This window comes from Hypanus sabinus, chromosome 9, assembly GCF_030144855.1.
Source record: "Hypanus sabinus isolate sHypSab1 chromosome 9, sHypSab1.hap1, whole genome shotgun sequence".
Taxonomy (NCBI): domain Eukaryota; kingdom Metazoa; phylum Chordata; class Chondrichthyes; order Myliobatiformes; family Dasyatidae; genus Hypanus; species Hypanus sabinus.
The window spans coordinates 119,002,602-119,074,690 of NC_082714.1; the positions used below are offsets into that span (position 1 = coordinate 119,002,602).

General features: G+C 41.1%; 1 protein-coding gene across 1 annotated transcript; it reads right to left on the reverse strand.

The window, feature by feature from the left end:
* Window positions 1-1,162: 1,162 nt before the first annotated feature.
* Window positions 1,163-28,266, reverse strand: pfdn4 (prefoldin subunit 4). The gene is made up of 4 exons (XM_059980466.1): window positions 28,139-28,266; window positions 19,769-19,876; window positions 15,955-16,095; window positions 1,163-1,711 (listed from the first exon to the last, which is right to left on the reverse strand). Exons 1-4 carry the CDS (start codon window positions 28,160-28,162, stop codon window positions 1,580-1,582), a joined length of 405 nt encoding a protein of 134 aa, XP_059836449.1. The 5' UTR covers window positions 28,163-28,266; the 3' UTR covers window positions 1,163-1,579.
* Between the last annotated feature and the right edge of the window lie 43,823 nt (window positions 28,267-72,089).

Consider the following 72,089-nt stretch of genomic DNA (forward strand, 5'->3'; position numbering starts at 1 on the left):
TAATAGGGTCATTTGAGATATCCACAATATATCACAGTGAGTTAAAATTAGACATTTTAAATCCATTGTGGTGTATTGTGGACTTCTCAGATAAATGACTACAAATGAACAATGTTGTCAATCTAGAAAAATATAATGAAGTGCAATGTCCACATACCGAGATTAATTATTTACAAAGTATATTGCTCCAATAAATAAGAACTGCCAATAGTCGTATAGTGTCAGTGAACCTACAATTTATGAATGAAACTATTTTCTCACCTGCTTGGGATTTTTAAAAATTCCAATCATTACCAGCTTAAAAATGGAACTATGGCAAACTGGCATCTTGTTATATCAAACCTAACTCTCAGTTCACACATTAACAATGTACTACTCAGGAGGCAAGCTTTGCTCTCAAAAATCTCGCTCCTTTTCTGCTGATACACAGAATGCTGAAAGGAAATCATACTTGAGTATCAAGTGAAGGAAATCTAGAGGGAAAATATAGAAGGAAAATAGAGAAGGACTAATTCCACACGGTTGGGAAGTCAGTTGTGTAGGTATTCAATTTTAAATTGTCTGTAATAAAGGTGAAGAATGCAAAGCAGGGGTTAATGAGAAATTTCTACATGTAAAGCACAGAAAGCTGGGCCAAAGGGAACAATTGAGACAGAAGGCATTGCATCTTTTAACAAAACAATTCAATTTCCTTTAAACCCATTTAAGTTAAATCAGCCATTAATTTTGCCTGTATGTGTAATTTTTTTATATACTACTGTTAACACTGCTGGGACCTTTTCATCTCCTTGTCAATTCCATATTCATGTGGCATTTTCCCTTTAAAGCCATGGGCTACAATTCTGCCAATACAGTGTGTAAACACTTCCAGTTATTTATGACAGTTTGATTATTAATAGATCAATTATCAAATGTATATAATTCTATATTCACAACTTAGTAAAATGAAAGGCAAGTAAACTCTACTTTAAGCTTAAGTATCTAAGAATACTTGCACAACTGCTCCTTCAGAGTATTTAATTGGCTATGTCAGAATGAACAGTAATATTCAATATTAAAACTTATTTTTCCCTCAGTCTATCATAAATATATATATTTTTAAGATTATACATTAAACATTGATTATATTATAATAAACCAAAGAGTTCAGTTATATTCAAAATACATTGTGATAAGTTAGTACTTTTATTGAGAATGGGGATTGTGCAGGTGAACCAGGATAGACTCCGTCAGCATATGATAATGCATTCAAAATAAAAAACTTGAATTTGAATGTGAAGGATAAATCTTGTTTTTTTTGTCATACAGGATTTCGGATCTAAATGTTTCACAAACATTTCAAAAATTAAAGTGTGAAATCACTGTAACAAATAAATAACGAGTGCAAGCAAGTATAAAAAGATTTTCCATCAAGTAAATGGAGCCGTAGATCAAAAATGTTAAAAGATTGTTCCATAATAATTAACAAAATGATAACTTTTTTCTTAAATTGGCATTTCCTAAAACAAACTGCAACAGCTGACCATCCAAAAAGTTAATCATTCAACTGAATGAGATGTGACTTGTGATAGTAAAGAGCTCAGTTGTCATCTGCTTCAAGGTTAATGTTGTTTCCAAATTTTGCATAGAGCTGAACTTTAAGATCAGATAACACCTGCTGAATGGCTTCCACACGAGACTGCAAACCCTGGATCTCATCTTGAAGACTTTGCTGAAAAATAAAGTAGAAACTTATCAGGGTACAGTTAAGCTAATGGATATACAATAATAATTTCACTTGTGGATTATTTAAATGTCTGAAACAGAACTGGACAATTTATTAACATTGGGTGTACTGAGTCACTTTACAATCAAAACAAACAAGATGAGCTGGTAGGGTCAAAGACAAAGTGGATTTTCTGTTAGCCAGGCAGTACCATCCTTTGCATGATATGAGCTGTCAGCATCTCAAACCATCACTGCTTCTTTATTCTGGTATTTTGCCTGTGTAAAGAAAATAATTGACAAGACAGTCATGTATATAGCAGAAACAGGCACTTCTGTTTACACTGTCTGTGAACATCAAGTAATCCCATTTACCAGCACTTCATCCATAGCCATCACCATGTTGTTGATTTAGGTGCTCAACTAAATATTTAAATATCGTTGGAGTACCCACCTTCATCACCCCATCAGACAGAACATTCCAGATTCTAACCATCTGACTTTCATAAACATTCACTGATGTTCAAAACTATTAAAAATCAAGTTTATTATTAAAACATGTGCATATAATTATCTTAATATTTAAGTTACCAACATATTTTTAGCTAATTATATTACTTTGAATTTAGCACTCTTCCTCATGATCCTACACATTCCAACAAAGTAATGCAGTCAGGAAACTCCCAGTGAGCACTCCTCAGGAAGTTTGGGCAATTTGTGCAACATTGCAAAAATTCCCAATGCCTCTGAAAGAAAGTACATTTCTCAGAAAGCAATTGTCACAAAACATAATATCCAGTTAGCAGTGCATTTCAATTTCCTGCTTCAGCCTCCTGTCACAAGTCACCATTTAAATCACACTATACACTCATTAAGACAACGCTGCTGCAAAACTAACTAGCTTTTTTAATGAGCAAACATGAGGAAATCTGCAGATGCTGGAAATTCAAACAACACACAGAAAATGCTGGTAGAACACAGCAGGCCAGGCAGCATCTATAGGGAGAAACACTGTCAACGTTTCAGGCCAGGACCCTTCGTCAGAACTGATTTTCCCTGACGAAGGGTCCCGGCCTGAAACGTCGACAGTGCTTCTCCCTATAGATGCTGCCTGGCCTACTGTGTTCTACCAGCATTTTGTGTGTATTAGTTTTTTTTTAATACCTAGCCCTTTTTAGACTGAACGAGAGAAATAGAACCAGACTGGAGAGATCCACTGTGATTTTCACTAACTTAGTTTCTGGCTGGATATTTTCTTCCATCAATATGTTATTCCTTCTTGGACACGTGTCTCAGTTTCATGATCTGCTCTGGGTCTTAAATGGGTAACCTTTTGCCATGCAGCAGATTGATACTCTTCAATTGCACTTTAGGTCAGGATAACTCCCAAATTCATACCTCCCCCCAAATGAACTTGCTTAATACAGACTTAGTTCAAATAAAATAACATTAAAATAAGTACATTTATTTGCATTGTTATATCCAATTCCTCAAGGTTGTCATAACCGGGGGGGGGGGGGGGGGGGGGCAGATAGTGGGGATCAGCTCCTACCTATTAAATGCTCCCAATGGTGTGCGTCTCAAATAGCCTCCAGCAACCAAGGCCAGCTCCAGGCCTTTACATGTGGCTTAGCTACTCGGCCTGTTGGAACAGTTTCTATTGACAGAAGAAGGGGCATAGGTGGGTTAGTGACACCTTAAAACTAGTCGCTTTGGACAGATGGGACTCGTCAGCCACGTTTGACAACTTATCTGGGAGAAGGAAAACTGATCTCAAACCTCCGTTGCCCTGCAGCTATACCTACTCATGGGAAAGGCTTTGGGAGTAAATCCCAAGGGAAAATCCAAAGCTGGAATTCCTAATACAGTCCTATATGGAGTTTAACGCTGACTGGCAATTCTCATGACAGAACTGATGCCAAACTACATTGCATTTGCTTTGGATTCTTCAGATTCATGGAGAAGGAGAGGCTGCTGCTTGGGCAAAAGCTTGGTCACCAAATTGTGCTCTCCTGCCTTGTGTATCACATAGACAGATAGGACACAACATTCATGGTTGACCTCAACCAACCGAGCGCCTCAGTTATATCCAACTATCCTCCCCCAGAAAACCTAACAAAAGCTTGTTTTATTCTTGGCTTATAGTTCTCAAATTACTGAGAAGAGTATAAGAGAACAACTGGTAAAAATTGAATGGGAAACTGAATTAAAAAGCAGGCACAAACAAAGCATAAACAAACTCCAAAAGGACAACAATCAGTATACCTAATGAAGTGATGCGTACAAATTATGGCTAAGCATTTGGTTCATCAGTTAGCAGTTTTGGTAGCCAACTAAAATACCCATTGTATTTATTACAGTTTTAAAGCAATTAACAATTTTTAACATAATTAAAATTGTAAACTAAATAGTCAAGGAAGTAAATTCTTGATTATCACTATAGTTCCAGGCAAAATGTTGTGAGAATATACAAATAAACAAAATGAATATGTAGGTAAAGAAATGCTCAGGAAAGAAGAGTTCCACTTCATTTAATAATTGTAACAATATTAAGAGGCATCATCAAAATCTGCCTGGGAATTTCAGGGCTGAAGTTGGGAAACACATCAATGTACAAAGAATGCTGAAGGTTTGGTCTGTACTCAAGAAGTCATCATTTAACAGGTAGATGTTCTAAGTAAGAAAGTTTCTAGCAATTTTTTTGCCCTGTTAGTACATAGCCAGTGTGTTGATAATGGATCCAGAGATAGTGAAATGCTCCAGTGTCCCTGATAACTACATCTGCAAGAAGTGAATTGAGCTGTACTTCCTTAGAAACCATGTTAAGGAACTGAAGCTGCAGCTCGATAATCTTCAGCTCATACTGGAAAATGAGGAGGCGATAGAAAGGAAATAGCCACCCCTAAGTTCCAGGAGGCAGGTACCTGGGTGACAGTCAGGAGAGAAAATGGAATGCACAGACAGTGCAGAGCACCACTAAGGCTGTTCCACTCAGTAATAAGTATACTGCTGTGAATAGCTTTGTGGTGGTGGGGGGGGGGGGGGGGGGGGGAGAGGACTTACCGGAGGATGTCACACCGAACAGGTCTCTGGCACTGAGTCCGGCTCTGTGGTTCAGAATGGAAGGGGAGAGAAGGACGCAGAAGTGATAGGCGAATCCATAATTGCCGGTGGACAGTGTTAGAATGTTTATTTGTGACCTTAGCTCTTTGAGGCATCAGTGAGGAGAGCCTTGTGTGAGAGAAAGCAGAAAAGCTGTAGGTAACATTTTTTTTCTCCAATTGTTTTCCTTCTTTATATTTGCACAGTTAGAACAGTAGGAATGCCAGTCAGGACAGTTGAATGTTCCTCTCGTGGTATGTGGGAAGGCAGGGAGATGTCCAGTGTCCCTGATGACTTCCCTTGTGAGAACTGCATCCAGCTACAGCTTCGGACACTCTACATTCAGGAGTTGGAGCTGGAACCGGATGAACTCGTGGCTGAGAAAAGGCCATAGAGGCCATAGTTGGGAGCTTAACATCGAAGAATATACTTTGTATCAAAAGGACAGGCAGGAAAGTATAGGTGGTGGTGTGGCTTTGTTGGTAAGAGATAGAATTACTTCTTCAGAAAGAGATGACACAGGGTCAGAAAATGTTTAATATCTGTGTGTGGAGTTAAGAAACTGCAATGATAAAAAAAATTATGGGAATCATATACAGGCCTCTAAATAGTAGCCAAGATGTTGGGTTGGGATTGCAAAGGGAGCTAAAAAAGGCATGTAATAAGGGCAATGTCAAAATTGTAATAGGGGACTTAAATACGCACGGGGATTTTGAAAATCAGGTTGGTATCAGATTGCAAGAGAGGGAATTTGTTGAAAGCCTACAAGATGGCTTTTTAGAGTAGCTTGTGCTTGAGCTTTATAGGGGAAAGGCTATCTTAGATTGGGTGGTGTGTAACAACCCACATCTTATTAGGAAGCTTAATATAAAGGAACTCTTAGGTAGCGGTGATCACAATATGATTAAATTCATACTGCAATTTAAGAAGAAGCATAAGTCACATGTCTGAGAATCACAATGGAATAAAGGGAATTACAAGGGCATAAGCGAGGAGCTTGTCCAGGTGGATTGGAGGAGGATACTGGCGGGGAAGAGGGCAGAACAGAGGTGGCTGAAGTTTCTGGAAATGGTTCACAAAGCACAGGATATATATGTCCCACAGAAGAGGTAGCTGACAAGGGAATTTAAAGACTGTATAAAAGCCAAAGAAAGGGCATATAAGGTAGAAAAAGTGAGTGGGAAGTTGGATGATTGGAAAGCTTTAAAATCCAACAAAAGGTAACTAAAAAAGCTCTAAGAAGGGAAAAGATGAAATATGAGGGCAAACTAACCAATATAATAAAGCAGGACACCAAAAGTTGGAAAATGTTGCTGGTGAGGTACTAATGAGGGACAATGAAATGGCAGATGGACTTAATGAGTACTTTGCATCAATCTTCACCGTGGAAGACATTAACTGTGTGCCAGAGGTCCGCGTCAGGGAGCAGGGGTGAGTGCCATTGCTATTACGAAGGAAGAAGCAGTTGACAAACTCAAAGGTCTTAAGATCGATAAGTTACTTGGACCAGATGGACGACATCCCAAGGTCCTGAGGGAGGTTGCTGAAGACGCAATGGGTACATTGGTCATGATCTTTCAAGAATCTGTTGATTCTGACATCGTCCCGGATGACTGGAAAATTGCAAATGTCACTCTATTCTTTAAGAAGGGAGGAAGGGACACAAGACATTATACAAAGGACGTTTCACATTATGGATCATATACAAAAAAAATCGAAGCAATAATAATAAGCGTGGATGCTGAAAAGGCATTTGATTCGGTTAATTGGAATTTTCTTTACAGAGTTTTACATAGATTTGGTTTCCAAGACACAATTATTAAAACTATACAGACACTATATGACAATCTTCCTGCTAGGATTAAAATCAATGGATATTTATCAAATAGTCTTACCCTAGAAAGGGGCACGAGACAAGGTTGTGCATGGTCACCACTACCCTTTGCATTATATCTGGAACCATTAGCTCAATACATCAAACAAAATGAAGATATCAGGGGAATTACTATTAAAGGGACAGAGCATAAATTGGCTTGTTATGCGGATGACATTTTGATCTATCTAGGGCAACCAACATACTCTTTACCTAAATTGATGCAGTCCTTTGAACAATATGGTCAATTATCAGGATACAAGATCAACACAGATAAAACCCAATTACTTTCATATTACTATAGCCCACCAAGAGAAATTGAAAGTAGATATCCCTGGGCATGGCACACAGAGTCTTTCAAATATTTGGGCATCATTATACCCAAAGATTTGGCAAAATTATCAGAATGTAATTATCAGCCTTTATGAGGATGTTAGGAGAATTCAGGGTGACTTGGATAGGCTGGGTGAGTGGGCAGATACTTGGCAGATGACGTTTAATGTGAATAGATGTGAGGTTTTCCACTTTGGGAGTAAGAACAGGAAGGCAGATTATTATCTGAACGGTGTAGAGTTAGGTAAGGGAGAAATACAAAGAGATCTAGGAGTCCTTGTTCATCAGTCATTGAAGGTGAATGAGCAAGTGCAGCAGGCAGTGAAGAAGACTAATGGAATGTTGGCCTTTATTACAAAGGGAATTGAGTACAAGAGCAAGGAAATCCTCTTGCATTTGTACAGAGCCCTAGTGAGACCACACCTGGAGTATTGTGCACAGTTTTGGTCTCCAGGGTTAAGGAAGGACATCCTGACTGTAGAGGAAGAGCAGCGTAGATTCATGAGGTTAATTCCTGGGATATCAGGACTGTCTTACGCAGAGAGGTTAGAGAGACTGGGCTTGTACACGCTGGAATTAAGGAGATTGAGAGGGGATCTGATTGAAACATATAAGATTATTAAGGGATTGGACAAGATAGAGGCAGGAAATATGTTCCAGATGCTGGGAGAGTCCAGTACCAGAGGGCATGGTTTGAGAATAAGGGGTAGGTCATTTAGGACAGAGTTAAGGAAAAACTTCTTCTTCCAGAGAGTTGTAGGGGTCTGGAATGCACTGCCTCGGAAGGTAGTGGAGGCCAATTCTCTGGATGCTTTCAAGAAGGAGCTAGATAGGTATCTTATGGATAGGGGAATCAAGGGATATGGGGACAAGGCAGGAACCGGGTATTGATAGTAGATGATCAGCCATGATCTCAGAATGGCGGTGCAGGCTCGAAGGGCTGAATGGTCTACTTCTGCACCTATTGTCTATTGTCTATATAAAAAATTAAGGAAGATATGGCAAGATGGAACCTGATTCCTTTTTTCAGTCTCAGTTCAAGGATTGAGTCTATTAAAATGAATATACTGCCCAGACTGTTATATCTCTTTCAGACCCTACCAATAGAGATTAATCAAAATCAATTCAATGAATGGAACAAGATGTTATCGAGGTATATTTGGCAGAGTAAAAGGCCTAGAGCTCGTCTCAAAACTTAGCAATTAGCAAAGGAAAAGGGGGGGATGGGGCCTACCTTCTCTTAGAGATTATTATTTTGCAGCACAGTTGGGAGCTGTGATATGCTGGTGCAACCCATTATACGACGCTCAATGGAAAAACATTGAGGAGCAGGTACTTCCCATCCCCATACAAGCAATTTTGGCTGATAACAACCTGCAAAGGTACATAAATACTATTGATAACCCATGGGTGAAATTGACTCTTAAAATATGGAAAACTACTATAAAAGAATATAATCTAGAGGGAGATATTGCAATTCTTAAATGGTGTGCATATGACTCTGATTTTACACCAAATAAATTGGATGCTAGATTTAAGGACTGGACAGCTAAAGGAATAACAGTTCTTTGCAACATAATGAAAGAAGGAACACTGTTCAGTTTTGAAATGCTTAAAGAGAAACACTTATTAGAAAAAACAAGACTTTTATCAGTATTTACAGATGCGACAATATGTTAATAAGACACTTAAAAATGTAACCAAGGCAAATACATGCTTGATAGAGCTATTTGGAAAAGCATATAATTCAGATAATGGTAGTAGAATCATTTCAAGCATGTATAAGGAGTTGTCAAATCTTAAAACACATTTGACTTCATACATTAAAACAAAATGGGAAAAGGAAGGAGGAATAATTACATCTGAGGAAGAACGGACAATAATATGGAGGTATCAATGGAAGTGTACCAGTTCACAGAAATGGAGGGAGCTTGGATAGAAAAACTTGATAAGATATTTTATTACACTCTCTCAGAAATCCCATTATGATAGTAACCTCCCTGTTTGCTGGAGAAATTGTGGAAATCAAAATGCAAATCATTATCATATTTTTTGGGACTGCCCTGTAATCAAAAACTATTGGAGGGGGATACACAATGCCCTACAAGACATCTTTAAATGTGAAATACCCTTAGAGAGTAAGACCATATATTTTGGATATATACCTCAAGAATGGGTGAAAAGAGATAAATATTTAATAAATATACTGTTGGTGGCTGTTAGAAAGACTCTTACTAGGAAATGGTTATCACAGGAGAGCCCAACTTTAAATATATGGATGAAATTACAATGGACATTTACAAAATGGAGAAGATAACAACATCTGTTAATCATAAGTTGGAACAATTTGATTCGTACTGGGAAAAATGGTTTAACTACATAATGCCTCATAGGCCTGATTTTATTCTCACAAATCAATGAATATGTTGTAAAAAAAAAAATCACTCCCTACTTGTACATAGTTTTTTTTCCTTTTGCTTGTTTTTTCTTTCCACTCTTTTCTGTAAGTGTATACCTCGGATAAATATTTTGTGGAGATTTGTGATATATATGATTAGATGATATATATGTACAATGTCTGAAATAAATCTTATGGAAATGTTTGTTTGATGATGAACTTCAGTAAAAAAAATAAATTATAAAAAAAAAGGGAGGAAGGCAAAAGAAAGGAAATTATTGGCTAGTTAGCCTAACCTGAATGGTTGAGAAAGTATTGGAGACTAAAGTGTTGGAGTCTATTATTAAGGATGAGTTTCCAGGGTGCTTGAAGACTAATGATAAAATAAGTCTAAGTCAGCATGGTTTCTGAAAAGGGAAATCTTGCCTGACAAACCTGCTAGAGTTCTTTGAGGAAGTAACAAGCAGAGTGGACAAAAAGGGATACAGTAGATGTCATTAACTTGGATTTTCAGAAGCTGCTTAACAAGATAAAATCCTATGGCATCACAAGATACTGGCATGAATAGAGAAATAACTGACAGGTAGGAGGCAGTGAGTGGGAGTAAAGGGGGCCTTTTCTGGTTGGCTGCCAGTGACTAGTAGTGTTTCTCAAGGTTCAGTATTGGGGCAACTACTTTGACATTGTTCGTCAATGATTTAGATAATGGAATTGATGACTTTTTGGCAAAGTTTGCAGATGATACAAAGATAGGTAGGGAGGTAGATAGTGCTGTGGAAGCTATACGATTGCAACAGGAATTAGACAAATTGGAAGAATGGACAAAAAAGTAGCAGATGGAATACAGTGTTGGGAAATGTATAATAATGCATTTTGTTAAAATAAATAATGATGCAGACTATTATCTAAGAACCTAAGGTCCACAAGAATGATTCTGGGAATGAAGGGATTAACATATGAAGAGCATTTGGCAGCTGTGGGCTTGTACTCTCTGGAATTTAGAGAATACAGGGGAGCACATTAAAACCTACTGAATGTTGAAATGACCAGAGGAGGTGGATGCAGAAAGGATGCTTCCTCTGGTGAGTTATCCAGAACTAGAGGACACAGCCTCAAAACTGAGGGGTGACCTTTTAGAACAGCGGTAAGGAGGATTTTTTTTGCCATAGAGTAATAATCTGTGGAATGGTTTGCCACAAACTGCAGTGCAGGCCAAGTCCGTGGGTATATTTAAAGAGGAGGTTGATAATTTCCTGATTGGTCGGGGCATCAAAGGACATGGTGAGAAGGCAGGTGTATGGGGTTGTGAGGGATCTGGGATCAGCCATGATGGATAGGTGGAGCAGACTCGATGGTCTGAGGGGGTGACGGATAGGACATCTATGTTGCAAATAGGTTCGGACAGAATGAAAATGAAAGTAAGTTTTCCAGTGAAGTATCCACTAAATAAGAATAATGTAACGAAAAGAATAGAATGCAAGGATGACCCTTGCATGAATCCAGAAAAATGCACGTAAGTGGGGAAAAAAGATATTGCTGGAAATGTTGGTCAGAGTTGAATACATAAGAACTGAGTAAAAAGAGACAATCTTACAATACTGGATAGAAGATAAATGCTTCTCATTTCTTTGAAGAAACGGCTATCAATTGCCTTAAAAGATTTCAAGCAGCGGAATTCATCAAATCAAATGGCCAGGAAGAAAAAAGGTGGGGACAGAAAACAAACGAGAAGCAGGAAGAGATTAAGCAAAACCAACTGAGTAGATAGCTCATCTTAATTGCAAACAAATCCACCACATGTTCATGTTGGTATTAGAAATAAATGAAAAGGCAATAAAGCAAATTTATGAGATTTAGACTGAAGAAAGTCATCCCAGGATGATTGTTAAAGAAATTATAATTTTTTTTAAAGCAAAAAAAGTTAACAGCTTCATGTAGAGAAACTGAAACTGTACAAACAATTAAAATTTCATTCAATAAGACACTTCACTAATCACACTATTCAAACAATGCTATTTTTTGATCCAGTTCCAAATCCCTCACACTCTCTCAATTTAACATCAGTTTCTGTCCTTTGAGCTCGAAGATAGATACATATTTGAAGGATAATGCTGAGAAGCACTAATGATTTCAAAGCTGAGCAGGTAACTGAGAAAACCTACAGCTACAGAAATATAAATGCATCATCTTGAAATCAAACAAACCTAATGTTCCCCAAAACAAAAAAAAATCAATCTAATTTTCCTATGCAATATGTTGCAACTGCAACAGAAAATTACTTATTTAGTACAATATTTCTGAGATATTTATTTTCAATTACATAAACAGCTTGATAAAATTTCATATCTATACTTAAAACTTTATAAAAGATGTCATTCAGCACACCATCAATTTTTTGGCACCATGCCTGTTCCATATGTATAATCTTTCTAATTTCATTTTCACTGAGAGTAGCTTATTTTGCAATTACAGTGCCTATAAAAAGTATTCACCCCCCTTGGACATGTTCATGTTTTACTGTTTTACAACACTGAACCACAGTAGATTTAATTTGACTATTTTGACACTGTTCAACAGAAAAAGACTCTTTTGTGTCAAAGTGAAAACAGATCTCTACAAAGTGATCTAAATTATTTACAAATATAAAAGAGAAAATAATTTATTACATAAGTATTGTTTCTCTTCAAGTCAGTATTTAGTAGATGCACCTTTGGCAGCAATTATGCGTGGATAAGTCCCTATCAGCTTTGCACATCTGGACACTGCAATTTTTCCCCACCCTTTACAAAACTGCTCAAGCTCTGTCAGATTGCATGGAGAACATGAGTGAACAGCCCTTTTCAAATCCAGCCACAAATTCTCAATTGGATTGAGGTCTGGACTAGGACATTAACTTTGTTGTTTCTCAGCCATTCCTGTGTAGCTTTGGCTCTATGCTTGAGGGTCATTTTTCTTGCTGGAAAACAGATCTTCTCCCAAGTTGCAGTTCTTTTGCAGACTACATCGGGTTTTTCTTGAGGATTACTGCATTCATTTTACCCTCTACCTTCATAAGCCTTCCAGAGCCTGCTGCAGTGAAGCAACCACACCACATGTTGCAGCCACCACCATGCTTCATGGTAGGTATGGTGCGTTTTTGATGATGTGCAATCTTTGGCTTATGCCAAACACAGCATTTAATCTGGTGGCCAAAAAGCTGAATTTTGGCTTCATCAGACCATAGATCCTTTTTCCAGCAGACTTTAGTCTCCCACATGCCTTCTAGCAAACTCTAGCTGAGATTTCATGTGAGGATTTTATTCAATAGTGACTTTCTCTTTGCCCCTCTCCCATAAAACTGTGACTGCTGAAGCACCCAGGCAACTGTTGTATGTTCAGTCTCTCCTACCTCAGCCACCGAAGCTTGTAACTCCTCCAGAGCTGTCATAGGTCTCTTGGTGGCCTTCCTTACTAGTTCATTTCTTGCATGGTCACTCAGTTTTTGAGGACGGCCTGCTCTAGGCCGATTTACAGCTGTGCCAAATTCTTTACACTTCTTGATGATTGAATTAACAGTACAGTTGGCCCTCCTTATCCGCGGGGGATTGGTTCCAGGAGCCCCCGCGGATACTGAAGTCCATTATATAAAGTGCTGTAATATTTGCATATAACCTACGCACATCCTCCCATATACTTTACATCGTCTCTAGGTTACTTATAATACCTAATACAATGGAAATGCCATGTAAATACTTGTTACACTGTCTTATTGACAAGAAAAAAAGACTGTGCATGTTCCTCCCGCTCACAACGTAAGCAGTGAATGAACGAGACACAAGGCAAACAATGATCAAACAACGAGTACAATTTGTAATAACTGTACAGTAGTTGTTACACTGTCTTATTTATGTAATGAGGATGCTTTGGAGGAGGCTCAATAATACTAAAGTCAGGAACTGTGGAGGTTGAGGGCTGAGGATCTTCAAGCATTGAACGTCAAGACTTCAGAACTGAAGATGCTTTAGTTAGAAACATTGTTATAGGAAGCGGTCTCTTTTTCTTTGCATCATCAAACAAATCTTGTAATGGTTGCAGGCATGTTGTTATCCCTCGGGTGACATGGAAGCTTTGTTCCATCGAAGGGTCATAGTTGAGGATCATATCCTTTAACACTTGCACCTGGTGAAAAACTGCTGCAAATTTTTCAATTGTCCAAATTGATGGCTCTGCCTCCTCTAAATCTTCATCATCATCTGTAGAGGTTTTCAGCAGATCTTCAAGTTCTTCGTTGGTAAGGGATTCTCTATGTTCTTCTACAAACGGTTTGTATGTGTTCCTTGACGTCGTTCTCAATCATATCAGAGAAGTCTTCCCTGCCAACTTCCCTTGCAACATTCAGGATATCCCTGACTTCTGCATCAATAATGGGGAAGCCCCTAAAATCATTGACTGCCTCACTCCATAGTGGATTCCAACATGCATTCATTGTCTCGGGCTTTATGGCGTCTACAGCCTATGCAATAAGCACAACTGCATCTGCAATTGTGAATTTCTTCCATAAATCCATGATGCTGCAGTCAGGGTTAGCATCAAGGGCAGCACAAATCCTCCCAACGCTAATACTGGATATACCTGTTGCAACTTACATAGTAAGAGAACTTCCAATTTTTTTCGATCCCGATCCACTAACCTACAGACATCCTCCGTATACTTTAATCATCTCTAGATTACTTATAGCACCTAATACAATGTAAATGCTATGTAAACTAGTTGTCATACTGCATTGTTTAGGGAATAATGACAAGAGAAAAAAAACTGTACATGCTCGAACAACAAGTGCTGGAAGACCACTTTCAGGTTTTCTCATTTCACGGTTGGTTGAATTCGCGCACGTGGAACTCGTGGATAAGGAGGGCTGACTGTAATAAGTAAAGAAGTAAATCAATTACGTATATTGAATAGATTTTTTTAAATGTGTAAAAAAAAACAGAAATACTGTATCTTAAAAAAAGCGAGGTAGTGTCCAAAGCTTCAATGTTCATTTAGGAATCGGATGGCAGAGGGGAAGAAACTGTTTCTGAATCGCTGAGTGTGTGCCTTCAGGCTTCTGTATTTCCTACCCGATGGTAGCAGTGAGAAAAGGGCATGCCCTGGGTGCTGGGGAACCTTAATAATGGACGCTGCCTTTCTGAGACACCGCTTTCTAAAGATGTCCTGGGTACCTTGTAGGCTGGTGCCCAAGATGGAGCTGATTAGATTTACAACCCTCTGCAGCTTCTTTCGGTCTTATGCAGTAGCCCCTCTATACCAGACAGTGATGCAGCCTGTCAGAATGCTCTCCATGGTACAACTATAGAAGTTTTTGAGTGTAATTGTTGACATGACAAATCTCTTCAAACTCCTAATAAAGTATAGCTGCTGTCTTCCTTCTTTATGACTACATCGAGATTTTGGGACCAGGTTAGGTCCTCAGAGATCTTGACACTTGAGGAACTTGAAACTGCTCACTCTCTCCACTTCTGATCCCTCTATGAGGATTGTTGTGTTCTTCAGCTTACCCTTCCTGAAGTCCACAATCAGCTCTATTGTCTTACTGACATTGAGTGCCAGGTTGTTGCTGCGGCACCATTAAAAGTAGAGCCGTGGGCTAAGCACACACCTAAGGTGTGCCAGTGTTGATCATCAGCGAGGAGGATATGTTATCACCAATCTGCACAGACTGTGGTCTTCTGATTAGCAAGTCGAGGATCCAATTGAAAAGGGTGGCACAGAGACCCAGGTTCTACACTTCTCAATCAGGATTGTGGGATGGATGGTATTAAATGCTGAGCTATAGTCGATGAACAGCATCCTGATGTAAGTGTTTGTGCTGTCCAGGTGGTCTAAAGCTGTGCAGAGAGCCATTGAGATTGTGTCTGCCGTTGACCTATTGTGATGATAGGCAAATTGCAATGGGTCGAAGTCCTTGCTGAGGCAGGAGTTCAGTCTAGTCATAACTGTAGAGTTGCTGTGCTCCTGATATCGCCTCCAACCTCATTTGACATTGCCTCTTCGCCCTTGAAATAGCCCTCCACAAATCATACCTGGTTTTCTGGTACAGGCCTGGGTTGCCAGATTTGAATCACTAATGCTAGAGAATGGGATTGGGGATTTCTAGGCAAGTCCTTTGCAGTGGGGCAGGAGATCTCCACTCATTTCACTGCTATTTATTTGCATCTATTAAATAGCTATCTTGTTTGCCTACTTCACAATACCAGCAGCAGTTTAAGCAGAGCATACATAAACGACTTTGAGAAATTTGGATAAAATGCAAATCTTTTACTTAGCCTTATTTTTCTCTTAAGCTATCGTCTAAAATGAAGGTGAACATGTAGTTTAGCTATTAAAAAATGTTTTATGAAAACTTTCAGAAAAAACATCTGAAACTCAGTCCAATTTTAACTGCAAATTTAAGCACTTACCTAGTTCAGCCTTGTTGTATTACAGATTTACAATAATTACAAAGGCATTAATTTTACCTTTAGTCCAAATGCAGTAAGATTGAGACATCTGGAATATTTATTACCTTTGCAGCTTCCAGCATTTCCTGTGTTTCATCCTGGGAGTGGCTAATAAATACTTCTCCAATTTGATAAGGCACCAACACAGCATCTTCATCAAGCATCATGATATCATCCGAAGCATCTTCTAGATTCTGTAACTGTTTCTAATTTAATCACAAAAAGGATTAGTGGCAATTAAAGTAAAACATGTACAATTATTGCACATCTAGACTACTGAAGGCGTGAGTGTATTTCTATTGTATTTTCTTTGCATTAAATCTTGCCTCAAAATAATTGACACTTAAGGCATAGTTGATTTCCTTTTGTAAATTTACCAGTGCAGCAGCATACAGTTAGAAAGATCTGCAGCTTAGGTTGGGCAGCTGAGCTACCCTTTTTAGTAGAAAAACATTTACAGAAAAAAAATACACAATTTGAATTGATAAATTCTATGCAAGTCCAAAGATAATTTTAATTATTTATAGTGGAATATTCAATCACCTTACTTGTTATCAAGTGATCCTGACCTAGTATAGTGGAGACAAATGTGGAGAAGATTCTTCTTTAAATAAAACACAAGCAGTTTTGTGTTCCTTCTGGCACATTCTTCCAAATTCACTATAACACACCACTGATGAAGGAGGCTGAATACAGGCATTTGTCAATGCCACTTGCAAGCTTACACCAAAATGAATGCAATTCTCAACTGCATATTGGGCACAGCCATTAGGATGCCTCCTTCAATAAAACTCAATGATACAATTCAATGACCTGGACCCAATTGCGTCATTGGACCTCATTATACCTCCCAACCCCACTCCACCACCCCCACCCCTCCTTGACTGAAAGTGCAGGTTTTGAGTTAAAAATGAATGTTTCAAGTTTCCAAATGCAATTCATCTTGTAGTTTCCACTACAGTTTTATAGACAGAAATCAATACAGTTATACCGACATAGGATTGAAAGGTGTAGACTCGTGGGTAGAGCTAAGAAACTGCAAGGGTAAAAAGATCCTCATGGGAATTTACACAGACCTCCAAATAGTAGCAAAGATATGGTCTACAAATTACAACAGGAGAAAGGAAATGCATGTTAAAAGGGCAATGTTATAAAAGTCATGGGGAATTCCAATATACAGTTAGATTGGGAAAATCAGGTTGGTGCTGGATTCCAAGAAGGGGATTTTCTAGAATGGCTACAAGATGGCTTTTTAGATCAGCTCATGGTTGAGCCCACTAGGGGATCAACTATTCTAGACTGGGTGGTATGCAATGAACCGGAATTGATTGGAGAACTTGAAGTAAATGTAACATTAAGGGAGTGATCATGATATGATAAAATTCACCCTGCAATTTGAAAAGGAGAAGCTAACATCAGATGTGTTGGTATTACAGTGGAATAAAGCGACAAGAGAGGAGCTGACCAAAATTGTTTGGGAGGGAACACTAGCACGGATGACAACAGAACAACAATGGCTGGAGTTTCTGGGGACAGTTAAGAAGTGCAGAATAGTAACATCCCAAAGAAGAAATATTCTCAAGGCAGGACGATGCAACTGTAGCTGACAGGAGAAGTCAAAGCCAATGTGAACACCAAAGAGAGGGCACATAATAGAGCAAAAAGTTAGTGGGAGGTTAGAGGATTGGCAACTGACAAAGTCATAAGTAAGGAAAAGATGCAATACAAAGGTAACCTGATTTTATTCTCACAAATCAATGAATCTGTTGTAAAAAATATCACTCCCTACTAGTACATAGTTCTTTCCTTTTGTTTTTTTCTTTCCACTCTTTTCTATAAGTGTATACCTCAGATAAATACTTTGTGGAGATTTGTGATATATATGATTATATGATATATATGTACAATGTCTGAAATACATCTTATGGAAATGTTTGTTTGATGATGAACTTAAATAAAAAAAAATTACAAAGGTAAACTAGAGGATACCAGAAGTTTCTTCACATATATGAAGAGTAAAACAGGTGAGTAGATATCGGATCACTGGAAACTGATGCTGGAGAGGTAGTAATGAGGACAAAGAAATGGCAGAGGAACTGAGTAAATATTTTGCATCAGTCTTCACCGTGGAAAACGCTAGCAATGCGCTTGAAGTTCGAAAGTGTCAGGAGGCAGAAGTTACTGGGGAGAAGGTGCTTGGGAAACTGAAAGATATGAAGGTAGATAAGTTACATGTACCAGATGGTGTACACCTAGGGTTCTGAAAGGGGAGGCTCAGAGAATATGGAGGCATTAGTAATGATCTTTCAAGAATCAATGGATTCTGGCATGGTTCTGGAGGGCTGGAAAATAGCAAAAATTTCACATCACTCTTCAAGAAGGGAGAGAAGCAAAAGGGAGGAAATTAGAGGCCAGTTAATCTGACCTCAGTGGTTGGGAAGACATTGGAATTGATTGTTAAGGATGTGGTTTGAGGGTACTTAGAGGCCAAAGTCAGCATGGTTTCCTTACGGGAAAATCTTTCCTGAGAACTCCTTTGGAATTCTTTGAAGAAGTAACAAGCAGGATAGGCAAAGGAGATGTAGTGTATAGGGATTTTCAGAAGGCCTTTGACAAGATGCCACACAAGGCTGCTTCTCAATTAAGAGCCCATGTTATTATAGGGAAGATACTAGCATGGATAGAGCATTGACTGATTGGCAGGAGGCAAAGAATGGGAATAAAGGGAGGCTTTTCTGGTGGCTAGCAGTGACTGGTGGTGTTCCACAGGGATCTGTGTTGGGAACACTTCTTTTCGTGTTATATGTTAATGATTTACCTGATGGAATTGATGGCTTTGTGGCTAAGTTTGTGTATGAGAAAAAAATAGGTGGAGAGGCGAGTAGTGTTGGAGGAGTAGATAGGCTACAAAGGACTTAGACAGATTAGGAGAATGGGCATGGAACTGGCAGATAGAATACAGTGTCAGGATGTGTATGATCATGCACTTTGCTAGAAGAAATAAAAGTGTAGACTATTTTTGAAATTGAGAGAAAATTCAAAGATATGAGGTGCAAGGAACTTGGGAGTCCTCATGCAGGATTCTCTAAAAGTTAATTTATAGGTTGAGTCAGTGGTGAGGAAGGCAACTGCAATGTTAGCATTCATTTCAAGAGGACTAGAATATAAAAGCAAGGATATAATGTTGAGGTTTTATAAGGTACTGGTGAGGCTTCAGTTGAAGTATTGTGAGCAGTTTTGGGCCCCTTAACAAAGAAAGGATGTGCTCACATTGGAGAGGGTCCCAAGGAGGTTCACAAAATGATTCCAGGATTGAAAGGCTCATCAAGGGGGGTGCATTAGATGGCTCTGGACCAGTACTCAATAGTATTCAGAAGACTGAAGGGGATTTCACTGAAACCTATCGAATGCGGAAAGACCTCAATAAAGTGGATGTTTCCTATAGTAAAGATATTCTAAGACCAGAGGACACAGCATCAGAATAGAGGGACTTCCATTTAGATCACAGATGACGAGGAATCCCTTTAGCCAAAGAGTGGTGATTCTGAGGACTTGTTGCCACAAGCGGCTGTGGAGACCAAGTCACTGGGTATCTTAAGCCGGAGGTCAATATATTCTTGATCAGTCAGGGCATGAAGGCATTTGGGGATAAGGCAGGAGATTGGGATTGAGAAGGAAATGCATAAATCAGAGCAGACTTGATAAGCCAAATGGCCTAATTGTGCTCCTATATCTTATGGTCTTATAGTATTTACACACAAAGGTACTCAGAACAATTCAGCTGGAACGTTTGAGCCAAATAACAAAGACTGAGGCAATACATATACAGTAGTATTTAAATTATCTTCATAGTTGAATATAATGAAACTCCACATTTACCTTTTTCAGTTCTATTTCTTCCCTAAGTTCTATGAGCTTGTTATTATTTCTTGCAAATTTGTTAATCTTCTGTTGGTCTTCAAATGTAACATTAACATCTTCTACTGCCTATAAACAAAATGTATTTTCTTGGTTAATTTATACACACGTTTCACTTAAACATTACTCTAGATTTAAGTAACCAGGAGATCTACACTGCTATATCAGTATTTATTGGGAAATTTCTGTCAAGTATAATCTTAAGGCAAGCCAATGAATTGTCAAAAATATACATTTGCAGTGTTGGATAACTTATAGCATCTTTCCACTTTTGTGCTAGCGTGAAATCATATGACCTACAAACTGAAGGAGCCTTAAAACTAAATTCTTCTTTAATTACTAAACCTGAAGTATCACAAGCTTTCATTATTTCAAGCTGCAGGAGCTTCCACATCCAATATGCATGCTTTTTGCAGAGATTGTTTCTGTTGTGCACTGTGGAATGTCCAATTGCTCACTGCAAATGAAAGGGTCAGTTATTTGAAACTGCAAATTTACAGACGATGGAAAATCCTTAAATCTTAGTCTTGCAGACAGTCAACAAAAACATTTTCAGCATAGTAATGAAGCCAAAAGCATCTGTAACACAATTACAAATACCTTAAGTATAAATACAATTGACTGTTTTTGAGGTAGGGACTAGATTACTTCAGTCAAGATGAGAATGATGTTTGCAAACTGCACAGTTATGTGATGCTGTAAGTAAGATTTTTAATCTTGCAAGAAGTCCAGATGGATATTCAATAAGTTAGAGAAATTGAAACATGGGCCATGAAAATTCTCATTACTTCCAAACAACAAAGCAGGACATTCAGCCCATCAATCCATGCCAGCTCTCAGAGAAATATTATAAATCCCATTCCTCTACTTATTTCCTTGCAAGTTATTCTCTCTCAGATATTCATGAAATCCTTTCAAATACATCTATCACCCAGCAGCACTACTGGTAAGTTACAGTAGTCAATTAACAAACCAACTTACATGTCTTTGTCACAGGGGAAGAAACCTAAACACGTAAAAGAAGCCCAACGGGTTATAAGCAGAACAAATTCCATGCTTTCTGGATCACTGGTGCTCGGAAGCAGGAGCACTACCTACTGTATCACTGTGCCACCCATAAAGTTTGGTTAAGGAGTTTAAAAGATTCTTGATCTGAAGTGTAATACATCATGCTTATTTCACTGTAACTTTAATGACAGCAACCTGTGCCACCAACATGGTACCACTAGTTCTCAAAAATTATGTCTACTTGGTAATTCTGAGGTCTTGTTTACGAAGTAGTCAATGCATCAGTAAATTTAGTTACTGAATTAAATTTACATAATTCTAAAATTCATCAATTGCTGTAAAAGTGGAGGATCTTTCTCAAAACTAGACACTGCATCTTAAAAGCATTCATTTATGATGTAAAATGAGAAAAATAAATCACTTTTGAAATGGATCTGAACCTAAATACTTGTAAATGCAGACCAAACAATACTTCTTGGTCTGTACCGGATTGATAAAAGTTCAGCACTACTATCAGAACCAAGGGCTTACATAATATTGATCCGGAACTTGGAAATGAAAGAATGCATTCCAATTTCCAAGACAGCAATCTCTGAGAACTATCAGTACTCAGCTTGGTAACATTTTTCACTAATTGCATCTTGCCTCTGAATTTTCTCCACTTCCCAACTAGGCACCAATCATTATGCTTTCCTCCCCACATTCTGTTAAAGGCCTGAGTCCTCACTCTACCACAATGTGTAATCCTCTTCACACCTCTTAACAGGAGCTAATAGGGTCTGCAAAATTTCTCCATTTTGTATTCCAATTTAATGGAAACCATCCCAATATTTTTCCCTTTGAGAAGGAAAATGAACAATGGGGGGGGGGGGGGGGGTGAAAATGAAAAAAGTACAGTAATTTAAAACTTATTGAGCAAAGAGCTCCTCCAATTTATCAGCATGAAATTCTACTACTTTGTGTTTACTTTATGGATCAGATGATTCACTGACCATGACTAACAATGTCCTTCAGAACTTTGGGTTATTACTTAATGGATCTTATCTGTGATATGCTTAATAAGCATTTAATACACAAAGACAGCAGCATGCTTGAACATTTAACAGTACAGTATATAAACTGGCCCTTCAACTCATGATGACTGTACTCACCATAATGCTAGTTTAGCGCAACCCATCTACTTATGATCTATATTCCTTCATCCCTTGAAAGTTCTAAATGCCTCTTTCAAGTTTCTATCATATTTGCTCCCATCACCTTCTAAGGCAGTGCATTCCATGCACCTATCACTCTTTGTAAAAATTTGCCTTGGAAATCTCCTTTCTCACCTTCCATCTATGCCCTCCAGAACTTGAATGTTTCACTCTGGGAAAAATGGACTATATCTATGTTACTCGAGTGAATCTGCAGATGCTGGAAATAAATAAAAACACAAAATGCTGGCAGAACTCAGCAGGCCAGACAGCATCTGTGGGAGCAGGTAGTGACGACGTTTCGGGCCAAAACCTTCAAGGGTTTCGGCCCGAAACATCGTCACTACCTCCTCCCACAGATGCTGTCTGACCTGCTGAGTTCTGCCAGCATTTTGTGTTTATATCTATGTTACTTGTGTTTTTCATAATTTTATATACTTCTATCAAGTTGCCCCTCAGCTTCCGATGCTTTAGAGAAAACAGTCCAACTTTGTCCAACTTCCCCTTATTGCTAACACTCTGTAACCCATGCAACATCCTGGTGAATCTCATCTGCACTTACTTTAAAGCATTCACATTCTTCCTGTCCTGTGACAACCAGAAAAGCACACAGCAGTACAAATAAGGTCTAACTAAAATATTATACAGCTGCACAGTTGATTGCCCATTTGTGCAAACAATGAGTGTGCTTCATTTAAAAAATATTACTCTTCAACATATTCTAGCTACTTTTATCTATTTTTCCCCACCATATCAACAACGGAAAAAGTTTTTTAAAATACTTTTTTAACTTGGTTCCTGTTTCATTTACTCCCAAAATGACAGGGCACCTTTTATTTCGGATTCAGATTCAGTTTAGTTTATTGTCGTTTAGAAACCACAAATGCAATGCAGTTAAAAAATGAGACAACATTCCTCCAGAATGATATCACAAAAACATATGACAAAACAGACTACACCAAAAAATCCACATGACGTTTGGCAATCCCCAATCCAGAGTTCGGAGAGGCTGCTGCATATTAATATCGCGCTACCATCTTAGCGCGTTCCCCATAAAGGAGGTCCAAAATCCACCAGACAAAACAAGACCAAAAGCTAAAGCTACAAGACCTGTACAAAACCACAGTTACAACAGTGCAAACAACAGCAGAATTGATAAAAAAAAAACAGACCATGGGCACAGTAAAAATAGTCCAAAGATGTTAAAGGACTATAAGTTCAAAAGAAATCACCACACAGATTCCACAGGTCCCCAGGCTCCCGACAGACTCAGAATCCCACGCCAGCGGCAGAAGGGAATACCCCCGCTATGGAATTCCACAGTGCCACCCGACTCAGCCTCACAGACACAGCACACATCGAAATCGACCTGACCGCAGCAGACTCCGAGTCCATCGGACCTCTGAGCCGACGACCATCCCCTCCAGCACAGCTTCTCCAAGTAGCATCCTCTGCCGAGCGTATTAAGACAGCCCCACCAACGGCCATCGGCAACGCTACCCCGAGGACTGGGGGTTTGTTCTTCTCAGCAGAGTCCCAGACCTCACAGCAGCAGCAGCAACAAAGAAGATCTGCCTGGAGATTTCCCAATGTTCCTCCATGCTCCCACGTTTGTTTTCAATCGATAATGATTGCACACGGCACCCACTTCACAAATAACAGATAATCAACTTCGGAGTGGCCGCTGCAAGCTGCGTCGTGCTGCCATCTTGAATTTGGGGTTGTTGTTGGGACCCTGCATCTTATCAGGGTTGATAGACCAACCTTTCCCCCTGCAATCCAGAGCCTGTCTCACTGCCTCCTGCAAGGATCCCTGTAGTAGCACATCGTCTATGTAGTGGGATCAAACTATATTCCCTGCAGGTCTCAGGCAATTATGTCACTGCACAAGGTGGGAACGAAAGGCAGCAAAAGGTGAACTGCTGACCCTCCCAAGTAAAAGCGAACTGGCACGGTGACTCCAGACTTAGGGCGGTGGAGAAGAGGTCATTGGCCAAATCCAATACTGCTTACTAATACTTCCCTTCCTTGCCCCTGTCCTCAGTAAAGGTCAGTACATGTAGAGCAGCTGCTATGAGGGGCAGTGCATAGTTGTTCAACTGTCTACAGCCAATGGCCACATGCCAGGTGCCATCTCCCTTCCACACGAGGCTATTGTACGGGGAGGTTGCAGGGCTGATGATCCCCTTCTACAACAGGTCCTCCATTGTATCCCTTGATCTCCGTGGAGCCTCCCAGGACCCTGGACTGCTTCTTGTTAACCACCTTGGTCGGTGGTGGGGGTAGGGTCACCAAAAGCTCCCATATGGCCAATCCCAGTAGTACTCATGCTGCTCCAGAGACAAAACAACCCTTACTTGTCTGCAGCAGTCTACTCCTCAGTATATTCATGCCCAAAATGCATTTATGGGAGGCTGCTAAGTCATGGGTTCAATGGCCACCAGCAAGATAACCTCCCTTAGAGAAGTGTGCCCCCTAACCCCTCTATGGTAGCCCTGGATCTCGCTAGCTATCAGGTTTACCCAGAATGACAGTGTGCTTGGCACCAGTGCCATCCATCACTGCATATGCCCCTTCCCCCAATGTACTGCAATGGGTAGTAATAAGGCCTTGTTACCCTTGACTGGGATAAGGTCACCAAGCATACCTGCTGGGAGACCTTCATCCCTATGCAAGTGGGTGGGAGGCCAACACCTACCACCTGACCCTTGCTGCTGATCAAGGTTCACCAGTGCCGTTTACAGAACCTCCAGCGAGGGATACAAGGAACGTGAAGAATGTGAGGAATCCTGTGGAGGACAGAAGAAACCCTTATCAGGGGAGGACATCTCTCTTCAGGGCCTCCTTGCACCTCTTCCCTTGACAGCGGTCCCTCTATAAGGCATGGAGGATGGGAGGGAGAACCCGATCTACTTTCTCCCTTAGGATCCCGGGTCTCAGCAACACCAAGAACATTTCCTTTGGGTCAGGTGGGACCCTCCACCCCCAGGCTGTTTGTCTAACTTGCACCCCAACCATGGAGACCTTTTCACAAATACCCTAATCCCTCAGACGACCTGACGGCGGCACCTACAACACACCCTATTGCCAGTCCCAATAAGAGCAGTACCATTCCCTTTAAGTGGGGAGTAGCTGCTTTAGCTAACCCCAACCATGGCTGATGTTAACCTATGACCCTCTAGCAGGTTGTTGCTACACTGAATGATCCCTGTGCTAAGGGCTTACTGGCAAAGAGCTCTAGTCCCTTCCTCCACTGTGATTCACTCCTCCCGGGGCTTCAAATCCCACTTGAACAGTGACAATCACCCTCTGACTCTGCTCTATAGCAACTCACCACCCTTGTGGGAATCAGGTTGCACTCTCAGAGTATTTTAATCGCATTATGAGACGGCAGCCCCCCTCCAAGACACCCATCCCCCTGTTGGATAAACTCACTCCAGCATCCCCCATATTGCAAATCCTTGGCAACTACGTGAGCAGAGGCTCCCCTGGCTTCTGTCTGTACCTGTCTCCCAACTCCACCAGATTCTTAGCAAAAAGCTCTCTGATAATAGTAGTTTTGGTGAGACTCACTGTGTTATGCTCCCCAGGTCCCTCTCTACCAGCCTGCTGCTCTTCCCCACCCTGCTCCACGGAGGCCAGAGGGGCTATGAGCCAGCAACCCCTCAGTAGATCTGGCCTATACGGGTACAGCTGCAAAGGAGGGAGGGTGCTCACTTACAGGGACATCACTGAGGTTATCTAACCTCTCTTCTCCATCATCACCATCTAAACAAATGTCACCATCCCTATGTCAGGGTTACCTCTCTGCAACATCAGGGCTCATTAGCTCTGTAGGCAGCCACTAATTGCTGCACCTTTACTCGACAACAGGCCAACTCTGTACTCCCATTCTCCAACTCTTTAGCCCAAACCTGTGCTGACTGGGCAGTCTGCCCCATGCCCAAGCTCCCCATCTTATTCTCCTTCTGCAAGACTGAATCAAAAAGTTCAAAGTAAATTTACTATCAAAGTACATAAAATTCACCATATACAACCCTGAGATTTGTTTCCTCACAGGCATACACAGCAAACCCAAGAAATATAATAGAATCAATGAAAGCAGCACCCAACAGAACCAATAGACAACCAGTGCGCAAAAGGACAACAAACTGTGTTTAACAATTTTAACAAAAAAATTAATAATAATGAACAAATAAAATCGAGAAGTATGAGAAGAGTCCTTGAAAGTGGATGTAGAAGCAGTTCAGAGATGGGGCAAACGAAGATGAATTAAGTTACTCCCACTGGTTCAAGAGTCTGACAGTTGAGGGGTTATAACTGTTCCTGAACCTGGTGTTTACTATGGGTTTACTGTGGGTTTACTGTGGCTGCCAACATCCAGAAAGCACTCCTCTGGCTCCCCTACCTCATTAAATACAGAAATGATGTGGTGTCTCATTTTCACCTCATGGGAGGCCCTTTTGTCTGACCAGTCTATTGGTGGACTACGCCCGTCAAAAGGTTGGCGAGACTCTCACATCCTGCATTGTTGTTGGTCTTCCCCAGGCCCTGGCACTCCTCACATGGGTTGTTTTCACTCTTATTTCTGCCTTTCAGCATATTAATCTTCCATTCAATCACCAAACACTGCTCACAGTGCTAATTGTTGCGTGAAATCAGGTTCACAGGTCTGGTTAGTGGGGGCGGAAGACACTCACTACCAGCAAGTAAGTTAACTATTTATTTACAGGACAAGACAGCAGACACTAATTTACACCCAGTTACAAATACTCAGGCTCTCTCTGTTGAGCACACTTCCACTGTTCTCGCAACACTAGTCTCAACCCCCAGTCTGTCGGTAAACCCCTGAAACAAAAGAGACCAGCTGCTTGCAGGAAACCAGATATATACTCCACTGTAGTGCCAGTGGAAGGACTGCAATGCTCCTTAAATGGGCCAGTTCCTAGCTAGCACATGGGAGTGTCTTTCAATGAACAGGTAAGACTGCGACTTACTGCAACAGTACTTCATCAGCAGTTGACATAATGAAGGTTTCTGCTTTAAATTCAACCTCTCACTTCCATCTGCAACGACTGAGAGCAAAAACTCATTCCAGTATCAGTGCAAATAATTGTTCTACAGCAGAAGCTTCATTTAAAATTGAGTGGTAGAATCTGGGAGACATTGATCAGAATGTATGGAGAAGAAAAATGCCATTCCTGTAGAATTCATGTTACAAGCTGTTTGATGGTTAATATGTACTTAATAGACTTAAAAGTTCTATTTCTGTGCTGTGTGACTCTATCCAATAACTTGCAGTTTTCATTTTGTTTAAACGCTTTTTCATCAGACACAGTGGTATGCCATTAGTGTGCCATCCCAGATCTCCGTTTTGTCATGGTGCTGTTGATCCTGGTGCCGAAACACTCATAAGCGAATGTCTTCTTGTACTTGAAACAGACTTCCATTCAATGTATTCGGTAGTGTACCAGGACCCTGGTCCTGATGTAGCAAGGAAAAGATGATTCACTGTCCAACAACTTAGTGTGAAGTGAAGCACTTCAGGAATTTACAGAGGCTGTCTGCAAAAGCGAGTGTACGGCTAGCAAGGCAGATGATGCAGTTACTGTGGCTCGATCAGCAGCATGAGCGCAGGCCATTAAGCCAACACTTCAGTACTGAGTGACTGCATTATCCACTCTTCATGCTCTGCACTAACCTTGGCAAATTCCTGTTCTCTCTATCCCTCTCTTCACCTCTGATTTTTTTGTCCTTTCTACCCTACCTCTGTGTTCCCATGCCTTCCCTCTACTTCCCCTTCCATTTCTCTTTCATTTCCCCTCTCCTATTCTCTCTCCGTCTACTCCATCGCCATACCCTTTCCTGTTTCCCCCTCTCCCCCATACTCTCTCTACTCATTCTATCCCAGACTGTGGTGTTTCCACTCCCTCGTGTTCCCACTTTCCATTCTCCCTTCCCCGTGTTCTCCTCCTACTTTCCCCCCCATCTCCCTCTCTCTAAACCTCATTCTTCCCCTCATGTCTCTCCCTTCGCCCCTCCTCTCCTCCATGACCCGTTTCCTTCTCTTTCTCTCTTCTCCTTCCCCGTTCTCCCTCACGCCTCTTCCTCCTTCCCAGAACAGACTCACCGTTCTCTTCATGGTGGCGGCCATCTCCGGACTCTACCATTCCTACCCCTCGCCCTTCACTTCACTCCGGCAGTCCCGCTACTGCCCCGAGACGAAGTTCTAACTCCAGGACAAAATTTATGTTTAAAAAAAGCGGCAGATAAATATGCAGTGAAGCTCCCCGAAACCAAGACGAAACTTAAATTTTACTTCATAATAAAAAGTGGTATATTCTACTTAAAGGGATCGCCATTTAAGGGGTATTTATGGCGACATAAATTGGGCCTCACAGCGCCGCTCCAGGCCATTTCAACAATAGCAGCAAGAGTTGTTGGGACATGGATCATTAAATTTCTCATCTCTTAGATGTTATTAGACTTTTAAACGCTTCTTTTTTTGACCGTGACACAAGCAATAAATAATTTAAGTAATTTCATCTATCATTTCAGATGAGTGAATGAATGTTTGTTATCCCTGTAACTTCATTCTGCAAATTTGTTCTTTTGCATTTATCAAAGCAACTCAAGTTAAAATTACCTAAAGAGCTACCAGTGCAGCTACTTACTTGAATAAAACCAAATTAGAACAACTTCCAATTTTTAATTAGTACAAGTTCCATTTGTCTCTCACTTCAGAATCAGAATCAAAATCGTTTATTATTACTGACATGTATGAAAATTGATGTATTGCAGCAGGAATACAGTGCAATATGTAAAAGAACCTACCATAAGCTGCAATAATAAATTGGTTCAAAATAAATAATTAATGCAAAAACCTAGAAAAATAGTGAGGTAGTGTTCATAGGTTCATAGACCATTCAGAAATATGATGGCAGAGGGGAAGAAGCTGTTCCTAAAATGCTGAGTCTACATTTTCTGCCTCCTGTGCATCCTCCCTGATGTTAGTAATGAGAAGGGGGAATATACTAAATGTGATATTCCTTAATGATGGTAACAACCTTCTTGAGGCACCAGCTGGTGGGGAGGTGGGTGCCATAATGAATTTGGCTGAGTCTACAGCTTTCTTCGGAGCCTGTGCATTAGAGTTCAGTACCAAACAGTGATGCAACCAGTCAGAATGCTCTCCACAGTGCATCTGTCAAAATTTACTGAAGTCTTTGGGGACATACCAAATCTCCTCAAACTCCTGATGAAATACAGCCACTGTTGTGCCTTCTTCGTAATTGCATCAATATGTTGGGCCCAGGATAGATCTTCAGAAATGTTGACACCCAGGAACTTGAAACTGCTCATCCTTTCTATTGCTGATCCTTCAATAAGCACTGGTGTGCAATTCCTTGACATGCCCTTCCTAAAGTCCACAATCAATCGCTTGGTCTTCCTGATGTTGAGTACAAGATTGTTGCTGCGACACTACTCAATCAGCTGACCTACCTCATTCCTGTGCACCTCTTCCTTACAGAAACTCTGCCAACAACAGTTGTGCCATTGGCATATTTATATATAATGCTTGAGCTGTGCCTAGCTGCACAGTTATGGGTGTAGAGAGAGTAAAGCAGTGGACTAAGCACACATCCTTGAAGTGCACCAGTCTTGATTGCCAGCGAGGGGGAGATGTTACTTTTGATCCACTGAATGTGATCTCCTGAGGAGGAAGTCAAGAATCCAGCTACAGAGGGAGGTAAGAAGGCCCAGGTCCTGGAGCTTGTTGAATAGTACTGAGGGTATAATGGTGTTGAATGCTGAGTTGTAATTAATAGACAGAAATAGTTATTGCTATTTTTCAGATGGTCCAAAGTGAGTGGAGAGTCAGCAAAATTGCATCCACTGTAGACCTATGCGGAAAGGCAAATTGCAAAAGGCACGGGGCCTTGTTTAGTAGAAGCTGGTTCTGGCCATGACCAACCTCTCAAAGCACTTCATTACAGCACATGTGAGTGCTACCGTCCGATAGTTATTGAGGCAGCTCAACCTGCCCTTCTTGGGCAATGGTTTGATTGTCACCATTCTCAAGCAGGTGGGAACCTTCGATTGTAGTAATGAGATTGAAGATCTCTCAATGAGCTTTGCAAAAGAAACAATCTGCGGGAAGAACCCAGTGGCTCAAGCAGCATCTAAGGGAGGAAGAGAATTGTCAATATTTCAGGTAGAAACCTTGCATCAGGATCCACTCACAATAAACATTAATCCACTCAGAATATTTTATTTTAGTGGAACTTTCCTGTACTAATATCCATGACTGGTAATCCTCTTGATCTTTTTCTTCAACATACTCAGTGACTGGGCGTCCATAGTCCCCTGGGTAGAGAATTATACAAATTCAGTGCCCCTCAACAACAGGAATATCACTTTAGATACTTTCAGTTGGGGGGGTAGAGGGTGAGGTGGGGGATAACCTAAAAGAGAAAATTCACAGCGATCAAATCTCTGGCACTGAGTCTGCCTCTGTAATTCAGAAGGAAAGCGGGTAGAAGAGGCACACTGTGGTGATAAGGGATTTGTTAGTTAGGGGAATGGGCAGGAGGTACTGTGGGCAAGGACAAGATTCCAGGATGGTATGTTGCTTCCTGGGTGCCCGGGTCCAGGATATCTTGGACTGAGTCCTCAGCATTCTTAAGTGGGAGGGTGAACAGCCAGAAGTTGTGGTCCACGTAGGTACCAGTGACATGGTTAGGACATGTGACAAGGTTCTGCACAGGGAGTTAGGTGATAGGTTAAAGGACAGGACCTCCAGGGTTGTGATCTCAGGACTGCTGCCTGTGCTATGTGCTAGTGAGGTCATAACCAGGAAGATTATACAATCTTCTACATGGCTCAGGAGTTGGTGTTAGGAGGGAGGGCATAAGCTTTTTTGGTTCTCTTCCAAGGAAAGTAGGATGTGTTTGCACCTGAACTGGAGGGGGACTAATATCCTACAGGGAAGGTTTATTAATGTTACACGTTAGACTAGAGACTAAGTTAGAGTTTAGACTAGAGTTGCACGGGGATGGGAACCAGAGTGCCAGGACAGTTAGTGGAGAGGTTGTGGAGGCAGATGTTGGTAAGTCAGGAATCAAAAGGTTGAGCATGGTGCGACTAGTGTCCTGAGCTGCCTGTATTTAAATGTAAGACGCATCATAGGAAAAACAGATAATATTTCTGAATATGAGGTAGCTGGTTTATGAACAGAGGCAATATGTAGTGAGGAGGGGCTGTTGATGGGGCAAAATTTCAGTCAACAGGATGAGCTGCAATTTAAAAGGTGGACAAAATCCAAAGGTGTTGTATTTAAATGCATGCAGTTCACAAAATAAGGTAGATGAACTTGTAGCACAGTTGCAGACTGGCCGGTATGATGTTGGAAGTATCGCTGAATCATGGCTGAAAGAAGATTACAGCTGACAGCTTAATGTCCAAGGATACACATTGTATCAAAAAAATAGGCAGGAAGGCAGAGGAGACAGTGGTGTTCTTTTGGTAAAAAATTCAATCAAATCATTAGTAAGTGGTGACATAGAGTTGAAAAATGTTGAATCATTGCAGATAGAGCTAAGGAACTGCAAGGGTAAAAAGACCCTGGTGGGAGTTGAATATAAACCCCCTAAACAGTAGTGAGGATGTGGCCTACAAATTACAATGGGAAGTGTGAGGCCACAGGGAGATCCCACCACTGCTGGAGGACTGAGCGCCGGTGTTCCCGCCGAGGTAGCCTCCTACCTGCCGCCATCCTAGGCCCCAGACAGTCCTTTCAGGTAAGACACCACTTCACCTGCGAGTCAGCTGGGGTGATATACTGTATCCGGTGCTCCCGATGTGGCCATTTATACATTGGGGAGACCTGCTGCAGACTGGGAGACAGTTTCGCTCAGTCCTCCAGCAGTGGCAGGATCTCCCTGTGGCCACACACTTCAATTCCACAGACCACTCCCACTCCAACATGTCTGTCCATGGCCTCCTCTACTGCCAAGATGAGGCCACACGCAGGTCGATGGAGCAATACCTTATCTCCCGCCGAGGTAGCCTCCTACCTGCCAGCATGAACATCCAACTCACAGACCTCCGTTGATACCCCTGCCCCCTCTTACCCCCATCCCTATCTATTATTTTAGCCTGGTTCTCTTTCTCTCTCTTTTCCCCCCTCACTATAATCTCCCCCCAGCTCTACCTTTCTTTCTCTTTTATTTCCCATAATTCTCCACCATCCCCCCCAGCCCATTTCCCTCCAACCTATCACTTCCTAGCTCTCTACTTTATCCCTCCCCCCACTTCTTATCCCCCCTCTACCATCCCATGTTACTTCACTCCTGATGAAGGGTTTCGGCCTGAAATATCGTCACTACCTCCTCCCACAGATGCTGTCTGGCCTGCTGAGTTCTGCCAGCATTTTGTGTTTTTATTTATTTCCAACATCTGCAGATTCACTCATGTTGCCATAATATGATCAAATTCACCCTGAAATTTGAGAAGGAGAAGCTAAATTCAGATGTATTAGATTTACGGTGGAATAAAGGGAATAAAGGCATGAGACAAGAGAACTCAAAACCAACGCAAAACCCAAAGAGAGGGCATATAGTAGAAGCGATTAAGAAGGGAAAGATGGAATATGAATGTACATTAGCCAATAATATTAAAGAGAATGTCTAAAGTTTCTTCAGATATATAAAGTGTAAAAGAGAGGTGAGAGTGGACGGCTAGAAAACATTGCTGGAGAGGCAGCAAATGGGGACAACAAAATAGCAGTTGAACTGAATAAGTATTTTGCATCAGTCTTCAATGTGGAAGATGCTAACAGTATGGTGGAAGTTTCAGGTGTTGGGGTATGAAGTGTTTGTTACCAGAACTAGAGAGAAGTTTCTTGGGAAACTGAATGATCTGAAGGTAAATAATTCATCTGGACTAAATGGCGTACGCCCTAGAATTCTAAAGGAGGTGGCTGAAGATATCGTGGAGGCATTAGTAATGATGTTTCAAGAATCACTAGACCCTGAAATGATTCAGGAAGACTGGAAAATTGCATCTTTCTCTCCACTCTTCAAGAAGGGAGAGAGGCCGAAGAAAGGAAACAATTGGTCAATTAGTTTGATCTCTGTGGTTGGGAAGATGTTGGAATCGATTATTAAGGATGAGATCTCAGGGTATTTTGAGACACATGATAAAATAGCCGTAGTCAGCATGGTTTCCTCAAGGAAGTCTTGCCTGAGAAATTCCTTGGAACTCTTAGAAGAAGTAACAAGCAGGATAGACAAAGAGGAATCAGTTGATGTTGAAAACTTAGATATTCAGAGGGCTTTTGACAAAGTGCCACATATAAGGCCGCTTAACAAGCTATGAGCCCATGGTATTACAGAAAAGATTCTAGCATGGATAAAGCTGTGCAATAGACACAAAATGCTGGAGGAACTCAGCAGGCCAGGCAGCATCTAGGAAAAGAGTACAGTCAACACTTCGGGCTGAAACCCTTCAGAAGGACTGGAGAAAAAACCTGAGGAGTGGATTTAAAAGGTGGGGGAAGGGGAGAGGGAAACAGCAGGGATCACAGTGGGAAAGCAGTGAGAGAGGGCTTCACCTGTCGAAGGGAAGATTTAAACTTCTTCAGGATAGGCATCTGCGGAAGAGACTTCACAGAGTAGTAATCCAATAACAAACAAGAGAAAATCTGCAAATGCTGGAAATCTGAGCAACACACACAAAATGCTGGAGGATCTTATCAGGCCAGGCAGCTTCTAGGAAAAGAGTACAGTCGACACTTCGGGCAGAGACCCTTCAGAAGGTCTGGAGAAAAACGCTGAGGAATAGATTTAAAAGGTGGGGGAAGGGAGAGAGAAAAACACAAGGTGATAGGTGATAGGATTTAAAAGGTGGGTGGAAGGGAAAAAGATTAAAAGGTGGGGGGAGAGAGAGATTAAAATAGTGGCTGATTGGCAGGAGGCAAAGAGTGGGAATAAGGGAAGCCTTTCTGGCTGTCTGCCAATGACCAGTCATGTTCCACAGGGTTCTCTGTTGGAATCACTTGTTTTTTCCTTACATGTCAATGACTTTGATGATGGAATCAATGGCTTTTTTGCAAAGTTTGTGGACAATACGAAGATAGGTGGAGGGCAGGTAGTTTTGAGAAAATAGAGAGGCTACAGAAGGATTTTGACAGATTGGGAGAATGGGCAAAGAAATGGCAGATGGAATACAGTGTTGGAAAGTGTATGGTCATGCACTTTGGTCAAAGAAATGGAAGGGTTGACTATTTTCTAAATGGAGAAAAAATACAAAAATCTGAGGCACCAAAGGACTGAGGAGTCCTTGTACAGGATTCGCTAAAGATTAATTTGCAGGCTGTCTGTGGTGAGGACGGCAAATGCAATGTTAGCATTCAATTCAAGAGGACTAGAACATAAAAGCAAGCATGTAATGTTGAGACTTTGTAATGCACTGCTGAGATTTCATTGGAGTATTGTGAGCAGTTTTGGGCCCCTTATCTTAGAAAGAATGTGTTGAAAATGGAGAGGGATAAAAGGATGTTCACAAAAATGATTCCAGGTTTGAATAGCTTGTCATATGAAGAGTGTTTGATTGCTCTAAGCTTGTACTCACTAGAATTCAGAACAATGAGGGGTGATCTCATTGAAACCTATCGAATGGTGAGAGGCCTTGATGGAGTGGATGTGGAGAGGATATTTCCAATGATGGGAGAGTCTAAGATCAGAAGACTGACCCTCAGAATCGAGGGACATCCTTTTAGAATAGAATGAGGAGGAATTTCTTCAGTCAGAGCATGGTGAATTTGTGAAATTCTTTGTCACAGGCCAAGTATTAATGTATATTTAATGCAGATATTGATAGATTCTGTATTAGCCAGGGCATTAAAGAATATGGGGAGAAGGCAGTAGATTGTGCTAGGAAAAAAACTGGATCAGCCATGTTGAAATGGTGGTACAGACTCAGTGGGTCAAATGGCCTGTTTCTACTTGTATATCTTATGGTATTATTGTTTTTGGTTGAAGAAATATCTTTGTATTTGTGGTGAACTACATATACCTGTCTGGACACGCCCCCTGCTGACTGCTCCTGTGGCTCCTCCCACAGACCCCTGTATAAAGGCGATTGAGGCCTGAGCCTGGCCTCTCAGTCTCCAGGATGTAGTATGGTGGTCACTCACTGCTTGTTCCTTCTTCCAGTCAATAAAAGCCGATATCTCGCCTTTACGTCTCAGAGTGAGTTATTGATGGTGCATCAGTATCTCAGTCTTGTAGAATTGAATCCTAACTTTAAGATTGTAATCCGTGGATCTAGAGGCACTAGATGTGAGAAATCTCAATCCTGCAGCAATCCTGTCAAGGCCCAGAAGGATTTTATTTGTTTAAATGAGATTGCCATTCTTGTAAACACAAGAGATATACAGTAGGTTCTGTTTGCTTGATCTCTTGTGATTCAAGAATCTCTTTGGTGTACCTCTAGTGTCTCTGACAGCATTGGCAGTGTCATTTCACTTTCTACCTTTCCATCTGGATAAAACACAACTCACTTGAATATTTTTCATTATAGTATTATTTCACTTCTCATGATGTGATCCCTCCCACACACTAGTAATTTCCAGCTTATAGATGTTAGGCAAACATATTTACAATTCATGTTTATTCCTCTCTGTGCTTTCTTAAATGATGATGTTGTGGCGACCCACTTCCCAGCGCACTCGAACCGGCTCACAAAATGGCGCGCGCCGGCATTGAGGCCGGTCCCAAAGAGGGCGTCAAGCCTGCTTCACCAGCAAGGGGAAAAGCCCATGCGTGGGACCGGACTGTGAATACGCATTCACAGCCTGGGGAGGGCAGGAACAGGCCACGAAGCGAGGCCACGAAGTTTGAATAAACCTCTTTGCAACTGCAGCTCACCGACTACGTGTTGTTATTTCAGTGCTGCATGTAGCACACCTCTACAATTGGTGACCCCGACGGCCCAAATGATATTTGGACCGGAGATGAACGACGCCGCATCTGTTCATGCAGTTTTGTTGAAACTGCCAAGCTTCTGGATGCTGCAACCTCACCTATGGTTCCAGCAAGCAGAAGCCCAATTCCACATTCGGCAGATAACCTCGGATGACACACGTTACTACTACGTGGTGAGCTCCCTCAACCAGGAGACAGCTGCCCAGGTTGAGGAGTTCATACAGTCGCCCCCAGCAGACGGCAAATACACAGAATTCAAAGCCTTGCTCATAAGGACTTGAGGACTCTCACGGTGCGAGCAGGCTGCCTGCTTACTGCACCTGGATGGTTTGGGGGACAGGCCACCGTTGGCTTTGATGAACGAGATGCTCTCCCTGGCCGGAGGTCACAAGCCCTGCCTCATGTTTGAGCAGGCATTCCTGGAGCAGCTGCCCGAGGACATACGCCTGCTGCTGTCTGACGTGGATTTCAGCGACTCCCGGAAGGTGGCAGCCAGGACGGACATGCTGTGGAAGGCCAAGAAGGAGAGTGGGGAGTCCGTCGCACAGATCACCAGGCCATGCTCCCAGCAGCAAACCAGACCAGGCCCAGCCGCAGAGCCCACTAACCCCAGAGGCAGGGGTGAGGAGACCAATGAACAATGGTGCTTCTATCACCAGCGGTAGGGCGCAGAAGCCCGCCGCTGTAGCCTGCCCTGCAAGTTCCCGGGAAACACCAGGGCCAGCTGTCGCTGATGGCTACGATGGCCGGCCATCGGGATAGCCTCCTGTATGTCTGGGACAAGCAGTCAGGACGCCACTTTTTGGTCGACACCGGAGCCGAGATCAGCGTCTTACCTCCGACGAGTTACGACACCCGCAACAGGGCACCGGGTCCCAGACTGAGGGTGGCGAACGGCGGCACAGTAAGGACCTACGGCACCCATACGGTGCGGCTACAGTTCGGCTCCAGCCGGTTCACATGGGACTTCACACTGGCCGTCGTTGCCCAACCGCTCCTGGGAGCAGATTTTTTGAGAGCTCACAGCCTACTGGTCAACCTGCCCAGGAAGAGACTGGTCCACGCCAAGACCTTTCTAACGTTCTCCCTGGGTGACGCCCAGTTGCTGGCCCCACACCTGGACTCCATCACGCTGTCCGACAATGACTTCACCAGAGACTTGGTGGATTTCCCATCGGTTCTGGTGCCGCAGTTCACGGCAGCCATGCCCGGACACGGCGTACAGCACCACATCCCAACCCAGGGACCACCCCTCCACGCCCGTGCTCGTAGGCTTCCCCCGGACAAGCTCTGACTGGCGAAGGAGGAGTTCAAGAGGATGGAGGAATTGGCGGTCCAACAGCCCATGGGCCTTCCCCCCTGCACATGGTGCCCAAAGCAACAAGGGGCTGGAGACCATGCGGCGACTACCGCAGGCTGAACGAAGCTACAACACCGAACCGTTACCCTTTGCCGCACATTCAGGACTTTGCAGCAAACCTGCATGGCGCACAGATCTTCTCCAAGGTGGACCTCGTCCAGGGATACCATCAAATTCCGATGCATCCGGATAACGTCTCCAAAACGGCACTCATCACCCCTTTCGGCCTTTTCGAGTTCCTCCACAAGCCGTTCGGCCTGAAGAATGCCGCACGGATGTTTCAGCAGTTAATGGACGCAGTGGGATGCGACCTGGACTTTGCTTTCATCTATTTGGATGACATCCTCATATCCAGCAGCAGCCATCAGGAGCACCTGTCCCACCATCAACTCTACGCCCGACTGAGTGAATACGGCCTGACAATCAACCCGACAAAATGCCAGTTTGGACTCGACACCATCGACTTCCTGGGCCACAGGATTACTAAAGACGGGGCAACCCCTCTTTCCGCTAAGGTAGACGTGGTCCGCCATTTCCCCTGACCGAACACAATCAAAGGCCTTCAGGAATTCATGGGTATGGTAAATTTCTACCACCGCTTCCTCCCTTCAGCTGCCTGAATCATGAGCCCCCTTTTCACCCTGTTGTCAGGTAAGGGCAAGGACATTACCTGGGATGAGGAGTCTGCCGCCGCTTTCGTTAAAACTAAAGAAGCCTTGGCAAACACCGCGATGCTAGTGCACCCCAGAACGGACGTCCCTACCGGCCTCACAGTGGATGCATCTAACACGGCAGTCGGTGGGGTGCTGGAACAACTCATTGGCAACCCCTGACGTTCTTCAGCAAACACCTACGACCACTTGAGCTCAAATACAGTGCTTTCGACGTGGAACTGTTGGCGCTATACCTGGCAATCCGGCATTTCAGATACTTCTTAGAAGGTAGGCCCTTCACTGCGTTCATGGACCAAAAACCGCTTACCTTTGCGTTTACGAAAGCATCCGACCCCTGGTCGTCCCGCCAGCAGTGACATCTGTCCTACAACTCCGAATACACGACGGATGTCCGGCATGTCTTGGGAAAAGGCAATGTCGTGGCGGATGCCCTCTCCCGCCCTAACATCCAAGTCCTGTCTCAGGGGGTAGACTATGAAGCACTGGCGGAGGTGCAGCAGGCAGACGAGGAGATCCCTAGTTACAGGACTGCAGTCTCCGGTTTGCAGCTCCAGGACCTCCCCATAGGCCCAGGTGAGAGGACCCTACTCTGTGACGTCACCACCAGCCAACCTCGCCCCGTTGTCCCGGCAGCCTGGCGGTGGCGCATTTTCAACTCCATTCACAACTTAGCGCACCCCTCCATCAGGACAACTGTCTGGATGGTAGCCAACAGGTTCGTTTGGCATGGACTCCGCAAGCAGGTCAGTGAATGGGCCAAAACGTGCATGCATTGCCAAACAGCCAAGGTGCAGTGGCACACCAAAGCCCTGCCGCAGCAGTTCCACCCCACCCACCGGCGTTTCAACCACATTCGTGTGGATATTGTAGGCCCCCTGCCAGTGTCGCAAGGAGTGCAGCACCTCCTGACTATCGTGGACTGGTTCACAAGATGGCCAGAGGTGGTCCCGCTCACCGACACCACCTCCGAATCTTGCACCCGGGCACTGATTGCAACCTGGGTATCTCGCTTTGGTGTACCAGCCCATATTACCTCTGACAGAGGTGCCCAGTTCACCTCCAGCCTGTGGTCAGCTATGGCCAGCCTTTTGGGGACACAGCTGCACCACACAACTGCCTACCACCCACAGTCGAACAGACTGGTGGAGCGTTTTCATCGTCACCTGAAGTTGGCTCTCATGGCCCACATCAAAGGGCCTAACTGGGTGGACGAGCTGCCCTGGGTCCTGCTGGGAATCCGCACGGCGCCCAAAGAGGATCTGCATACCTTGTTGGCCGAGTTGGTGTACGGCACACTCCTGGTCGTCCCAGGAGAGTTCATATCAGCCCCAAGAGGGGCAAGAGGAAGAACCCGCAGCAGTCCTGGGCAGACTACGCGAGAGGCTCGGTAACCTGGCCCCCATACCCACTTCACAGCATGGGCAGAGCCCGACCTGTGTACCCAAAGACCTGCAAAACTGTAAGTTTGTTTTTGTACGACGGGGCAGACAGCGGGCACTGCTACAGCGGCCCTATGAGGGGCCGTTTACGGTGCTCAGAAACAACGGGTCCACATTTGTGCTGGACATTGGGGGGAAAGAGGAGGTTTTCACAGTGGACTGACTCAAACCAGCCAATGCGGACGTGACGCAGCCAGTCGAGATTCCAGCACCGCAGCGCAGAGGCAGACTTCCCAAGCAGAGTCCGACCCAGACTGAGGACATTGGGGGATGTATCGCCGGTTCTGGGGGTGGGGGGGGGGGTTATGGGGCGACCCACTTCCCAGCGCACTCGAACCGGCTCACAAAGTGGCGCACACCAGCATTGAGGCCGGTCCCAAAGAGGGCGCCAAGCCTGCTTCACCAGCAAGGGGAAAAGCCCGCGCGCAGGACGGGACTGTGAATACACGCCTCCTACAGCATTCCCGCCCGGGGAGGGCGGGGACAGGAAGGCTTTAAAGCGAGGCCAGGAAGTTTGAATAAACCTCTTTGCAACTGCAGCTCACCGACTAGGTGTCATTATTTCAGTGCTGCGTGTAGCACACTGCTACAATGTGACATGTACAATTTTTCAGTCTTAAGAAACAATTCTCCTTACTATTTAGGTCTACTCAGAAAATACAAAAATCATTCCTTTTAAATGTTTAAACTGGTTTTGAACTATACTAAAAGTTTTCATCATCACTCCCCACTGTTCATTTTTCACTTCACCCATTGACATATTTGTCAATTTACCACTGGCAGTTATTTAACATGAGGCTGAGACCAATCTCATCTTAACAGGATTCCCAGTAGCTGTTTGGGATTTCAATTTCTCTCAATCACCACATTGTGATCAAAGTTTACCCAAAGTTAGGCTGCTTAAATATTTTTTGAATCGAAGATGGCCTATTGTGTTGTTGGTTCAAGAACATGTTGCTTCACACTAAGTGACTCTGTTGTTCTGATGTCAAAATCACTTTGCTTATGATGGTTACAAATCCCTTTCACACAAAATGTTGACAGTAGGAGAGAAAAAAATAACCTTCAATACATGGAATGCAAAATACAGCAGCAGAGTATTTAGCCATCTGATCCTAAATATACAGTCAGTGGCAACTTTATTAGCTACACCAGTACGCTACTCATTAATGCAAATATCTAATCAGCTAATCATGTGGCAGCAACCCAATGCATAAATGCATGGAGACATGATCAAGAGGTTCAGTTGTTGCTCAGACCAAACATCAGAATGGGGAAGAAATGTGAACTAAGTGACATTGACCATTGAATGATTGTTTGTGCCAGACAGGATGGTTTACGTATCTCAGAAGATGCCGATCTCCTGGGGTTTTTATGCACAGCATTCTCTGCAGTTTACAGAGAATGGTAGGTAAAACAAAAGAGCATCCAATGAGCAGCAGTTCAGTGGATGTAAATGCCTTGTTAAAGAGAGAGGTCAGAGGAGAATGACCAGACTGGTTCGAGCTGACAGGAAGGCGACAGTGACTCAAATAACTGTGTGTTACAACAGTGTTGTTCAGAAGAGCATCTCTGAACACACAGTACGCTGAACTGTGAAGTGGATGGTCTACAGCAGCAGAAGACCATGCTTGGTTCCACTTCTGTACCTAAGAAAGTGGTCATTATATCTCTGACAAGCAATGAGCTTCAATCTCCATGCCCACTTGATATCTTACCCCATTTTGTTTTTCTTTCTGTATTTTGCATATATTTAAGTATTTCCAGTCCTTGACAGAATAGCCTGTTACAGCTCTACATTCTTTCTGACTTGCTAACCATCATAAATCAGTTATAGTCAATCATATATTTACAATCCTATCTTTCTAACCTGGGATGATTTTGTTTTCAATTCCTACTGCCCCATTTCTTTAAAATTTTAAATTTCACTATCTTTATTAAACTTCTTAAAGTTAAAGAACACCAACTTATTTTTTCAAATCTTACTTTGGATTTGTATGTTATTTAATTAATAGCATGTGGTATACTGTATTCGTGTCCTTGGAAGCATCTATTAGATTCCTTGCAGTGGCCATATTAACAGAATATTGCATCTCAAACACCCACAAGCAAAAGTCTGCATTTTCACCATGATAAGATACAAAATTGGAAATCAAGCTTTTTTTTCTGTTCTCTCCTTCTGACCACATGATATAAATTTAAGCTCAAGTAACTCCCTCCTTAGAGTGATAGGTTTGCTCAATAACCTGTCTATTTACTTGCATCAAGGACATCACCATTGTCTTAAGCAGTTTCAATTAGTCTCAATGAAAGTAAATGTTTGACACTATAATCTTGCATCTCCTGGAAAATCTGTTTGTAAGAAAGAAGTTTTTAAAGTTTGTATTTTAGCAATCTGATTGGAGTATACCATTTTTTAAGAACACCAATTAAGACTGTACACACGTTCTCAGAAGTCACCTTAAACCTTTCAGCTTCAAATTTATGCATGGCCAATGCAGCATAAAATTGTTCTACTTTATCTTAATTCTCTCTACAACTGATCTGATTGGTTCAGTCTACCCCTCAGTTGTGCTTTCAACTGATCTGTTGATCATGCTGACAGGCTCCAATCCTGGAGAAAACTGTCTGTTCTTGAAAAATGCTGACAAGCTGACAGGTGGGCTGACAAGCTGATTGCTGCTTAAAAAGCCAATAGTGGCATGGATATGTATGAATTCTCATGTACTAACTTTAGCATTAGTTGCTATTATCATCCCTGTTGATCATCACAGAATTCACTTATCCCCTGGCACCTAGCTGCATTCTGATTATGCTAGTTACTGAACAAAAATATCTGCACATCATAGACTACAGTGGAGACAAGAGAATGTCAACACTCCTGTACTCTTGCATTAAGGCATGAATAATAAACTCTGTAACACCAGAGGGCCCTCTAATACATAGAACTGCAGCCATGTGACGTACAGAATTTCTTTGTACTTATAAGGCAGATCCTCTGCTTCTTAGCATGCATAACCCTTTAAAATATGCAGTAACATTTTCTTTAACATCTCAGATATAAAATAAAATAATAAAATAATTCAGTTATCCATGTTCTAACAAAATATAAAATTTAATATAATCTGTAGCACCCATTTTTACCAGGAAACTAAATCCTTATTGTCCGCTGCTAAATGTTGTGTAGGCCAAGAGAACTGCTGAAGAAGCAATCACAAATAATCAGCTTTCTGCCCTGAATATAAACCAACTAATAGTCCTTTAGGAAAATTGGACCAAAACATATATTACGTGAATATTAAAGACAAGAGAAAGTCTGCAGATGCTGGAAATCCAAGCACCACACACAAAATGCAGGAGGAACTCTGCAGGCCAGGCAGCATCCATGGAAAAGTGTAAAGATTGTTCTGATGACAGGCCTCAGCCCGAAACATTAACTGTTCACTCTTTTCCATTGATGCTTCCTGGACTGTTGAGTTGGTCCAGTATTTTGTGTGTTCTACATGGATATTATGTGGAGACTTAGCAACATTCAAAACATTCTTCTTTATAACAAGAGGTAAATAGAATTAAATTAAATCAATTTATAAATTCAGTGATGTGCAGGAAAGCTTGTTACTTACATGACACTTGCTAATTATGATGACTTTACCAACTACTCCACATTAACTTTTGTTTATTGACTGGGCATTTCATCCTGGTTAAAGTCACAAAGGGAATGTACACTGAAGGCAATACCGGTACTGTTAGAAATTTGACAAGTATCAATGGCCCAGGAAAATGCAAAGGAAGTTGAAATACAGGCAAAATGAAGTTCCATATTTTTCAAACTAGAGGCTTAAGTGTCGTAGTTAGAAAGTTAGAAAATGTAGTGTACTGTAACTGTGTCCAGAACACCTCCAGCTTGCACTCAGAACATAACAGGGGAAATAACTCTCCTAAACCTTCTGGGCATTTTGCTTCAGGAATTAAATAGGCTTACAAAAGTAGTCAAAGTCACTTTGAAGTTCCGTATCTTACCAATGTCACAACTTATCAAACCATCTCTCCTCTTAACCAGCTAGCAACAATCTCTATCAATAAAGACACATCTGTACACTGTACAGCATTCCCACAAACTTAACATGCTGCTGCAAGCATCTCATCTATAACTTGCAGCCTTCACAGATACTGCCATGTGGCATTGAGGCAGCCAAAACAACATGGCCGTTTCATGATGCTACCTAGTTAATTGCCTCGAACAAGAGAAAATCTGCAAATACCAGAAATTCAAGTGACACACACAAAATGCTGGAGGAACTCAGCAGGCCAGGCAGCATCTATGGAAAAAAGTACAGTCAAAGTTTCGGGCCAAGACTAGGGTTGCATAAGTTGGCTGTCATAAAGCATAGCAGAAACCAGTCAAAAGGGGGCAAATGTCCTTACATTTCCTAACACTGTCCACACCTTTAGAATGGCTGTGGTCAAGAACGAGTTAAGAACCATCAGAATCAGAATCAGAATCAGGTTTATTAAGAAAAATTGGCAAGATCGTGTTCATGAGTTTTTAGAGCATGTTGGATCCAGTGATATAGATCTAAGGTTCTCTGAAGTCAAGAATGAAGCATAAAACTTAGTGGCTATGCCCAATTCAGCAAGTGCTCCAAGAACAAAGCGTGAACAAAAAAAAGATGAAGAAAAAGAAGTCAGGTTCATCCATACTCAGACTAGAGATGAACAATTAACCTATAAAGCAGACAGTTTAAGTGACGTGACATCTGCTGCAGAGAAACTGAGAAGTTTCTAGAAAAATATAAAATCAGCAATACTACAATTACTGGAAGATTTACTGCATATTGCATACATGCATATTGGTGATTCAGGTTCAGGTTTAGTTATTAGATACAGTGCAGTGGCAACCAGTACACCGGAGTATATCGCCTTGGGTGTCACTGCACATACTGGCGCCCAGGATGTTTCATAGAGCATTGCAGATGGCAACATGAATAACAGAATGGTGGGCTTCTTTCCCATCCCTCCCACCCACCCACTCACTCACACACCCAGGCAAGCCTCAAAGTTCAGGATAGGCCATCTCTGAGTCTCCAGACCTTACCCCCAGATTCTCTGGTCTCCAGATTTGGTCTTCAACCAGGACTCTGATCAAAGGTAGACCTTTGATTATATAAATATATATTTTTAAATGCAAGCAAGCTTAGGAAAGTTAAAGTACAAAGAAAATACACCCTATCAGAACAAATCTGAATATGGGTGCACATGTGTTCTCTGGGGACTGTCACCTTGTCACGAAATGCTTGTGAGTTCCTGAGATCCCAAGATCTAAGCCATCTGGTGCTTAGCTCCTTGTAGGTTCACCCATGACTGTAAGGTCAAGGGGGTTCCAGGCAAAGATCGATACATCCAAGACCTCAACGGTGGAGATGATGACACATCACAATGGCAGTGAAGACCATCTGTGAAGGGTCTCCAGTTGTTTTGCATTCCATGCCACTGGACCCAACTCTGATCTGTCAAGGACTGTATTGTGGCTGCCCATGCATCAACCTCCCCACATTAAACAATGTCATGAACAGGCATTCTCCATTAAGGGAATAATTTGTGGATCCCAGATCAGCCTCTACAATCACCAGAGGATCAACCAATAGACAACCCATTATGAGAATATTTTACTCGACTGAATTGATCAGACTATTACTAGTGGTTTATTATCACTACCATATGGTGAGAAATTTGTTGTTTTAGAAATTTGAGAATTACAATAATTTACAAAAATAAACAAATGAACAATTAAATAAATATTCCAAAAAGAAAGCAATAGTTAGCTAGAGTTCATTGGTTTACAAAGAATGCAGAAATCTGGTGATGAAAGCAAAGAAGCTATTCCTAAAAGATTGAGTACGTGTCTTTAGACTCCCGTACGTTCTCTCTAATCGTAATAAAGAGAAAAGGCCATATCCTGGATGATGGGGGGGTCCTTAATGATGGATGTCGTCTTTTTAAGGCATTGCTTTTTGAAGATATCCTCAATGGTGGGGAGTTTTGTGCCTATGATGGAACTGGGTACATTTACAACTCCTTGCAGCCTTTTTAAACCAAGCATATATTGGAGCCACCATACCAAACAGTGATGAAACCGGTCAGAATGGTCTTCATTATACATCTGTAGAGATTTGCTAAAGTCTTGGGTGACATACTATATCTCCTCAAAATCCTAACGAAGTACAATCACTGGTGTGCTTTCTTCGTGAATGCAACAATATGTTGGGCCAAGGATGTTGATGTCCAGAAACTTGAAGTTGTTCTCCCTTTTCACCATTCACCCTTTAATAAGGGTTGGTGTGTGTACTCCTGACTTTCCCTTCCTGAAGTTCACAATCAATTTCTTGGTCTTGCTGAAGTCAAATGTAAGGTTGTTGCGACGCCACTCAACCAGCTGATCTATCTCACTCCTCTAGCCTTCTCATTTTCACCTGAGGTTCTGCCACCAATAATGGTGTCATTAGTGAATTTATAGATGGTGCTTGAGCAGTGTCAAGCCACACAGGCATGAGTGCAATATTTTATTTCTCATGTTTCTCACATCCCGCTCTCTCAATCCAAACTTTCTTCTCAGTTGCAAGTAGTATATTCTCGTTAAGGAGACCACTTTAATCCCCTATCACAATACCCTAGCATGCTCCTAACCTCCCCCACCTCTCACTCTCACAGACTCCACCTTCATGCTTATTGCTGGGTTATGTTTCATATCTCTCTTACAGCCGCTTTCAGTGATTTCTAGCCAAACAATAGCAATCTTAGCCTTTTCAACAGCAAATTGGCCTTTCAGCTGCAGAATTCAGACAACTAGATGACTGCTACCTGTGCTGTAGTGAAATATGTAAATTTTATATTCGTATATTCAAATTTCCCACATTTTGATCATATGACTCTGCATCTATAGGAGTCTATTAGGGAATAGATGATAGGTTCTGTGGGGTCAGGGAGCTGACTGGCAATGCAGCCTATAACACTCTGAAGATAGTGAGTCAAGCAATGAGGAACAAAATACATGTTTCTTCTGCTAGGTTGTGAACTTTTTCTTTTCAAGTCATCGGCCATGGAAACAGGCCCTTCAGCCCACCATGTTCATGCTAGCAAGCACCAATCTACACTAATCTGTTTTGTCAGCACATGGGCCATAGCCTGCTGTGCCCTGGCAATTCAAATGCTTGTCCAAATACTTCTTAAATGTGAGATTTCCAGATGCCAGTATCCTTTTAAATAATAGATTTTAGATGCCATTTACTCTCTGGCTAAAAATGTTTTTTCTCACACCCTTTCCAAAACATCAAACCCTTTCATTGTGTTACACCTTCTTGTTTTAGATAAAACCAGAGTGTAAAAGTTCCTGCTGTCTACGCTATCTATACCCTTCATAACTTAGTAACCTTCCATCTCATGATGTCAGCTGCAAAGAAAGCAAATCTAGCAAATAAATCAGAATCAGGTTTATTATCACCAGCCTGTGTTATGAAATTTGTTAGCCTAGCAGCAGCAGTTCAATGCAATACATAATATAGAAGAAGTTAAATAAATAAATAAATAAATAAATTGTGCTATACGTATATTGAATAGATTAAAATTCATGCAGAAAACAAAAATAATATATATATTATAAAAGTGAAATAGTGTTCATAGTTTCAATGTCCATTTAGGAATCAGATGACAGAGGGGAAGAAGCTGTTCCTGAATCGCTGAGTGTGTCCCTTCAGGCTTCTGTACCTCCTACCTGATGGTAACAGTGAGAAAAGGGCATTTCCTGGTTGCTGGAGGTCCTAAGTAATGGATGCTGCCTTTCTGAGACACCACTCCCTAAAGATGTCCTGGGTACTTTGGAGGCTAGAGCCCAAGATGGAGCTGACTAAATTTACAACCTTCTGCAGCTGCTTTCAGACTTATGCAGTAGCCCCTCCATAGCAGACAGTGATGCAGCCTGTCAGAATGCTCTCCACGATCCATCTATAGAAGTTTTTGAGTGTATTTGTTGACATACCAAATCTCTTCAAACTCTTAATCAAGTATAGTTGCTGTCTTGCCTTCTTTATAACTGCATCAATATGTTAGGACCAGATTAGGTCCTTAGAGATCTTGACACTGAGGAACTTGAAACTGTTCATTCCCTCCACTTCTGACCTTCTATGAGGAATGGTATGTGTTCCGTTGTCTTACCCTTCCTGAAGTCCACAATCAGCTCTTTCATCTTACTGACATTGAGTGCAAGGTTGCTGCTGTGACACCACTCCACTAGTTGACATGTCTCACTCCTGTATGCCCTTTCATCTCCATCTGATTGTATCATCAGCAAATATATAGATGCTATTTGAGCTATGCCAAGTCACACAGTCGTGGGTGACTCTGCTTAAAATGGAGAAGCCTCAACCCAGACATGTTTCTGACAAATCTCTCTGCCCCTCTGCAGTGCAATCCCATCTTTCCATTAGAGCAGGGGTTCCCAACCTGGGCTGCCCGCATCCCCGGGGGTGCAAGATGGAATTTCAGGGGGTGCAACAGAGAGTGGCTTTTGTCCTTGAGTGACGAGTCACGAGTCATCACCCAGCCAGCTGCCAGTGTGCCTTGAGAAGTGGTGGTAATGTTTGGCCCAAGCACACTCCAGTCTCCCGCTTCCCGAGTCGAGAGAGACGTAAACTCACTCCAGTCTCCCGCTGCCCGAGTCAGCATTGAGGATTCTCATCAGTGTTACCTGGGAAGTTACACCTCAGATTTGAGGAGTCTCATCAATGTTAGCTAGAAAGTTACATCTCAGAGTTAAAAATCATTTCATAATGCCAAAATCTTTATACATTCTGAATCAACCATCGAGTAACGACTTCGCATTAAAACCAAACGTGCAGACGGTAGGTAAATTATTCAATTATAAAATTTTAAAAACCAGCTGAAGTCATTCATTCGTATTTGTCTCAATGCATTAAAGAAGTTTTTGAATTTCAAAGTTTTTTTTTCTCTTAAAAGGTTTTTTACTTGAATCGTTGATAATTTTGAATTGTGTTAGTTGAGGAGGTATCGTGGTTAGCATCAAGGACTTTGAATCGTGTGATGGGAGTTCATATCTCCGGTAATCATTGGAAATAGGTGTGTAAATTCAGTAGACAGGACTAATAAGTCGCATTGCGTCCCCGTAGCACTTCCACCTGACAATTTATCTTGGGGTAACCACAGATAATATCATAATATAATATTCAAAAGCATATTTCTCATGATACTTTGCTGTAGGCGTGTCTGGTTGAGTAAAGTGGTCATCCCTGACAGTTTTTTTTTATATTAGCTCATATTTTTCACTTTACCCTTAACCTTTCATTAACCCTTCATCATGTCAAAAAGAAGGAAATGGAATGATGACTATGTGTGCTTTGGTTTCACTTGCACAACAGGAAATGATGGCTTGCAAAAACCCCAGTGCATTCTTTGTAGCGTTGTGTTTTCCAACTCAAATCTGAAGCCACCCAAGCTTCAAGAGCACTTCAAGAACAAGCATAGTGGAGCTGATGTTGAAGGACATGATGTTGGGTGATTGAAAATCAAAAGAGCTCATTTTGATTCACAACAAACTCTTCCAAAATTAGGTTTCATTTCTCTTGAAAAACCACTACTTCTTGCTTCACACCAAGTGGCATATAAAGTGGCCAAATCCAAGAAGCCCCATACAATTGCGGAAGATCTCATCAAGCCATGTGCACTGGAAATGGCAACAATTATCCTGGGCAAAGAAGCAAGAAAAAAAATTTGAACAGGTGCCCCTATCAAATAATGTCATTCACCACCGAATCAGTGATTTGAGTGAAGATATTTTGGACCAGGTCATCTCAGATGTCAGAGCTAGTCCTCGTAAAATCTCTATTCAGTTGGATGAGTCAACTGATGTCTCCAGTTGTAGTCAACTCATCACATTAGTGAGGTATGTCAATAATGGTGCTGTGAAGGAAGATTTCCTGTTTTGTAAAGATCTGAAAACAAACACAAATGCAAAGAATGTGATGCAGCTGGTGAAAGACTTTTTTGCCAAACATGATTTAGATATCAAAGTCATTGGTTCTGTGTGCGCTGATGGGGCACCTGCAATGCTTGGAAATAAATCTGGCTTTTCTGCATTGATGAAAAAGGAGATTCCAGATTTGCAAGTTATCCATTGTTTTCTACATTGGCATGCTATGGCATCAAAAATATTGCCTCCAAATTTGAAGAAAGTCCTCGATACGTGTGAAGATCATCAACTGGATCGGGGGCGTGCTTTGAACCATCGCATCTTCAGATCATTTTGTGAGGATCTGGAAAGTGAGCATTCAGTTTTGCTTTTTCACATGGAAGTCTGTTGGTTGTCACAAGGACAAGCTTTAACCCGCTTCTTTGAACTGCAGGAAGAAATCAAAGTTTTTCTGGAGGAGCGTGAATGTGATCTGGTTGGGGCAATGGAATCACAGGAATTCACCCAAATGCTGGCTTACTTAGCTGACATTTTCACTCATATAAATGACTTGAGTGTTTCTCTTCAAAGAAAAAGGATAAACATATTGAAGGCTTGTGAAAAGTTGAATGCCTTCAAAGAAAAGTTACGTCTTTGGCATTGAAGGATGGAAAGAGGTAGTCTCTCAAATTTTCCTTCACTGGAAGAGATGTTTGATGATGCTGGATCCATAACTCCTTCTGTGCGTGAAGAAATTGTGGCTCATTTGGAAATGCTGTTAGAATCGTTTGATGAATATTTTGCTGCTGGAGACCTGAAGATTTCAGAAGAATGAATCATGAATCCATATTCCTACAATTTGGAGAAAATTTCAGAAGATGAAGAGCTGAAGGAAGATCTTATTGATTTGCAGACAAATCGAGCTCTTGAAATGCAATTTGAAAGCAAGACTTTGGAGGAGTTTTGGTGTGCAGCACTGGAAATGTTCCCAAGACTTGGTGGAAAAGCACTCTGTGTCCTCATTCCATTTGCAACAACATACTTGTGTGAATCTGGATTCAGTTCTCTTTTGTCAATCAAGACAAAATCTAGGAATCGCCTGAATCCACAGGCAGACCTGCAGATCACAGTCAGCAAGAAAGTTCCAGGTTTTGACAAAATCATGAATGAGAAGCAGGAGCAAAGAAGTCATTGAATTTTACATTCACAATTGGGATTGATTTTACTGTTTACAATTTCTTCTGAATAAATTAGAATCTAATTGTTCAATTTATATTTGCATTTTATGCACTGAGTTGAAAACTTATTTTTTAAGTTCAATTTATTCACCCACAGTATTGTATCTGGTTCAAAAATTAGAAATTAGACTTCTTCAACTTCAAATGTGATATTACTTTTGTAGGGGTTGCGAACATTAATCGAACATTTCCTAGGGGTGTGGGGCATAGAAAAGGTTGGGAACCACTGCGTTAGAGTGATGACCAGAATTGTAAGCAGTACTCCAGCTGCTTTATTGAGTTTGCTTGCATCTGATTATTATTATACCTACCTCAAGATGGGTGTATGTGTGTGTGTCTGTGTAGGAGGCAATTAAGAAAAGGGCTTATATATCCAGGAAAATATCGGCAGATAAACATCTTCATTCTATCACCAACTACTACAGGAAGTCATTGAGGGATCTGTGATTGGATGCTTACTTTTCCAACAGTACCCTTGATTGTGAATGGAAATCAGGATACCTACATTTAACGTAATTTGTACCTGCTTTTGAATTAAAGTAAATTGCATCTCACAATTCTTATGCCCCATGCTTCTTGGTTTAAGTTGAAACTCTTATGAATACCAACATTAAACTGTTGAAATCCTCAATGATTAATTAAACATATAAAATATAACACAATTTGCACCCAAAGCAAATGGATAAAGACAATAAAGTATTGTACATTGATGGTAATGACAAATTGATTGGTAAAAGAAGAAAACACGTCTCAGTTCCCCATATCCAATTTGAAGGTTCATTCATACACATCTACTTCATAGTGAAAGTTGATGGGGTTTAGAGCTGTTTCTCACAGAAGCAACCTAAATTTACAAATATTGCATAAATGCATTTTCAGTAATTATGGTGGTTGTATAAAGCCTTAACTTAGATTTATTTTTTAATCCATCTATATATTTAAATATGCTAGTGGCTGTAATAAAACACACTATTCATTGAGCCAAAACATTTTAATTTCCTGCATAATGATGATGGGCATGGCAGTGGAGTGGTTAAGTTACTGGACCAGCTGCTTGGATTCTGGATCATTGATCCAGAGATTTGGCAGCAGGGAAATTGAAATGCAAGTAATGATGTAAACTGAACTAAAGATAGTTCTGTAATGGTAACCATGAAACTACTGGATTGTTGTAAATACTCATCTGATTCATTAATGTCCTTCAGAGAAAGATATCTGACACTCTTATCTGATTTGGTTTATCAAGGCTTCAGACAATGGGACTGCATCCTTAGTTCAGTGACATTTAGGAATAATATTGTGAAACAAATCCACATCTTGCATATTCAGTATGATTCATTGGATCTGAAGCTCATTAGGCTATATCTGGCAAGATGGATGAACCAAAGTAAAAATTGAAACTTTTTGAGTTTTATCTATCACAATGGACACTTTAAAGAAATGCTCAATCTTTTAATTCTGTGGTAGAATCATGTTCCAACATGCATTGATAACTTCAGCAAAAGGAAACAGCTAAGAGAAATCGCCTTTATGATCTGGAATTTAATGATTTACAATTGAGAATCGTTGTGTATGATTTATTAGTCCCTGGATCATTAATGCACTTCATACACAAAATTATCTTCATCCTTCAATGATGATTGAAGAAAAATACGAAGACTATAAGAGAGCCATAAGCATGGCTTCTGGGTGGCAAATAGTGCAGTAGTTAATGTAACACTTTGTAGCACCAACATCCTGATGGTTGAGGGGTAATAACTGTTCCTGAATTTGGTGGTGTGGGTCCTGAGGCCCTTGTACCTTCTTCCTAGTGGCAGCAGTGAGAAGAGAGCATTCCTGGGCAGTAGGAGTCCCTGATTATTGATGCTGCTTTCCTATGACAACGTGCAGATGTGCTCAATGGTGGGGAGGGCTTTATCCATGATGGACTGGGCTGTATCCACCACTTATTTTTCCTCCAAGGGCATTGCTGTTTCCATCCCAGGCTGTGATGGAGAATGTGGAGGAGATGTTGTTGCCAATCCGAGCTGACTGGGGTCTGCAACTGAGGAAATCCAGGATCTAATTGCATGAGTAGATATTGAGGACAAGGTCTTGGAGCAGATTAATTAGTTTTGAGGGGATGATGTTATGGAACGCTAAGCTATAGTTGATAAAGGGGATCCTGATGTTTGTATCTTTGCTGTCCCGATGTTCCAGGGTGGAGCGAAGGGCCAATGAGGTGGCATCTGCTGTGGACCTATTGCTCCGGTAGGCAAATTGAAGTGGATCTAAGTTGCTTCTCAGGCTCAAGTTGATATGTTTCAGCATTAACCTCTGAAAACATTTCAAAACTCCAGAGCAGATTATCTGTTATTTGTGAAGTGGGGTACCGTGCACAATCATAATCGATTGAAAATGGACATGGGAGCATGGAGGAACATAGGGAAATCTCCAGGAAGACCTTCTTCTTTGCTGCTGCTGCTGTGAGGTTCGGGACTCTGCTGGGAAGAACAGGCCCCCAGTCCTCGGGGTCGCGTTGCCGTTGGCCGTTGGCGGGGCTGTCTTAATACGCTCGGCAGAGGATGGTGCTCAGAGAAGCTGTGCTGGAGGGGACGGTCATTGGCTCAGAGGTTCAACGGACTCGTAGTCCGCTGTGGTCAGGTTGCTTTTGGTGTGTGCTGCGTCTGCAAGGCTGGGTTTGATGGAGATTTCAATGTGTGCTGCGTCTGTGAGGCTGAGTTGGGCAGTGCTGTGGAAGTCCATAGCGGGGGTATTCCCTTCTGCCGCCGGCGTGGGATGGCGGGTCTGTCGGGACCCTGGGGACTTGTGGAAACTGTGGTAATTTCTTTTGAACTTATAGTCTTTTAACATCTTTGGACTATTTTTACTGTGCCCATGGTCTGTTTTTTATCAATTATGCTATTGTTTGCACTGTTGTAACTATGTGGTTTTGTGCAGGTCTTGTAGCTTTAATTTTTGGTCTTGTTTTGTCTGGTGGATTTGGAAATGCATTTCCGGGAAATGCACTGAGACGGTAGCGTGATATTAATACACAGCAGCCTCTCCAGACTCTGGATTGGGGATTGCCAAACGCTATGTGGATTTTCTGGTGTCGTGTGTTTTGTCATATGCTTTTTTGATATCATTCTGGAGGAACGTTGTCTCATTTTTTTAATTGCATTGCATTTGTGGTTTCTAAATGACAAATAAACAGAATCTGAATCTGAAAACACTTGGATGTACAGTAAGTGCTACTGGAGGATTGTCATTTGAGGCAGGTCGCCGTGCTCTTCTTGGACACCAGTATAATTGAAGCCTGCTTGATTGTACCTCAGACTGCCAAAGCAAGAGGTTAAATATCTCAGTGAACACACAAACCAGTTGATCAGCACAGGTCTTTAGTACCACGGGGACTTCCTCCAGGTCCTCTGGTATCCTCTCACATTCCAAAAAAGTACGAGTTAGGGAGAATAAATTGTTGGTGCCAGAAGCATGTTGACACTTGCGGATTGCCTGCAGATTTCAGACACAAGATTCAAGATTGTTTAATGTCATTTTCCATATATAAATGTAAAGGAAAATGCAGTAATTGTTACTCTGGATCTGCTGCAGCATATAAATATACACCAAGATAAAAACACTATAATAAAACACAATAAATATAAATGCATTAGATAAGTTATATCCATAGATTGATTATATGTCCATAAAGTGACACTGGGTACAGAAATGTTTGTACGTAAAGTGATTCTGACCAGAAATGATGAAGTGGTGGTGGTGGTGCCTCCAGTATATTCTCAATGATGCAAGTGCACATTTTACTGCATGTTTTGATGCTTCAATGTACATGAAACAAATAGAATTAAACTCTCTTTAATAATTACACCATCACAGCTAACAATATTATTCTATGAAAATGTGACTCATGAACATTATTACATAATACAGATTGATAGTCGAAGTTTCTTTTTATGCTATCTTTCTTTTGACGGATTTCAGGTTTGTCTGAATTTTAGGTACCACAGCAGTCTTTAGTCTCTTGTTGAACTTAAACATCTTGGAGGACTTCCTTTGTGGTTGTTAAATAACTTGGGTTTATAGTCCATTCATCATAAAAGATATTTAATTTGTTCCTATTTAGTTTATTGCAGAATATATACTCAGAGACCACTTTATCAGGTACATCTGTACACCTGCTCATTAATGCAAATATCTAATTAGCCAATCATGTGGCGGCAACTCAATGTATAAAAGCTTGCAGACAAGGTCGAGATTGGTGGTCATGGTTGTTGTTCAGACCAAATGACTGAATGAGGAACAAATGTGATCAAAGCGACTTTGACAATCAAATGATTGTTAGTGCCAGACGGGATAGCTTGTGTACTTCAGAAACTGCAGATCTTCTGAAATTTTCATGCAAAACGTTTCCAGAATTTATAGAGAATGGTGTGAAAAGCCAAAAAAAAAATTCAGTGAGTGGCATCTCTGTGGGCAAAAATGCCTTGTTAATGAGAAAGGTCAGAGGAGAATGGCCAGACTGGTTCAAGCTGATTATAAGACATGATACAGGAGCAGAATTAACTTATCTGGCCCATTGAGCCTGCTCCGCTGTTCAATAATGGCTGATTCTTCTTTCCTCTCATCAGCCCTACTCCCCAGCCTTCTCCATGTAACCTTTGATGTCATGGCCAATGACGAGCCTATCAATCCCTGCCTTAAATACACCCAACAACCTGGCCTCCACAGCTGCCTGTGATACAAAATTCTACAAATTCACCACCCTTTCACTAAAGAAATTTCTCCGTATCTCTGTTTTAAATGGATGCCCCTCTATTCTGAGGCTGTGTCCTCTTGTGCTAGACTCCCCCACTATGGGAAGCATTCTTTCCATATCTACTCTGTCTTGTCCTTTCAATATTCAAAAGGATTCAATGAGATCCAACCTTATCCTTCTAAATTTCAGTAAGTACAGGACCTGAGACATCAAACATTCCTCATATGAAAAACCTTTCATTCCTGGAATCATCCTTGTGAACCTCCTCTGAACCCTCTCCCATGCTAGGACATCTTTTCTAAGAGAAGGAGCCCAAAACTGTTCACAATACTCAAGGTGAGGCTTTACCAGTTCCTTATAAAGCCTCAGCATGCTAATATTGCATTTGCCTTCCTCATCACCGACTCAACCTGCAAGTTAACCTTTAGACTGTTCTGTACAAGGACTCCCAAATTCCCCTGCATCTCAGATTTTTGGATTTTTTTCTCCTCTTAGAAAACAGTCTGCACATTTATTTCTCCTACCAAAGTGCATAACCATGCATTTTCCAACATTGTATTTCATTTGCCAATTTCTTGCCCATTTTCCTAATCTGTCTAAGTCCTTCTGTTTTCTACCTGTTTTCTTAACACTACTAGCTCCTCCACCAATCTTTGTACCATCTGCAAGCTTGGCAACAAAACCATCTATTCCATCATTGAAATTGTTGATAGACTGCATAAAAAGAAGCAATCCAAACATCGACCACTGTGGAACACCACTAGACACTGGCAGCCAACCAGAAAAGGATCCTTTTATTTCCACTCACTGCTTCCTACCAATTAGTCAATACTCTAACCATGCTAGTAACCATGCTGTAATATCATGGGTTCATAACTTGGTAAGCATCCTCATGTATGGCACCTTGTCAAAGGCCTTCTGAAAATCAAAACACACATCTACTGCATCCCCTTTATCTACCCTGCTTATAATCTCTTCAAAGAATTGCAGCAGGTTTGTCAGACAAGATTTTCCCTTAAGGAAACCATGTTAACCATGTCCAATTTTGTCATGTGGCACCAAGTACTGCATAATCTCATCCTTAATAATTGACTCCAACATCTTCCCAACCATTGAGGTCAGGCTAACTGGTCTATAATATCTTTTCTGCTGCCTCCCTTCTTTCTTAAAGAGTGGAGTGTCCTTCACAATTTTCCAGGTCTGCAGAACCATACCAGAGTCCAATGACTCCTGAAATATCATTACTAATGCCTCCACAATCTCTACCGCTACCTCTTTCGGAACCCTAGATCTGGGTGACTTATGTACCTTTAGATCTTTCAGCTTTTTGAACACTTTCTCTCTTGTAATAGTAACTGCACTTACTTCTCTTCCGTCACACACTTCAATGCCTGGCATACTGTTTGTGTCTTCCACAGTGAAGACTGATGCAAAATACTCATTTAGTTCATCTGCCATCTCCTTGTCCCCTGTTATTATTTCTGCAGTCTCGTTTTATTGTGGCTCGTATCTAGTCACATCTTTCTTTTAGTTTGTGTATACTTGAAAAAAACTTTTTTTCTATCCACCTTGAGATTGTTTGCTAGTTTGCTTTCATGGTTCATTTTTTCCCTCCTAATGATTCTTTTAGTTGTTTTCTGTAGGATTTTCCCAATCCTCCATATTCCCATTATTTTTTTTCTTTGTTGTATACCCTCTCTTTTGCTTTTACATTAGCTTTTACTTCCCTTGTCAGCCATGGTTGTTCTATTTTGCTATTTGAGTATTTCTTTGTTTTTGTAAAACATCTATCCTGCACCTTTTTCACTTTTCCCAGAAACTCAAGCCATTGCTGCTCTGCTGTCATCCCGACCAGCTTCTCTTTCCAATTTTTTTGGCCAACACCAGTCTCATATTACTATAATTTCTGTTACTCCACTGAAATACTGCTATGTCAGATTTTACTTTCTCCATATCAAATTTCGAGTTGAACTCAATGATATTGTGATCACTGCCTCCTAAGGATTACTTTACCTTAAGCTCCCTAATTGCCTCTGGTTCATTACATACACCCAATCCCATAGTAGGCTCAAGGACAAACTGCTCTAAAAAGCCATCTTGTAGGCGTTCAACAAATTCACTTTCTTGAGATCCATTATCAATCTGCCTTCCCAATTGAACTACATGCTATCTCCCATAACTATCATAATATTGTCCTTCCGACACGTAGAACTTAGAACATAGAACATAGAATAGTATAGCACATTACAGGCCCTTCGGCCCACAATGTTGTGCCGACCCTCAAACCCTGCCTCCCATATAACCCCCCACCTTAAATTCCTCCATATATCTGACAAGTAGTCTCTTAAACTTCACTAGTGTATCTGCCTCCACCACTGACTCAGGCAATGCATTCCACGCATCAACCACTTTCTGAGTGAAAAACCTTCCTCTGATATCCCCCTTAAACTTCCCCCTTACCTTAAAGCTATGTCCACTTGTATGGAGCAGTGGTGCCCTGGGGAAGAGGCGCTGGCTGTCCACTCTGTCTATTCCTCTTAATATCTTGTACACCTCTATCATGTCTCCTCTCATCCTCCTTCTCTCCAAAGAGTAAAGCCCTAGCTGCCTTAATCTCTGATCATAATCCATATTCTCTAAACCAGGCAGCATCCTGGTAAATCTCCTCTGTACCCTTTCCAATGCTTCCACATCCTTCCTATACTGAGGCAACCAGAACTGGACACAATACCGCAAGTGTGGCCTAACTAGAGTTTTATAGAGCTGCATCATTACATCGTGTTTCTTAAACTCTATTCCTCGACTTATGAAAGATAACACCCCATAAGCTTTCTTAACTACCCTATCTACCTGTGAGGCAACTTTCAGGGATCTGTGGACATGTACCCCCAGATCCCTCTGCTCCTCCACACTACCAAGTATCCTGCCATTTACTCTGTACTCTAGCTTGGAGTTTGTCCTTCCAAAGTGTACCACCCACACTTCTCCGGGTTTAACTCCATCTGCCACTTCTCAGCCCACTTCTGCATCCTATCAATGTCTCTCTGCAATCTTCGACAATCCTCTACACTATCTGCAACACCACCAACCTTTGTGTCGTCTGCAAACTTGCCAACCCACCCTTCTACGCCCTCATCCAGGTCGTTAATAAAAATCACAAGAAGTAGAGGACCAAGAACAGATCCTTGTGGGACACCACTAGTCACAACTCTCCAATCTGAATGTACTCCCTCCACCATGACCTTCTGCCTTCTGCAGACAAGCCAATTCTGAATCCACCTGGCCAAACTTCCCTGGATCCCATGCCTTCTGATTTTCTGGATAAGCCTACCGTGTGGAACCTTGTCAAAATTTTTTTCTATTTCCCATTGTAATTTGTAATCCACATCCCAACTACTGCTATCAGGGTCCTTTTACCCTTGCAGTTTCTTAACTCAACCCACAAGGATTCAACAACTTCTGATCCTATGTCACACCTTTCTACTGATTTGATGCTATTATTCACCAGCAGATCCATGCCACTCCCCGTGTTTACTTTTCTATCCCTCTGAAACAACCTTGGGGATTTAGCCCTCAACTACAAACATCGTGCAACCGCCCTTCAGTAACGGCCACAGCATCATACCTGACAAACTGTAAAAGTGCAATAAGTTCTTCCACCTTATTTCTTATACTCCGTGCATTGAGATATACCATTTAGATTATGGTATTTGCTACCATTTTTGATTCTTCATCCCCAATGCTCTGATACTCACCTTGCTGATGGCAATTTTGTCCTATCATCTGCCTGCCTTTCCTGAAAGTCTGACTGCAAGCTATCTTCGCGTTTTAACCATCTGTCCTATCCTAAGTCCCTTTACTCCGCTTCTCATCCCCTTGCCTCATTAGTTTAAACCCTCCCCAAAAGCTTGTTCAAACCTTCCCACACGAATATCTGTCCCCTTCGGGTTAAGATGCAAACTGTCACTTTCGTACAGACCATACCTCCCCTCCCAATGATCCAAGAAACTGAAGCTCTTCCCCCTGCACCAGCTTCTCAGCCACGCATTAATCTGCCAAATCATCCTGTTTCTACCCTCAGTGGTGTGTGGCACAGATAATGATCCAAAAATTACAACAGCTGGAGGTCCTGCTCTTCTCAGCTTTCTGCCTAGCTCTTTAAATTCTCTTTTCAGGACCTCTTTGTTCTTCCTCCCTATGTCACTGGTATCAATATGTACCAAGACATCTGGCTACTCTCTCTCTCTCTCCAAAATGCTGTGGACACAATCTGAGGTGTCCCTAACCCTGGCACCTGGGAAGCAACATGGCAACATATCATCCTGGTGTCCTGTGCTCGTCCACAGAATTTCCTGTCTGTTCCCATGACTATTGAGCCTCTTATCACTACCTCTTTCCCCTATTTCCTTTCTGCATCATGGACCCATGCTCAGTGCCAGTAATCTGGTCTCTGCAGCATTCCCCTGGGAGTTCATCCCCCGCAATGGTATTCAAAACGGTATACTTATTATTGAGGGGAATGGCCACAGGGCTGTTCTGTGCTAACTGCCTATTCCCCATCTTGACATTCCTTCTCTTGACAGTCACCCAACTACCCACCTCCTGCAACTCAGAGGGGACTACTTCTTGTAACTCCGATCGATAATCTCCTCACTCTCCCACAGAAGCCAAAGGTCATTCAGCTGCTGCTCCAGATCCCTACCATGGTCTTCAAGCAGCTGCAGCTGGATGCACTTCACGCAGATATAGTTCCCTGGAAGTATCTGGGTCTCCCAGGACTCCAACATCTGGCATGAAGGACACACAATGGCCATTTAAACTACAATAAGTACCCCTGACTCAATAAGAAAAAAAGGAAACCCTAACAGAAGCTTACCCAAAGCCAAAGCCTTTTCGAAGCCAAAGCCTCCTTTGAGCCAAAGCCTGACATACCGACTCTCACCACTCCAACAATGGCCACTCAGCTTGTTCCTTCTGTACTTTTATTTACTCCTCTGATAGGAAGGATAGAAACTCAAATAACCACACATTGCAATAGTGGTCCCTTACATTTGTCATAGGTGGGGAGTTAGTGGGATTAAGCTCCCACTAACTCTAAATACTTCCAATAGCGTGCATCTCAAATAGCCTCTGACAACCAAGTCCAGATCATGGCCTTCATGTGTGGCTTAGCTTTGGAGAGAGGGATGTGCACAAAATTCCTTTGTGTGCACATTATGGATGATCTAACCTGGAACCACACACCTCCTCAATAGTCAAGAAGGCACAGGAGTATCTACACTTTTTGAGAAGTTTGAGGCGTGTAAGTCTCCTCATCCTCATTCTAACACCATTTTACGGGAGCACCATCGAGGGTGTCCTGTCTGGCTGCGTCATTGTGTGGTACAGAAGCTGTAAGGCATCAAACCGTAAGACCCTACAGAGGATTATAAAAAATGTCAAGAGGATCACCGGGGTCTCCCTTTTCCTATTTGCGACATTTATCAGGAACATTTTATACTAAGGATCTCTAACATCCATTCCACAATTTCTTTGACCCACTACCTTCAGAAAGGAGGTACAGAAGGATTAGGATTAGGACTGTCAGAGCGGGCAACTGCTTATTTCCTCAGCAGTGAGACTAATGAATACCCTGCCACCACCAAGGTGTCATCACTAGGACCGCAAGCTATTTACTAATCACTATATGATTTACTGTTTTCCTCTGCCGAGAGCTGTTTATACTTTGAATTATATATTGTTTTTTATTACTTTATTTGTGGTAATATTTCATTTTATATGAGCTGTGTGTAACCTATTTTGTGGTCCAGAGGAATGCTGTTTCGTTTGATTGCATATACAACAACAAACATGAACTTAAACTTGAACAGTTGTGAGTAAAACTTGTTGGTCAAAAGAACATTCTTCTGGCAAACAAGTTTGATTTGATCCAGGAAGTACTATCTTATTACAAACATTGAACAAAAGTGTGAAGACCATTGGTTGAGTTGACCAGTTTACTGTAAAGCACCAGTGTCTTAGGAGAACCTTTTATTTAAAGAAAAGTAAATACAATATTATTTCTGCCATGCATTGAGAGCTTTAAATGACCAATGGTTCTCTCAGATTTGTAATGACTATCTTAAGCATATATTTTATCATATCCTACAAACAGGAATGGTTGTACAATTGACTGAAATAAAGCAACACATTAAACTTTCCATCTTTATTTAGCTCTTCAATCCAATCATTTTGTCCAGTGTATGCTAAACTACACAATGAACCTTTATTGAGATTCACTTCCATTTGACATGATAGAAGACTGGAACTAGGTCAATGAAGCAATTATCAATATCTAGGAGATTGGATTTGCCACAGCCAAGTTGGTATATCCTTCAATTCTTAGCTATTCTGGGATAGGTAAGAAGTGAAAATTCCAGGATGAATTGAAGAAAAAATTTACAAAGTTCAAGTGATACAATAATGATGACATCTATAACCCAGATTTCTTTGATACATGCAGATCTTGTGACCAGTTGACACTATCAAATGTTAATAGATAAATCATTCTGGACAAACTGCATATTTTACTAATTGGAAGTTTAGTTTCTGGTATCCTTGTTTGATACAGGCTATTTTAAATTTATTTTCTAGCATAAACACTCAGAACTACAAGGAAAATTGTTGTGTGCTGAAGAAACTCAAAAACTGAAGAAATGGATAGCTGGAGAGAACAGTACATCCGCCATATTGTTGTCAATTGTCAACCAAAATGCTTCAGTGATTCATTGCTTAAATCAAAGCCATTAAATGCTGTTTGAAGTCTTAAAAATGCCTGGAATACCCATTTAGTGTTGGTCTTTGAGAATGAACAGACTCTCAAACCATCTAAGGCAGTGAAGGGATGATATGTTTAGACATTTCTATTACTTTAAAAACATTTACAGTGTTGATACAGAATATCTTAGTGACACAATGCCTTGGAGCCTATTTGTTCTGTGCAATGAATGAAACAACTTGAGCCTGTGCCCAGCTTGTCAGATTGTGAGCTCATAATTCCAGTCATAGAATTGCAGATGGGGCTACAGGATGATAGTCGCCATACTGTACAATATTCATCAGTAGTTTCCTTTTCACAATATAAATTGATAATGATCATTAGTTGAACAGCAGTGAACTACATAATGATTTCCAGCAACGTGCAGGGGTAGAAAAGATTTGTCATTGCCCTAACTATCAGGGGGGTAACAATCAGTAAGTAATACACAAGGGGAATAAAGATCAAAAATGAAGTAAAATATAATACACAATTTGAGCCATATATCACAATACATATCTACACCATTTTGATTGTCAGTGTGATATATACACAAATAATGAAAAAGAAGTTGAAGTAATTTATTATTTTACAGTAATTTCAAGACATTTTATCATATTTATACATGCAAGAATGTGAAATTGAACCATGGATGGGATTGTATAATCTTGACACTGATTGTATCAGTTCCTATTATTTATTTTGGTTATAATGTCAGTGCAAATTAAATAGAAGCTGCATTGCAACATTCACATTGCAATAAATAACTGTGTCTGTGTCTCTGCTGACTTTTCCATTGGGCAACATGGCCATGTTTGCAATTTATGGTTCTAGGAACTGAAGTCTCTTGACTGAGAACTCCCTCTTGTATTAACAGTTCATTTTATTGAATATCTATTTGTTGCATTGTCTGATGTGTTCAAATTGTAACAGACAAATTTACACCATGTGTAAAGAAATCTGTTATTTTGATTCTGAAGTTTAATATTTATAGGATCGTGTTTCTTCAAGATGTTTTCCTGTATCTTCTGATCCCTGTGCTGTGGAGACATGGCACAGGTCTTGTGTCTATTACACACCATTAGAGTCAAATATAAAACAAAAGTCAAAGGAATTAACTTCACTGTGGGATCACCATGGATCCTAAAACAATTGTTCATGTAGCAGAGATTAAACGACTCACATCTGAGTTATTTTTGGTCTAATTATTTGTCATCTTTCACTTTCATTATTAGATTATTAGAGAGCTCAGGGAAGATTTTAATGTCATGCATGAAACATTCTGCCAGAGGGGCAGGACAGATTATTATGACGTGAATGAGCTGCAGTCCTAAATGGCTGCCCTAAAACAGTTTGTCAACATAGGGCTACACAATAATGACTGATGAAGTTCAACCCAATTAGAAGGTAGGTAACACTGTTGGAGTTGTGAAAAAAATGGGGCACTCAAAATATATATTGGCAGTGCCCCACTCATCCTGACTTTGCATCTCTTAGTCCGACAAAACTAACTATTTCATTATGTTTTCAAAATGATTTCCTATTCACTGCCTTTTTTAACTGGCACAAGTTATATATTTCACTCCATTATCGCTCAAAGTTGCGAAAATGGAGGTCCTGTAAGTAATAAGAACCTAACCAGTAAATACTGTAAGACTCCAGTATCAGTCTGACTACTGCTTGGATTACTCAGCAGAGAACAGATAAAACATTATGTAAAACAGTGAAAGAAAGGTAACTATTACACATACAGTAATTTTAACATTTCTATTGCTCCAGTTATATGGAGCAGTGATTATTTGGAATAAATATCAGAATCACTATTGTAGAGAAAAGAATTATGAGGGCTAACAATTAGTAAGTAGAGATGTGGATTGTGCTAGTGAGGTAACAGGGAATTGCAGACAAATATAGAAACATGGAAAAGCAGCAACCATCTTCAAAGATCCTCACCACCCAGGCCATGTTCTTTTCTCGCTGCTGCCATCAGGTAGAAATACAAGTGCCACAGGATCCATGCCACCAGGTTCAAGAACAGTTACTACCCCTCAATCATCAGGCTCTTGAATGAAAGGGGATAACTTCACTCATTCTATTTCTGCTGTTCTCCCAACCAATGGTCTCACTTTAAGGATTCTTTATCTTGTTATTTCACACTCTTTTATTTCATGTTGTTTCATACTTGTTATTTATGCTATTTATGCTATTTATATTTGCATTTGCTCAGATTGTTGTTCATTGATCCTGTTTGACATTTACTGTTTTATAGGTTTGCTAATTATGTCCACAGGGAAAAATATCTCTAATGGTGACATGTATGTACTCTGATAATAAATTTTATTTTGAACTTTGAACTTTAATCTTTGAGAGACATGGAATGTAACAGCGAAGACAACCAAATTTCAGGAACTTCACTCATTATGTTATAGAATGTGCCCATTGCTATAAAGAAAACTGAATTTTTTGCTAGACCTGTGGATAATCATTTGATTCTGTAATCAGGACCTAGTCTGTTATTTAATTAAGTCTTCCAGTAGCCACCATTCTGTTATCAAAATGTAGTTTTACTGGCAATCTCATCAACTAAGAATGTCTGATCTGCACCAATTTCATGCACAGGTAGATCAGCTTTGACTGGTCTCCTGGTGACAATAGTTTTTAATAATTCTCCCATTATTTGAATGCCAACTCCACGTGACCTTTCAGGTTGTTCCTCCGATCACTATCAGCTAAAGATTTGGAAGTTTGTTAATTAATAGATTTTCTAGAGCAAAGTTCCATCAAAATTGTTTCCCCAAACATTTTTCTAGTAAAATGCCATGGGATGATTAGTTACAAATTTCAAATCATATCCTTCAAATTAATCCCCGTCACGTACAATGGTTTCCTCTCCAGGTGTAAACAGTGAAAGAATTAGTCACCTCCTCTTTGAACCTATAATGGCACTGAAAGCAACCATTAAGATTCCTCATTCAATTATAAAATGACATTATTTTGAATTGGATAAAATTTTGTATTTTCAGGCACCTGTCCATCACTAAATGTTTTAAAACTTAATGAACTCAAGATAACCTTTCTCAGTGGCCTGATCAAAGTCAGTATGAGCAATTTGTTTTACAATTTCTCCATACAAAGACTTCAAATTATATGCTTTTAAATAGGAAACTATTCTGTGCCAGAAAAAGTAACATGCTTTTTCATAACCTTCATTGTGATCATTATAATTTCTATTTTGACTATCTTGACTGACTCTTCATTTAAATGCGCTGAATCTCTTCTCAGTGTATAGAAGTGTAATGAAAGATTCTGCTCTCACCAATTCCATAAAGATGATCATACCATTGCTATCTAAATCAAACATGTTTCTAATTAGATATAATGACAACAAATTGGATTAATAAATTCATGTAAACTATAAGAATTGGACAACGTTCAGACCTGGTCAGATAAATGCCAAATAATATCATGATATTCAAGTGCCATTTCAATGACTATTTCCAGTGAAAGAGAGTCCAAATATCTGTAATTGGCATTCAGCACCATAACCACAGTAAAACCCCAACGGCCAATCTCCTGGGCCTCACCATGGACCTGAAACATATTGGAAATGCCTCAATTTTTTAAAAAAAAAAGTAATTTATAAGATGTGACATTGTTGGCAAGAGAGTATTCAATACTCTTGTTTAGTTGTTTTTGATAAGATGACAGTGATTTGTCTTGTGCTATTGGATTCATTGGCCAATGAGGACAATACAGAAAATATTATACTAAGGCCTATTAGAGCAGCCAATTAACAATCAGCATATCTTTGGCATATGGAAGTCAACTGGAAAACTCAAAAGAAATCCATGATACCAGAGGAAGATCACGCAGACTTCACACTGACAGCACCTAAGCTCAGAATTGAAACCGTGTCACTGGAGCAGTCATGTAGGTGCACTTGCACTCCTTGCTGTCTTACTAGGCTGCCTACTTATAGTTCATACATCAGTACATTAGTACAGATTTAAAAAAATCTTGTTTTGAAGATAGGCTTTGACTTTGAGAGATTATTATTGTTTTCAAAACAGAGGAAATGCCATGGAAATGCAAATGCCTTCCATCATGTTCCATCGCCATTGGAACTTGCTCTACAGGGGACTCTATTCCTGTGAATTTGATGGAAACTAAACAGGCACCAGCAAAAGATCTTGTACTGCCTCCAGTAGGTTTTGAAGGGATAGTTTACAGAAACAACCTGATCATTGCTAGAATGAAGAACGAATTGAGAGGTATAGATCCATGCAAGTTAGAGTTTTCATTTCTCCTTAAGGCTGGCACTGCTTCTGAAACAACCACATTAGCTGTGTCCAGGATGAAGGGCTTAGCTGATTTTCTCTTCTGGTGATATGGTAGCACACTCATATGCAGCATCCTCTCCAAAGCTAGGTGTTACTAACCCTTTGTACATTCGCAAGTCATTGCTGGGCATGAAGAACTTAAAGTAAGCTCTGTAACATAAGCTCTGCAACATCAGCAAGTTGCTCATTATTGGAGGAGCTGGACTTGTACAGACCATGTTGCTGCCTGCTGCAGAAAAGTGTCAGAGTTGGTGCGCAAAGCTGGCGTACAGTGAGTGACTGTCTTGAATGTTGCTCTGTGATTGCAAGACCCTGTTGCACATTGGTAATGTAGAATACTGGAAGTCTGTTTCACTGGTTTATTGGTGAGACTGATGGTGAGAGAACTGTATGGGCTCAGTTGTGTCATGGACTAGACCTCAAGCTGCAACTTGACTGTTCCAGCCACTCTGGGGGGGAGACATCAGAGGTGTATGTTATGGCATCCCTGCTGGATTTGAGACTGGCCCCACCCATCAATTCTACTCTCCAGTGTTCACTCGGTGGGAGACAAGATGGATTGTGTGCACGTGTTCATCTAAGGGCTGCTGAGGGCTTGTTCTTGCACAGCCATACACCAACAATTTATAGGAAATATCACTCAGGGACTTAAGCTATATTATTTTTTGTGTGACTGTATGTTTACTACCAGGTACTTTATGTCCCTTGTGCTGTGTGTGACTGTTGGCACGGTGTTTTGCACCTTGGCCCCAGGGAAATGGTGGTTTGTTTGGCTGTATTCATGGGTATGTAGTTGAACATATAGTTGAATGACAATTAAACTTGAACCTGAACCTTGAGATACTTCATGTAGTAACCCAATATGGTCTCTTGGTGCTGTATAGGAAGTGCAATCTTGCACCAAGTGCTCAAAACAAAAATCAGCAATAACAACAAAATAAAAATGTACAAGTTTATAGAGTTGTTATGAAGGTGTATGGTGTGTTGGACTTCATTTGTCAGGGGATTGAGTTCAAGAACTGTGAAGTAATGTTGAAGATTTATAAAATCCTGGTTAGATCATACTTGGAATGTTGTGTTCAGTTCTGGTCACCTCATTATAGGAAGGACATGGACACTTCAGAGAGGCTGCCGAGATTTACCAGGATGCTGCCTGGATTAGAGAATATGTCTCATGTTTGGAGGTTGAGTAAGCAGGGGCTTCTTTCTTTAGGAGGAAAGACGATAAAAGGTGACCTAACAGAAGTGTACAAGATAATGAGGCATATATTGAATGGATAGCCAGAGTCATTTTTCCCAGGTAGAAATTGCTAATACTAGAGTAGGTGTAAATTTAAGGTGATTGGAGGAAAGTATAGGGGTGATTATTGACACACCAAATGCTGCTGCAATGCAGCAGACCAGGCAACATCTATAGGAAGAAGTAAAGTCGACGTTTCAGGCCAAGACCCTTCGTCAGGACTAACTGAAAGAAGAGATAGTAAGAGATTTGAAAGTAAGAGGGAGGGAGGAGATCCAAAATGATAGGAGAAGACAGGAGGGGGAGGGGTGAAGCTAAGAGCTGGAAAGTTGATTGGAGAAAGGGATACAGAGCTGGAGAAGAGAAAAGATCATGGGATGGGAGGCCTAGGGGGAAAGAAAGGAGGGGAGCACCAGAGGGAGATGGAAAGCAGGCAAAGAGTGATTGTGAAAGGGGCAGAGAGAGAAAAAAGAGAGAGAGAAAAGAGAAAAAAAGGGTAATAAATAATTAAACAAATAAATAAACAAACAAACAAATAAATAAGGGATGGGGTAAGAAGGGGAGGGGGGCATTAACGGAGGTTAGAGAAATCAATGTTCATGCCATCAGGTTGGAAGCTACCCAGACGGAATATAAGGTGTTTTTTTTTCTTTTTTCTCTCTCTGTCCTCTCAAAGTCACTCTTTGCCTGCCCACCATACCCTTCTGGTGTTCCCCTCCCCCTTTCTTTCTCCCTTGGACTCCCATCCCATTATCATCTTCCTTCTCCAGCTGTGTATCCATTTTGCTAATCAACTTTCCAGCTCTTAGCTTCATCCCTCCACCTCCTGTCTTCTCCTATCATTTTGGATCTCCCTCTCCCTCTCCCCCTCTCATTTTCAGATCTCTTACTATCTCTTCTTTCAGTTAGTCCTGATGAAGGGTTTCGGCCTGAAATGTCGACTGTACTTCTTCCTATAGATGCTGCCTGGCCTGCTGCATTCCACCAGAATTTTGTGTGTGTTGCTTGAATTTCCAGCATCTGCAGATTTCCTCGAGTTTGGGGTGATGATAGAGGTACATTTTTTACACAAAGAGTGGGGGTTGAAGCAGAAACATTAGGGACATTTAAGAAACTCTAGATAGGCACATGGATGATAGAAAAATAGAAGGCTATAGAGGGATGGATTAGATCAATCTTAGCAGAGGTTAAAATGTTTGCACAACATTGTAGGCCAAGGGGCTATACTGTGCTTTAGTGCACTATGTTCTATCCATTTCTAATCCCTTGCATCTTTAGGATGGGCCAATTATCCTGGAAAGAACATCTTCTGAAATGGCTGGGTCAATGTTTTCCACAACAATTGATCTGCTCTGCCTTGTATGTCTAGCATGATAGGGAGTGGGAACTGGGGGGGAGGAGGATGGTTATTAGATATTCTACCAGAATGAGGAAATCTCCAGTATATTTGAAAGACTTGAAAAGTAACATTGAATTAGTTTTAGCGGGGATGGGTAATAATGTAGTAATGTGGATGACTTGTTTGTGTTGATAGTTTCTTTCAAGTCAGGAAGAGCCATGGAGCTTTTGGTAAATACCTTTATGTCACTGCTTAGATCTTTGGAAGACAACATTTTGGTTGATCATTGGAAGATCTTCATTTGAAGATACGTGCACTCGAATGGAATAAAAATAGACTTCCCAAAGGAAGCAACTCAATTTGTACCATACACTATCTATTAAAATATAATAGATGTTTGTCAGTATTACTCCAAGATGTTGAGACATAATGAAGAAATTAAATCAGATGGGCAGAAGCATTCTCACAATGAAAAAGCCTTCCTGCAAAAAGAACGAACTCCTGCTCATACTTAAACATTTCACAGAAACATGAATCTAAATTGGGATATTCTCTCAGAATTTTGGAGAAACTGAAATATTATAAAGATTTCTTGTGAATGAAGAAATAACATATTTTAAATTCCATTATATCTGCAAACATTTTTTGATGGAATTACATTCTATATAAATGAACAGTATTTTGGGTTAGAGATGTCGCATAGAAGTTATTATGTTTTTATAAAATAATAAAACATGATGTACATCCTGTAATGAACTGTAACATTTTTAACCGTTTTGTAGCTAGAGGTGTTCATAAGTGCCTGAAATCAACAACAGGTCCTTGATATCTCTTTTTCTAGAAAAAGGCTGCAAACCATTGTCTGTGGAGGATACAGGGATAACTGACAGCAACTTTAGGATTTTATTTTAAAATTGCAGAGATCCTGTAGTTTCCCTACAATTAGTTCACTGGTAAAACCCAGGCCTTTAAGTAGTGCTGGTATGACTTGGTGTGCGGGCTATGTAAAAAGGTCATGTTGAGGAAATATATGGACGATCATTTAGTGCTCAGCTTATGGATACAGCTTCATTTGAAAGTTCAGTCCTTGTCATTCGCTAGTTTGGTCTCGGTCATTTCTTTTCAGCTACACTAGATGGCAACACAATACCTTAACATCCAAGTTTGAAAAATGAGCAGCCATGCTGAGGCGATGGGGCGGGCAGATCTTGTGTTTCTCTGTTAATCACTTGCCTTGTCACATTGGTAAGGTGTCAGTTGTAGGTAGGTATCTGTGTTATTCAGTCTGCAATTAAATAATTATAGCTTGTCACTGGCATTTGGCAGGCTGTTATTTTATGCCTCAGCTGACTGATTGGAATATCCACACAGAGAAGGTCCATTATAATACTCACCATTACAATCTTTCAAAGTATCATTTATGTAGTTAATATGTTGCAAACGTACTTGCATCTTAAATCTGCAGAAGACTGGAGGAACCATGGTCTGTGTTGGTGATATTTTATTTGGCTGCTTGTCCTCATCTTTGCCTATTTCACTTTTATTTATTCACTTAACTCACACTCCTCCATGCATTAATCTGAAGAGTGAGAAACAAGCTATTAAGCTTCCAGTGATTTCTGATAGTAAAGCTGGATAACCACCCTTTTTATAAAAGTACTATACTCATACTTCAGAACATACCACTGTTTAAGTATCTTGGCTGTATTGTTTTATGAAGTACATTGTTCTAATATTTTAAAAAATGCAGGCCTCTCTGTCAAGGGAAGCATTTACTGGTGATCCCTTATCACTCTTGAGCGTCACCACTTCAAGGCGCTAAGGCCTTTGATTTGAAGGGAAATGCTTCAAGGCAAGGAATTCAAACATTTTTGCTCTGACCCTGAAGGAATGACAAGATATTTCCAGATCAGGGTAATGTATGATATGTGAAACAATAACCTGGAGGTGGATGTATTTCAATTTAACTGCTACCCTTGATCTTCAATGTGGTCAGACAAGTAGGTTAGGGTAGAACTTTCAAAGAACTCTTGGTGAGTTGATCCACTACATCTTGTGGATTCTGTAACAGTTTCCTCTGATAACTTTATGTTGAGATGACATGTATAAAGAAGATCAAAACTTGAATCAGATTATTAAAATAGAATTGGAATTGGTTTATTATTGTCACGTGTACTGAGGAAGAGTTAAAGCTTGTCTTGCATACTTTTCATACAGATGAAATTATTCATAGTGCAAAGAACATTCATAGAACAAAGTAAAACAAGACCAACGCAGAATAAAGTGTAACAGCTACAGAGAAAGTGAAGTACAGGTAACAATAATGTTCAAATTCTTAATAAAGTAATTGTGAGAACTTCCTGTCAGCTTTAACCATTCTGGCCATTCTCCTCTGACCTTTCTCACTAACAAGGGATTTTAGTCCACAAAATTTTGCTCTCTGCATTTTTTGGGTTTTATTTTTTGCACCATTCTCTGTAAACTCTAGAGACTGTTGTGTGTGAAAATTCCAGGAGATCAGCAGTTTCTGATATACTTAAATCACCCCGACTGGCACCAATAATAATTCCATGGTCAAAGTCACTTAGATCATATTTCTTCCCTATTCTGATGTTTGGTCTGAACACCAACTGAACCTCTTAACTGTGTCTGCATATTTTTGCATTCTGTTGATGCCACATGATTGGCTGATTAGATATTTGTATTAATGAGCAGATGTACAGGTGTACCTAATAAAGTGGCTATTGAGTGTTTAGACAGAGTCTATAGAGGGTAGATTCATTTGCTTGATATGCTGAGCTGTGGCACAATTCCCTGAAGTTTCTTATGATCACATGCAGAGCAGTTGCCATACCAAGCCATTATGCACTAGGACAATAGAAATATGAGAACGTCTGCAGGTGCTGGAAATCCAAGCAACAGACACAGAATCTTGGAGGACTTCTCATTTTTT

Coding starts and splice junctions, on each gene's coding strand:
- pfdn4 (XM_059980466.1), bottom strand. CDS start 28,162: ATGGCCGCCACCATGAAGAGAACG. Junction 19,877..28,138: donor CCGCCACCATGAAGAGAACG/GTGAGTCTGTTC, acceptor TTTTGTTTATAG/GCAGTAGAAGATGTTAATGT. Junction 1,712..15,954: donor AAATGCTGGAAGCTGCAAAG/GTAATAAATATT, acceptor TTTATTTTTCAG/CAAAGTCTTCAAGATGAGAT.